Here is a 69,723-nt window from a genome sequence, read left to right on the forward strand (position 1 = left end):
GTAACCCTAACCCTTACTTGGTCTCCATTCTCACCACTGCTACACAGTCAGCCCTTCTGTGGTTGCCCATGTTTACTCAGGAAACAACGGCCATCGTTCCAAAATGAATTTCTTAACATTCAGGTTCCTTTTCTCTCCGGGCCCTCATGCTGAAGGTGATTGCAGCCTCCTTTATTTTATGGAGTTACTACAAATAATGTATGGTTCACCCCCTTGTGACCACTGCACTGTGCCTTTTATCAGTGTCATTATGATTTTCAATTTTTGTTATATTAAGCAGAGTTACGTGTGATGGTGTGTGTGAGTGCCTGACGTGGTCTGACAAGGCGGGACAGGATGAGCAATTTTATACAGCCTTACCAGGTTAATCGAGCTCTAACCTTAACCATTTGACCCTCTGACCTAAACCTAACCAATTTGAATATTGTAATCATTGTAATTGATACACACTGACGGTTTATTTAAATCATATTTGAGCACTACAGTCATTCTATGTTTAAAACTACATAAATGGCTACCCACTAGATGACGTCACGGGAGGACTTCTCACTTCCCAGGAAGTGGGAAGGGTCAAGGGTCATAGAAATTGTTGACTTCCTGTCCCGCTCTCAGACCTTGTTTTCGCTCGTCTTTGGACAACAGAACTCAACGCACAGTAAGAATTTTATGCCTGAAGAAGGTCTTTTTAAAGACCGAAACGTTGCATTATTGCAGGTTTATTATTTGTTTTTTTTATAATAATAAAACCTTGCAAACGAACCATCACGACTCGCTTTTTTACTTTTTTACTGTTTAGCTTAGTTTTGAAGTGCTAGCTAGCTGTCTTTCCGACACTGCCACACACTGAAAAACCTGCTGAACACCGCAAACATGACGCACCGAGGAGAGGAGGACTGGACGCGGGTCCACTACCGACGCGGACGGATGCAGCAGCGGGGCCGCTCGCCACCGTCACGGGTAAGAGAGAGCCCGTATTCCCGCCGCTACCACGAGCCGCGGCAGCCTCCCCGCTCCTACGCAGCGGCCGTCAGGGCCCCGCCAGCTACGCGGACCTACCGCCGCGAGCCCCCGCGCCGAGAGGACCATCGCGGACCGCCAGTCCATCACCGCCGCGGACCTCCACCGGTCCGAACCAGGACCGACTTCTCCAGACGCAGCAACAGGTACGAGGGGTTCAATAGAGCGACCCGAGGGCAACGCGGCACAGGCGACCCTCCGCCGTCTGACCCAGACTTCACCTTAAGAACCAGAGTGGTTTACAGACTGATCAAAGCTAAACACCACCTTAGCAATGTCATGGCACCAGAACCACCCAACTCCATCACTAAGATGACCCACAATCTGGCCACTGTTATCAAACCGGCGGCTCCAAACGCCACGACCCTGTCACTCATTGACGGTAACGCCAGAAACTGGGCTTACAACACACTGCTGATACTCAGGGACCACTACAGGGACTGCATTCAGACGGACCTGCAGATACTGGTAGAGTTAGAAGCGACTGACTGGCGAGAGAACTTTGAGGTGGCCTCAGCCTGGGCCAGACGCCATTTTGGGCGCAGACTGCACCAAGATACGCTGGATGACACGCAGGTGCTTCTGATCCAGCGCCTCTCCAGAGCCCCACCGGCTCACGCCGAGCCTGACCCGCCAGCCCACCCTCCCGTAGCAGCACACGCAGTAGTAGTGGACCCGACCTTAACGGTGGCCAGCACCACACAGACAGACAACGCACAGCCCCCCACACACACACAGACGGCGACAGCTCTGCCCCCCGGGCCGGTTGGCGTTCAACCTGGGACTGCTCAGACTCTACGGCCACCGGTGGACCCACCTTCTACGCCGGCGGCTCCGCCGCACACACCAGCAGCTCCAGAACCTGCACAACCACCTGCCGCCACCCAGCCTCCACACCGGCCGCCTGCAGCGCAGCGGAACCCACCGCCAGCTCGTCAGCTCAGCGTGACAGCGGAGGTACACGCCCCACCTGCAGTGGACCTCCTCCTGCCAGACATCTCAACACCGGCCGGACCTGGTCTCCTCTCCAAGGCCACGATGACGGAGCAGAGGACGGACGGGCCCGCGGATCCTCAGTCTCCTCCTTTCCTCCCTTCTCTCCCTCCTGACTTTCTCTCCTCTCCCCTCACCTGTCTGTCTGCACCTGTCCTCCCTCCCTCTCTCTCTCCTTCCTCTGGGATCGTCCCTGACACGCAGCTGGAGCCCAAGGAGCAGAGACCCAAACGCACTGCGAGGCGCCGGAGCGTGGCCCCCAGCTCACCTCAGCCTCCAGCTCCTCCTGAGGACCCCAGCACCACGGCCACGGCTGATGAGGTAATCGTAGTGGAGGCATCTCCACAGGTTGCACCTCTGCCTCCTGCCCCAAAACCTGCTTTGGGGCCTGTTCAGAGACAGCTGACCTTTGACCCACCTGCAGCTGCAACAGCAGCAAACACACCGGTACGTCGCCCCACACGACACATTAACACCACCAGGAAAATGAAAGAGTGGTGCCTGTCAGCCAGGAGCAAGTGGCTGATTATTGGGGATTCAAATGTTGCCAGGTTTCCCCCTTTCCAGTGCCCTGACCTGCAAATAGACAGCTTCCCTGGGGCCACGTTCAGACACGCAGAAGCCATTTTGGCTAGAACCAACGTGTCTGCAAACATTGAAAAACTGGTGCTCTCCTTTGGGGTTAATAACAGGGCACAAAAAACAATGACTACTGTTAAACAGGTACAGAGAGCAATCAGGATGGCGAAGCTGGCTTTTCCCCAGGCCACAGTCATGGTGCCGGAGATTAATTTCTCCAGACACCTACCTCACGCAGAGCAGGAGAACCTCAGACAGCTGAATCAATACATCACTAACAATCAGCTGTTTATCCCTGCTCTCCCAAGGAACGACTTCACCACCGAGAGAGACGGCATCCACTGGTCTCACTCCACGGCCCAGCACATGCTGGACCACTGGCTGGAGTCGTTAAAGTAGGTACCCCCGTGAACACACGTCCTCAGACGGGGGGGAAAAATGTCATTAATTTGTGCCAGAATTTTGAATTGTCTGCAGCCCAGTCTGCTCTACTCAGCAGGGGCCTAAATTTCATTCCCTCAATCAGCAGCAACTCGGACTTGAAAAAACAAATCAGATTTGACATCCAACAGTACCACAGACGACTCAAATTAGCGACTTACTTTGCACACAGACCCGACACAGACCGCCCACTGTTCACCCCTAAATCGCAGTGGGTTCCCCCTAAGGGCAAATTACCCCCCGAAATTGAAACACTCATTCAGACGGACTTACAACACTTCCAGGACCACTTCAGACTGGGCTGGGTCCCACAGAACCTGAACAAATTCGAATCTGAAGCATTAAACCAATTACGACACAACCAAAACATTGTCATCAAACCAGCGGATAAGGGCAGTGCAATAGTCATCATGGACAGAGAGCAATACCTGTGGGAGGGATACAGACAGCTACTGGACACGACTTACTACTCCAAATTAAAGAAACCCATCTACATGGACACAATCCCGGCAATTGACAAGATTATACAATCACTACATGACAAAAAATTCATCAACCATAAACAAAAACTGTACCTGATGGGAGACAGCGAACCCCGACCTAGACTCTTTTACATGCTGCCTAAAATCCACAAACCCCCTGCTGGGTGGAGCAGACCCGGGGAAATCCCTCCTGGGAGACCCATCGTGTCCGACTGCAGCAGTGAGACCTATCACACAGCTGAGTTCATAGACCACTATCTCAATCCTCTCTCGATCAGACATGCCAGCTACATCAAAGACACATATGATTTTGTTGAAAGAATTAAGCAGATCCACGTACCCCCCAATGCATTTTTATTTACCATGGATATTGATAGTTTATATACAAATATTGTAATTTCAGAAGGCATTCAAGCCATTAAAAACATATTCCTAAAATACCCAGACGCCAAAAGACCAGACAGAGAGTTGTTGCAGCTCCTTGAAATAAATTTGACCAAAAACGATTTCGAGTTCAACGGACAATTCTTCCTCCAAATTAAGGGAACAGCCATGGGTAAGAAATTCGCACCTGCTTACGCCAATATTTTCATGGCAGAATGGGAAACAGCTGCACTCAACTCCTGTCCCAAAAGACCCCTTTATTATTATAGATACCTGGATGATATTTGGGGAATCTGGCCCTATTCGAGAGAGGATTTTGATGTCTTTGTGATCTCCCTGAACAACCACAATCCATCCATCAAATTGAAGTACTGCATTAACCAGACTGCTGTGGACTTTCTTGACACCACCACTTTTAAGGGCCCAGGTTTTGATTCGACTCTCAGACTTGACCTCAAGGTGTTCTTTAAAGAAACAGACACACATGCCCTACTACATAAATCCAGCTTTCATCCCAAACACACATTTGCAGGTCTGATAAAGTCACAACTTCTGAGATTTCACAGGATTTGTACAAGAGCAGACGATTTTAAAGCGGCCACAAAGGTGTTGTTCTCGGCTCTGTCCAGCAGAGGGTACTGTAGGTCCTTCCTACGCAGAGCCTTGAGAACCTTTCAGCACCCCAAATTGCTCACCACTGATTCTCTCCTTCCTGTTATCACTACTTATTCCCCCGCAGCAGTACAGCTGGTTAGGACACTTAAGGATAATTTCCACCATTTCACATTCAGTACTCAGCTGTTACAGAACCATAGGCTCATTGCTGCCTACAGAAAAAACAAAAACCTGCAGGACACTCTAGTTAGGGCCAAGCTGGCACCACCCACGGACTCTAGACCCATTGGGCACGGAGAATTTTTTAGGCACCACCCCTGGGTGCTGAATCCCCACAACAAAAATGTTTTTACCACACATAGGCATGGCAGTGTTCATTCCCGGAATTGTGTTTATTTGATTAGATGTAGGCAGTGTAACATGCAGTACGTTGGAGAAACAGGGAACACCTTGTTGACCAGGTTCACACAACACAGGTACAACATTTTAAGGAAGAAAGACACACACATCCCCCTGGTTAAGCACTTTATTGAGCATGGCTGGTCCCAGCTCACCGCGCTTATTCTCCAGTGTAATCCCAGGTGGTCCACAGCCCAGAGACGACGTGAGGAGAGGCTCTGGATACACCGACTGGGCACTTTGATTCCGGGGGGCCTCAATGAGAAGTGAGGGCTCGGGACTGGCTGGCAGCTGATGGCCTGCGCATTCAATGTCGCCGCCTTCGGCGTCGACATTTCAAATTTTTCTTCCCTAACCGGCCCGCGCCTCGCTGCCGGCTGTCCTTATGCCCTCCTCTCAGCGGGGCTCCCCACATTGTATGCACTTGTCCTACAGAAAGGAAGGATTTATGTAATTTTGTAAATATATGTATGTATATAATTTTATGTATGCAGTTATGTGCAAAAAACAATTTTTTCGTGATTTTATGATGCCCTCTGGATATTTGAGGTATGGTTTACTTGTCTCCATTCTATCAACCACTGCTACCTCAGCCCTTCTGTGGTTGCCCATGTTTACTCAGGAAACAACGGCCATCGTTCCAAAATGAATTTCTTAACATTCAGGTTCCTTTTCTCTCCGGGCCCTCATGCTGAAGGTGATTGCAGCCTCCTTTATTTTATGGAGTTACTACAAATAATGTATGGTGTCACCCACCTTGTGACCACTGCACTGTGCCTTTTATCAGTGTCATTATGATTTTCAATTTTTGTTATATTAAGCAGAGTTACGTGTGATGGTGTGTGTGAGTGCCTGACGTGGTCTGACAAGGCGGGACAGGATGAGCAATTTTATACAGCCTTACCAGGTTAATCGAGCTCTAACCTTAACCATTTGACCCTCTGACCTAAACCTAACCAATTTGAATATTGTAATCATTGTAATTGATACACACTGACGGTTTATTTAAATCATATTTGAGCACTACAGTCATTCTATGTTTAAAACTACATAAATGGCTACCCACTAGATGACGTCACGGGAGGACTTCTCACTTCCCAGGAAGTGGGAAGGGTCAAGGGTCATAGAAATTGTTGACTTCCTGTCCCGCTCTCAGACCTTGTTTTCGCTCGTCTTTGGACAACAGAACTCAACGCACAGTAAGAATTTTATGCCTGAAGAAGGTCTTTTTAAAGACCGAAACGTTGCATTATTGCAGGTTTATTATTTGTTTTTTTTATAATAATAAAACCTTGCAAACGAACCATCACGACTCGCTTTTTTACTTTTTTACTGTTTAGCTTAGTTTTGAAGTGCTAGCTAGCTGTCTTTCCGACACTGCCACACACTGAAAAACCTGCTGAACACCGCAAACATGACGCACCGAGGAGAGGAGGACTGGACGCGGGTCCACTACCGACGCGGACGGATGCAGCAGCGGGGCCGCTCGCCACCGTCACGGGTAAGAGAGAGCCCGTATTCCCGCCGCTACCACGAGCCGCGGCAGCCTCCCCGCTCCTACGCAGCGGCCGTCAGGGCCCCGCCAGCTACGCGGACCTACCGCCGCGAGCCCCCGCGCCGAGAGGACCATCGCGGACCGCCAGTCCATCACCGCCGCGGACCTCCACCGGTCCGAACCAGGACCGACTTCTCCAGACGCAGCAACAGGTACGAGGGGTTCAATAGAGCGACCCGAGGGCAACGCGGCACAGGCGACCCTCCGCCGTCTGACCCAGACTTCACCTTAAGAACCAGAGTGGTTTACAGACTGATCAAAGCTAAACACCACCTTAGCAATGTCATGGCACCAGAACCACCCAACTCCATCACTAAGATGACCCACAATCTGGCCACTGTTATCAAACCGGCGGCTCCAAACGCCACGACCCTGTCACTCATTGACGGTAACGCCAGAAACTGGGCTTACAACACACTGCTGATACTCAGGGACCACTACAGGGACTGCATTCAGACGGACCTGCAGATACTGGTAGAGTTAGAAGCGACTGACTGGCGAGAGAACTTTGAGGTGGCCTCAGCCTGGGCCAGACGCCATTTTGGGCGCAGACTGCACCAAGATACGCTGGATGACACGCAGGTGCTTCTGATCCAGCGCCTCTCCAGAGCCCCACCGGCTCACGCCGAGCCTGACCCGCCAGCCCACCCTCCCGTAGCAGCACACGCAGTAGTAGTGGACCCGACCTTAACGGTGGCCAGCACCACACAGACAGACAACGCACAGCCCCCCACACACACAGACGGCGACAGCTCTGCCCCCCGGGCCGGTTGGCGTTCAACCTGGGACTGCTCAGACTCTACGGCCACCGGTGGACCCACCTTCTACGCCGGCGGCTCCGCCGCACACACCAGCAGCTCCAGAACCTGCACAACCACCTGCCGCCACCCAGCCTCCACACCGGCCGCCTGCAGCGCAGCGGAACCCACCGCCAGCTCGTCAGCTCAGCGTGACAGCGGAGGTACACGCCCCACCTGCAGTGGACCTCCTCCTGCCAGACATCTCAACACCGGCCGGACCTGGTCTCCTCTCCAAGGCCACGATGACGGAGCAGAGGACGGACGGGCCCGCGGATCCTCAGTCTCCTCCTTTCCTCCCTTCTCTCCCTCCTGACTTTCTCTCCTCTCCCCTCACCTGTCTGTCTGCACCTGTCCTCCCTCCCTCTCTCTCTCCTTCCTCTGGGATCGTCCCTGACACGCAGCTGGAGCCCAAGGAGCAGAGACCCAAACGCACTGCGAGGCGCCGGAGCGTGGCCCCCAGCTCACCTCAGCCTCCAGCTCCTCCTGAGGACCCCAGCACCACGGCCACGGCTGATGAGGTAATCGTAGTGGAGGCATCTCCACAGGTTGCACCTCTGCCTCCTGCCCCAAAACCTGCTTTGGGGCCTGTTCAGAGACAGCTGACCTTTGACCCACCTGCAGCTGCAACAGCAGCAAACACACCGGTACGTCGCCCCACACGACACATTAACACCACCAGGAAAATGAAAGAGTGGTGCCTGTCAGCCAGGAGCAAGTGGCTGATTATTGGGGATTCAAATGTTGCCAGGTTTCCCCCTTTCCAGTGCCCTGACCTGCAAATAGACAGCTTCCCTGGGGCCACGTTCAGACACGCAGAAGCCATTTTGGCTAGAACCAACGTGTCTGCAAACATTGAAAAACTGGTGCTCTCCTTTGGGGTTAATAACAGGGCACAAAAAACAATGACTACTGTTAAACAGGTACAGAGAGCAATCAGGATGGCGAAGCTGGCTTTTCCCCAGGCCACAGTCATGGTGCCGGAGATTAATTTCTCCAGACACCTACCTCACGCAGAGCAGGAGAACCTCAGACAGCTGAATCAATACATCACTAACAATCAGCTGTTTATCCCTGCTCTCCCAAGGAACGACTTCACCACCGAGAGAGACGGCATCCACTGGTCTCACTCCACGGCCCAGCACATGCTGGACCACTGGCTGGAGTCGTTAAAGTAGGTACCCCCGTGAACACACGTCCTCAGACGGGGGGGAAAAATGTCATTAATTTGTGCCAGAATTTTGAATTGTCTGCAGCCCAGTCTGCTCTACTCAGCAGGGGCCTAAATTTCATTCCCTCAATCAGCAGCAACTCGGACTTGAAAAAACAAATCAGATTTGACATCCAACAGTACCACAGACGACTCAAATTAGCGACTTACTTTGCACACAGACCCGACACAGACCGCCCACTGTTCACCCCTAAATCGCAGTGGGTTCCCCCTAAGGGCAAATTACCCCCCGAAATTGAAACACTCATTCAGACGGACTTACAACACTTCCAGGACCACTTCAGACTGGGCTGGGTCCCACAGAACCTGAACAAATTCGAATCTGAAGCATTAAACCAATTACGACACAACCAAAACATTGTCATCAAACCAGCGGATAAGGGCAGTGCAATAGTCATCATGGACAGAGAGCAATACCTGTGGGAGGGATACAGACAGCTACTGGACACGACTTACTACTCCAAATTAAAGAAACCCATCTACATGGACACAATCCCGGCAATTGACAAGATTATACAATCACTACATGACAAAAAATTCATCAACCATAAACAAAAACTGTACCTGATGGGAGACAGCGAACCCCGACCTAGACTCTTTTACATGCTGCCTAAAATCCACAAACCCCCTGCTGGGTGGAGCAGACCCGGGGAAATCCCTCCTGGGAGACCCATCGTGTCCGACTGCAGCAGTGAGACCTATCACACAGCTGAGTTCATAGACCACTATCTCAATCCTCTCTCGATCAGACATGCCAGCTACATCAAAGACACATATGATTTTGTTGAAAGAATTAAGCAGATCCACGTACCCCCCAATGCATTTTTATTTACCATGGATATTGATAGTTTATATACAAATATTGTAATTTCAGAAGGCATTCAAGCCATTAAAAACATATTCCTAAAATACCCAGACGCCAAAAGACCAGACAGAGAGTTGTTGCAGCTCCTTGAAATAAATTTGACCAAAAACGATTTCGAGTTCAACGGACAATTCTTCCTCCAAATTAAGGGAACAGCCATGGGTAAGAAATTCGCACCTGCTTACGCCAATATTTTCATGGCAGAATGGGAAACAGCTGCACTCAACTCCTGTCCCAAAAGACCCCTTTATTATTATAGATACCTGGATGATATTTGGGGAATCTGGCCCTATTCGAGAGAGGATTTTGATGTCTTTGTGATCTCCCTGAACAACCACAATCCATCCATCAAATTGAAGTACTGCATTAACCAGACTGCTGTGGACTTTCTTGACACCACCACTTTTAAGGGCCCAGGTTTTGATTCGACTCTCAGACTTGACCTCAAGGTGTTCTTTAAAGAAACAGACACACATGCCCTACTACATAAATCCAGCTTTCATCCCAAACACACATTTGCAGGTCTGATAAAGTCACAACTTCTGAGATTTCACAGGATTTGTACAAGAGCAGACGATTTTAAAGCGGCCACAAAGGTGTTGTTCTCGGCTCTGTCCAGCAGAGGGTACTGTAGGTCCTTCCTACGCAGAGCCTTGAGAACCTTTCAGCACCCCAAATTGCTCACCACTGATTCTCTCCTTCCTGTTATCACTACTTATTCCCCCGCAGCAGTACAGCTGGTTAGGACACTTAAGGATAATTTCCACCATTTCACATTCAGTACTCAGCTGTTACAGAACCATAGGCTCATTGCTGCCTACAGAAAAAACAAAAACCTGCAGGACACTCTAGTTAGGGCCAAGCTGGCACCACCCACGGACTCTAGACCCATTGGGCACGGAGAATTTTTTAGGCACCACCCCTGGGTGCTGAATCCCCACAACAAAAATGTTTTTACCACACATAGGCATGGCAGTGTTCATTCCCGGAATTGTGTTTATTTGATTAGATGTAGGCAGTGTAACATGCAGTACGTTGGAGAAACAGGGAACACCTTGTTGACCAGGTTCACACAACACAGGTACAACATTTTAAGGAAGAAAGACACACACATCCCCCTGGTTAAGCACTTTATTGAGCATGGCTGGTCCCAGCTCACCGCGCTTATTCTCCAGTGTAATCCCAGGTGGTCCACAGCCCAGAGACGACGTGAGGAGAGGCTCTGGATACACCGACTGGGCACTTTGATTCCGGGGGGCCTCAATGAGAAGTGAGGGCTCGGGACTGGCTGGCAGCTGATGGCCTGCGCATTCAATGTCGCCGCCTTCGGCGTCGACATTTCAAATTTTTCTTCCCTAACCGGCCCGCGCCTCGCTGCCGGCTGTCCTTATGCCCTCCTCTCAGCGGGGCTCCCCACATTGTATGCACTTGTCCTACAGAAAGGAAGGATTTATGTAATTTTGTAAATATATGTATGTATATAATTTTATGTATGCAGTTATGTGCAAAAAACAATTTTTTCGTGATTTTATGATGCCCTCTGGATATTTGAGGTATGGTTTACTTGTCTCCATTCTATCAACCACTGCTACCTCAGCCCTTCTGTGGTTGCCCATGTTTACTCAGGAAACAACGGCCATCGTTCCAAAATGAATTTCTTAACATTCAGGTTCCTTTTCTCTCCGGGCCCTCATGCTGAAGGTGATTGCAGCCTCCTTTATTTTATGGAGTTACTACAAATAATGTATGGTGTCACCCACCTTGTGACCACTGCACTGTGCCTTTTATCAGTGTCATTATGATTTTCAATTTTTGTTATATTAAGCAGAGTTACGTGTGATGGTGTGTGTGAGTGCCTGACGTGGTCTGACAAGGCGGGACAGGATGAGCAATTTTATACAGCCTTACCAGGTTAATCGAGCTCTAACCTTAACCATTTGACCCTCTGACCTAAACCTAACCAATTTGAATATTGTAATCATTGTAATTGATACACACTGACGGTTTATTTAAATCATATTTGAGCACTACAGTCATTCTATGTTTAAAACTACATAAATGGCTACCCACTAGATGACGTCACGGGAGGACTTCTCACTTCCCAGGAAGTGGGAAGGGTCAAGGGTCATAGAAATTGTTGACTTCCTGTCCCGCTCTCAGACCTTGTTTTCGCTCGTCTTTGGACAACAGAACTCAACGCACAGTAAGAATTTTATGCCTGAAGAAGGTCTTTTTAAAGACCGAAACGTTGCATTATTGCAGGTTTATTATTTGTTTTTTTATAATAATAAAACCTTGCAAACGAACCATCACGACTCGCTTTTTTACTTTTTTACTGTTTAGCTTAGTTTTGAAGTGCTAGCTAGCTGTCTTTCCGACACTGCCACACACTGAAAAACCTGCTGAACACCGCAAACATGACGCACCGAGGAGAGGAGGACTGGACGCGGGTCCACTACCGACGCGGACGGATGCAGCAGCGGGGCCGCTCGCCACCGTCACGGGTAAGAGAGAGCCCGTATTCCCGCCGCTACCACGAGCCGCGGCAGCCTCCCCGCTCCTACGCAGCGGCCGTCAGGGCCCCGCCAGCTACGCGGACCTACCGCCGCGAGCCCCCGCGCCGAGAGGACCATCGCGGACCGCCAGTCCATCACCGCCGCGGACCTCCACCGGTCCGAACCAGGACCGACTTCTCCAGACGCAGCAACAGGTACGAGGGGTTCAATAGAGCGACCCGAGGGCAACGCGGCACAGGCGACCCTCCGCCGTCTGACCCAGACTTCACCTTAAGAACCAGAGTGGTTTACAGACTGATCAAAGCTAAACACCACCTTAGCAATGTCATGGCACCAGAACCACCCAACTCCATCACTAAGATGACCCACAATCTGGCCACTGTTATCAAACCGGCGGCTCCAAACGCCACGACCCTGTCACTCATTGACGGTAACGCCAGAAACTGGGCTTACAACACACTGCTGATACTCAGGGACCACTACAGGGACTGCATTCAGACGGACCTGCAGATACTGGTAGAGTTAGAAGCGACTGACTGGCGAGAGAACTTTGAGGTGGCCTCAGCCTGGGCCAGACGCCATTTTGGGCGCAGACTGCACCAAGATACGCTGGATGACACGCAGGTGCTTCTGATCCAGCGCCTCTCCAGAGCCCCACCGGCTCACGCCGAGCCTGACCCGCCAGCCCACCCTCCCGTAGCAGCACACGCAGTAGTAGTGGACCCGACCTTAACGGTGGCCAGCACCACACAGACAGACAACGCACAGCCCCCCACACACACACAGACGGCGACAGCTCTGCCCCCCGGGCCGGTTGGCGTTCAACCTGGGACTGCTCAGACTCTACGGCCACCGGTGGACCCACCTTCTACGCCGGCGGCTCCGCCGCACACACCAGCAGCTCCAGAACCTGCACAACCACCTGCCGCCACCCAGCCTCCACACCGGCCGCCTGCAGCGCAGCGGAACCCACCGCCAGCTCGTCAGCTCAGCGTGACAGCGGAGGTACACGCCCCACCTGCAGTGGACCTCCTCCTGCCAGACATCTCAACACCGGCCGGACCTGGTCTCCTCTCCAAGGCCACGATGACGGAGCAGAGGACGGACGGGCCCGCGGATCCTCAGTCTCCTCCTTTCCTCCCTTCTCTCCCTCCTGACTTTCTCTCCTCTCCCCTCACCTGTCTGTCTGCACCTGTCCTCCCTCCCTCTCTCTCTCCTTCCTCTGGGATCGTCCCTGACACGCAGCTGGAGCCCAAGGAGCAGAGACCCAAACGCACTGCGAGGCGCCGGAGCGTGGCCCCCAGCTCACCTCAGCCTCCAGCTCCTCCTGAGGACCCCAGCACCACGGCCACGGCTGATGAGGTAATCGTAGTGGAGGCATCTCCACAGGTTGCACCTCTGCCTCCTGCCCCAAAACCTGCTTTGGGGCCTGTTCAGAGACAGCTGACCTTTGACCCACCTGCAGCTGCAACAGCAGCAAACACACCGGTACGTCGCCCCACACGACACATTAACACCACCAGGAAAATGAAAGAGTGGTGCCTGTCAGCCAGGAGCAAGTGGCTGATTATTGGGGATTCAAATGTTGCCAGGTTTCCCCCTTTCCAGTGCCCTGACCTGCAAATAGACAGCTTCCCTGGGGCCACGTTCAGACACGCAGAAGCCATTTTGGCTAGAACCAACGTGTCTGCAAACATTGAAAAACTGGTGCTCTCCTTTGGGGTTAATAACAGGGCACAAAAAACAATGACTACTGTTAAACAGGTACAGAGAGCAATCAGGATGGCGAAGCTGGCTTTTCCCCAGGCCACAGTCATGGTGCCGGAGATTAATTTCTCCAGACACCTACCTCACGCAGAGCAGGAGAACCTCAGACAGCTGAATCAATACATCACTAACAATCAGCTGTTTATCCCTGCTCTCCCAAGGAACGACTTCACCACCGAGAGAGACGGCATCCACTGGTCTCACTCCACGGCCCAGCACATGCTGGACCACTGGCTGGAGTCGTTAAAGTAGGTACCCCCGTGAACACACGTCCTCAGACGGGGGGGAAAAATGTCATTAATTTGTGCCAGAATTTTGAATTGTCTGCAGCCCAGTCTGCTCTACTCAGCAGGGGCCTAAATTTCATTCCCTCAATCAGCAGCAACTCGGACTTGAAAAAACAAATCAGATTTGACATCCAACAGTACCACAGACGACTCAAATTAGCGACTTACTTTGCACACAGACCCGACACAGACCGCCCACTGTTCACCCCTAAATCGCAGTGGGTTCCCCCTAAGGGCAAATTACCCCCCGAAATTGAAACACTCATTCAGACGGACTTACAACACTTCCAGGACCACTTCAGACTGGGCTGGGTCCCACAGAACCTGAACAAATTCGAATCTGAAGCATTAAACCAATTACGACACAACCAAAACATTGTCATCAAACCAGCGGATAAGGGCAGTGCAATAGTCATCATGGACAGAGAGCAATACCTGTGGGAGGGATACAGACAGCTACTGGACACGACTTACTACTCCAAATTAAAGAAACCCATCTACATGGACACAATCCCGGCAATTGACAAGATTATACAATCACTACATGACAAAAAATTCATCAACCATAAACAAAAACTGTACCTGATGGGAGACAGCGAACCCCGACCTAGACTCTTTTACATGCTGCCTAAAATCCACAAACCCCCTGCTGGGTGGAGCAGACCCGGGGAAATCCCTCCTGGGAGACCCATCGTGTCCGACTGCAGCAGTGAGACCTATCACACAGCTGAGTTCATAGACCACTATCTCAATCCTCTCTCGATCAGACATGCCAGCTACATCAAAGACACATATGATTTTGTTGAAAGAATTAAGCAGATCCACGTACCCCCCAATGCATTTTTATTTACCATGGATATTGATAGTTTATATACAAATATTGTAATTTCAGAAGGCATTCAAGCCATTAAAAACATATTCCTAAAATACCCAGACGCCAAAAGACCAGACAGAGAGTTGTTGCAGCTCCTTGAAATAAATTTGACCAAAAACGATTTCGAGTTCAACGGACAATTCTTCCTCCAAATTAAGGGAACAGCCATGGGTAAGAAATTCGCACCTGCTTACGCCAATATTTTCATGGCAGAATGGGAAACAGCTGCACTCAACTCCTGTCCCAAAAGACCCCTTTATTATTATAGATACCTGGATGATATTTGGGGAATCTGGCCCTATTCGAGAGAGGATTTTGATGTCTTTGTGATCTCCCTGAACAACCACAATCCATCCATCAAATTGAAGTACTGCATTAACCAGACTGCTGTGGACTTTCTTGACACCACCACTTTTAAGGGCCCAGGTTTTGATTCGACTCTCAGACTTGACCTCAAGGTGTTCTTTAAAGAAACAGACACACATGCCCTACTACATAAATCCAGCTTTCATCCCAAACACACATTTGCAGGTCTGATAAAGTCACAACTTCTGAGATTTCACAGGATTTGTACAAGAGCAGACGATTTTAAAGCGGCCACAAAGGTGTTGTTCTCGGCTCTGTCCAGCAGAGGGTACTGTAGGTCCTTCCTACGCAGAGCCTTGAGAACCTTTCAGCACCCCAAATTGCTCACCACTGATTCTCTCCTTCCTGTTATCACTACTTATTCCCCGCAGCAGTACAGCTGGTTAGGACACTTAAGGATAATTTCCACCATTTCACATTCAGTACTCAGCTGTTACAGAACCATAGGCTCATAGGCTCATTGCTGCCTACAGAAAAAACAAAAACCTGCAGGACACTCTAGTTAGGGCCAAGCTGGCACCACCCACGGACTCTAGACCCATTGGGCACGGAGAATTTTTTAGGCACCACCCCTGGGTGCTGAATCCCCACAACAAAAATGTTTTTACCACACATAGGCATGGCAGTGTTCATTCCCGGAATTGTGTTTATTTGATTAGATGTAGGCAGTGTAACATGCAGTACGTTGGAGAAACAGGGAACACCTTGTTGACCAGGTTCACACAACACAGGTACAACATTTTAAGGAAGAAAGACACACACATCCCCCTGGTTAAGCACTTTATTGAGCATGGCTGGTCCCAGCTCACCGCGCTTATTCTCCAGTGTAATCCCAGGTGGTCCACAGCCCAGAGACGACGTGAGGAGAGGCTCTGGATACACCGACTGGGCACTTTGATTCCGGGGGGCCTCAATGAGAAGTGAGGGCTCGGGACTGGCTGGCAGCTGATGGCCTGCGCATTCAATGTCGCCGCCTTCGGCGTCGACATTTCAAATTTTTCTTCCCTAACCAGCTCTTTTTCCCTTCCCCTAACCAGCCAGCGCCGTGTGTGTCCTCTAGAGGGCCTCACGGGGGTGGAGACACTCTTACCCAGCCCAAATCCCTCACCTTAACCTCAGTACTTACCGTGACTCACTGAAATCCTCAATTGGAAAAGACTCAAGCAGAAGAATCCTGGAAACCTAAAATAGACAGCCTCAAGCTGAAGTTAAAAAGGAAAATATTGACCGTGTTCGAACCTCATTCAAGTGAACCTAAAGAAAAAGGACACTTAAAGATGCCACTCTGCAAAGCCTGATGAAGGACAAATAGTTCTCCGAAACGTTGCAACAAGGCAGAGTGAAGCAGGACAAGTAGGCCTGGATTAATAGGACAGGAAGATAGGAAAATTCATCGTAAGACATCCAAGTAGGATGCAGAAATTACAGGATTCGTGAAGTCCAATTTTTTGAACACATGCAAAGGTAATGCACTTTTGTCATTATTATGGGAAATGGGAAATGCTTCAAAACTCAAACAAGGAGGGAGTGTTTTTGCCTTTCTGGGGACTCTGGAGGCGCATCACAGGACAGTGCACCAGACTGGCTAACGCAGAGCTTTGTAAGACGTTAGCCAGCTCTTTTTCCCTTCCCCTAACCAGCCAGCGCCGTGTGTGTCCTCTAGAGGGCCTCACGGGGGTGGAGACACTCTTACCCAGCCCAAATCCCTCACCTTAACCTCAGTACTTACCGTGACTCACTGAAATCCTCAATTGGAAAAGACTCAAGCAGAAGAATCCTGGAAACCTAAAATAGACAGCCTCAAGCTGAAGTTAAAAAGGAAAATTGACCGTGTTCGAACCTCATTCAAGTGAAACCTAAAGAAAAGGACACTTAAAGATGCCACTCTGCAAAGCCTGATGAAGGACAAATAGTTCTCCGAAACGTTGCAACAAGGCAGAGTGAAGCAGGACCAAGTAGGCCTGGATTAATAGGACAGGAAGATAGGAAAATTCATCGTAAGACATCCAAGTAGGATGCAGAAATTACAGGATTCGTGAAGTCCAATTTTTTGAACACATGCAAAGGTAATGCACTTTTGTCTTTTATTATGGGAAATGTGGGAAATGCTTAAAACTCAAACAAGGAGCGAGTGTTTTTGCCTTTCTGGGGTCTCTGGAGGCGCATCACAGGACAGTGCACCAGACTGGCTAACGCAGAGCTTTGTAAGTCGTTAGCCAGCTCTTTTTCCCCTTCCCCTAACCCTAACCCTCAACTTTTTTCAGGAGACTATTGTATGACACTTGTTATGTATTCAAGTACAAGAATTGACACATTTCATAAACAACTTCAATGATATCGAGACATGAATCAGGAGCACAGATCCCATTGCTTGAAATATCTTCAAATTTTATTGAAACATGTACATGTAACTTTGAAAAACATAAATTTTCAGGCAATTTTCTATGTTTTGCATTTTAAAATTTAAATCCAAAGTAGTAAAAAAAAAGAAAGGTCTGACAGATGAAGGTTAATAACATAAACTTTTACATTTTGACTAAACTTTTACATCCTAATAAGCAGCAGCTGCTGATTAAAGACATTCTTAAATATAAAATAAATGTAAGAAACATTATCTGAGGCTTCAGTATAGGCTTGGGTATAAGGATGAGGCAGTGATAGAAGTTTAGCACTACACAGCCACTACAACAACATCAAAACTTGTAGTCTGATGGCACAGATTGACAGCTTGTCAGCTTGCATCTGAATGTTTTACATGAAATGTAAACAAAGTTATTGAGAGTAAATCCAAGTTCTTGACTTCAGTTTCTTTATCACAGAAGCTGAAGCAGAAAAGCAGAAAACGTGCAAAGAAAAGCCCTTCAGTTATCTTTCTTTAGTCTTTTTCTTTTGAGGTCACTTGGTGCCTTCTTTCTTTTTAGTACATTTTTTGGGGAGGACCAAGATTTGGGGGGGTTGCGAAGCATTTCTGGTCTCGACAGCAGCCTTGCAGCGTTTGCTCTTGTTGTATATTCAGTTTGTTGTCCATCTCCTTTGTCTGTCCCAGCAGTGTGGGTCCTTGTGTTTATTTCACCTTCAGTTGTCTCCTTGTCTCCTTCGTCTTTCTCTGCAGTTTGGGTCCTTGTGTTTATGTCGACTTCAGTGTTCTCCTTGTCTCCTTCGTCTGTCTCTGCAGTTTGGGTCCTTGTGTTTATGTCGACTTCAGTTGTCTCCTTGTCTCCTTCGTCTGTCTCTGCAGTTTGGGTCCTTGTGTTTATGTCGACTTCAGTTGTCTGCTCATTTCCTCTAACTCCTTTGTCTTCCTCCGTCAGTCTGCCAGTCTTTTTCTTCTGGGGTTTGTTGTGTGCTTTTTCTTTTACCATTTCCTCTAATCGTTTATATCTTTGGAGTATTACTTTCGGAGAGCCCAAGGATCTGCACAGGTCTTCAGGAGATTTTATTGGAGTGACCTGCTTACTTGCAGCAATCAGGGGCCTCTTTGACAGTTTTTTTGGTCTTCTCTGTTTTCGTTTTGATGAATGTCCATGATTAGTCATCAATGCATTGTTATGATAGTCTGCAGTCTCCATCTGTGTAATTTTGCCCTCTGTATCTTTGTGTTCTTTGGTCAAGTCAATGATCCTCTTGTTGCAGTCTGTGTCACTTAATGTCCATGTTTCAGTGTTTTGTGTACTTTGCATTTCTGGACTCTTCTCCATCCTGCTCAGCTTCTGCTGAGGGACTTCACCTTCTAATCTTTCAGCCTCCGAACTAAAGATTCTCTTCCTTTTTGTTTTTCCTCTCTTTTGTATTTCATCTTCGTCCTCTGAACTTTCAGACTGTTCCCCCGCTGTGCCAGATGCTTCAAGATGACCAACACCCTTCACTTTCTGAGCAAATGTGTTTGCTGTGTCAGAACAACACTGAAAAGCTTGATCTAAGGCTAAATCCGCTTCGTAAAACTTCTCAGCTGTTGAATCTGAGTGACACATCATGCGATGTACTTGTGTTTTTTCTTGGTTTCCCAAGGAACTGCCAATCTACATAAAGAAGAATATTAAATTTAGTTCAATTCAATTTAATTTATATAGTGCAATTAACATTGACTGTCTAATGATTACAGTGTGATGGTGCATTGAAGAGTAATTACGACAGGCTGACATAAGGATGATATAATCTCATGCAGTCAGTTTCATGCAAATGCAGTCAGAAGAAGTACATTTTTAGCACTTTGGACTATGAATTTGGAAGTATTAGGGACTGTAAGGCACACTTTGGAAGAGTAAGTGATTTGGATTATGTTTTTGAAATTCAATCAGACGCTGTAAATTAACATATGCCATATTTGCATCAATATAATACATTGTTCAAAGTTTAATATTTAAATTTGCAAATGGGTCAAAGAAGAGATGTGTAAGTTTGGTGTCTGAAGGCCATTCATTTAAAGATTAATATGTATAAATATTACCTCAACTCCTACCCTTTTTTTGACACAGAATTATTTTTGTTGCAAACTATTAAGAGAGTTATAACATACATTACTGCGGCATCATAGTATAACTAAAAAATATTTTGAACCTTGAATCATTTCTGTCCGAACTTTTGTGCTCCATGAATGTCATAATAGCTACTTCACATGTGGGGCGTCCGGTATGAAGGGTTCAGCTCGCCTGCACATTGTAAATACCTCAAGAATAGCTCAAATAAAATGCTATTGTTGCTACTTATAACATGTGATGGCATCAACCAAAGGAATCACATTTAATCAGTATTTGTGGGCCGTAGTGGTGGGTGTCATTCAGGGTAAAAGAAATATTGTCATAGAGTATCCCACTAGCATTTTATATTCAAATACAACAACTTTGTTTTATTGACTCTGAGAGATGAAAATAAGTCTCAAATGATCAAGTGAAAAATACTTTTCATTGACTTTTGCATTTCTTTCAGTGTAAGGCAGAAAGTAGTTGTAAAAAAACTACACATTTTGAGTTGTGCCTGTCATGCATCAAATATGTGTCATTCAAAATGAAATAATGTCATTTGTTTCTATATAGCTATATTTAGGATAAAAAAGGACATTAAATTATGTTTTTCCAAATACACTTAGTGTTATACTGAATGTCATTTTACCAGGGCACATTCTTATCAAGCACAATACTAATAAATGAATTATTAGATTTATTCTTGTATATAACTAATATAAGGGCATAGGTGACACTCCAAAGAACATAAAAAATCTTTTAAGGAAATGTAAGTGCTGTTTAAATTTTTTTCTACTTTGAAACGTTGTACGTCTTTGACCCAAATATTAACACTCGGGCAACAGTGACAAGAAGAAGAAAAACATTTCTCTCAGCAGAGGCCCATCTGCTTGTCACCAGCCCTAACAGGAAGAAAATTAATGAAAATTACAGTGCATCAAATTTGAAAATTGTTCACCAAAGTGCTGATGCTGCTTCTGATGAGCATGAAGGTCGGCTTTCCAGGAAGGTCAAATTTCTGCCATGCTTTCTGGAAGCACTCCAGCAAGTCTTCGAATGGGCCACCGTTGGTGTTAGCAAAGATGAGCTCTGCGTTTCCACATGGGTATTTATGCCGATGGTACACAAATCGATAGAACCACGGGTACTCATCTTTGTTCAGTGTAACAAGGGCATACCCAAACGCCTCTTTAGTCTTGTGCTCTTTGACCTGCAAAAGAAAACAACAAATAAGATAAAATAGTAATTAATTAATTTAGAATAAATTTGTCTCAAAATGCATCACAGAGCCAGAAACACAGTAGAGCAAGCATTAGTGCAAGGGAAAACTCCCTTTGCACCGAGAGAAACCTTAGCAGAGCCAGGACTCTTAAGGGGGAACTCTCTGATTCAGGCTTGCTGGAAGTGGTGCAGATGAATTCAAACACATATCAAGATGGGACACATTGGCATAGACAGAGTACATTCACACATTACACCATAGTTAGATGGCACACAGTGTGCTTATAAAGTTACAGCGACAGAGGAACTGGTTTACTCATACTTGCACTGATGTCAGTAATACTTGCACTAGTAACTTTAGTGTTTTTATCGTACACCCCTAGATGGCAGTGTGCTCATAGGCTTATTATTACAGAGATGGCCAAATGAGAATAACTAGGTCAGTAATGGCATGAGATTGAATTGCAGGTATATAGGTTTTCATGCAGTATGCAAATGTGTCATAGACTGCAATTCAATTGTTATCAGGATATTTATAAAATGTTTTTAAATTAAATTGAAGTTAAAAAACTTGGAAATTAACTTACTCGTATTAGTCTCCTTCCGTCTGATGCTGATTCAGCGGTGAGAACCTCCATGACAGTCATATTGGTGACCACACCTCTCCTGTGTCCCGTTGAACAGATGATGTACCCAGAGAGAAGGCCGTAGAACTCCTCAAGATTCTGAACTGTGGGATTTCTTTCCAATGTGCCTGTAAAGTAGTGTGAAAGGTTCAAGGTGAGACACTGCTCTTCTAACACTGAAGGATTTTGGAAAAACATTTTCCTTAACACTCACCAAGTGCTGCAAGAATTTCCTTGCCAGCCCTCGTCAGAAATGTGGAAATGTGGCTGGCATCAACAAGCATCTCTGAAACAAAAGAGAATAGGTTCTCAGTCTTTTCCTAGAGCCCCTTACACCTCATGTTCTAGTCCTTCTCAAGGTAACACGTGGAACTGCTATAATGGCATTAAGGGATCTGTGATTAGATAGAACTCAAGAAGGTTGTGAGATCCATCCCAGCGGCTGCCAACGGGGGAACGAGAGATGACCCAACCTCTGTGCTCTTCTTCTTCTTCTGTTTCATTACAATTCTCTTGTATTGATTGCACTATTCATTAACTCCTACTTCTTCCCCTAGGTATTTACCCCATTGATGCTATACATGCTTTTAGCTCTTACTAGTATTTATTGCTGCTCTTGCTATTGTCACTTGTAGATCTCTTACTGTATAAATGCTTTGTTAATGCTTGTATGTTGTTCATCAAACAAAGTAAGTCGCTTTGGATAAAAGCGTCTGCTAAATATTGACTTTAACATGGTTTATCATGTGGCAGTTTGGATTTTACAATCGGGATTGTAATGTAAACTTTGGAAGGTAAAGTGATCCAAATGATTAACACATTCCACATTCGCATCAAAATAAGTAATGCATCCAAGTTTCTAAATATTTAAGTAGTTGAACATTCCAATACTTGACATGTGGGACTTACTGGATTTTCTAATGCGCACATCTTGCCTATGGGCAAGGGAATCCTGCCGGCTTTTTTTCATCTGGGACTGCAATGTGAATAAACACCTATGCAATGACTTGCGGGAGGCTTTCACCTCTGGCAATTCTGCTTCTTGTAGAAATTTTAGGAAGCACTTCACATTGCCAAACCAGATTCTTTGAGTGGTGATGGCGAAGTGTCTCAGACTGTCGGTCCATCTAAGGTAGGAATCACATACATCGTACATTAATATTCATTAATGACTGTAATAACGATACACTAAAATAGGGATGTACCAAAAGTAACTTACTGGATAAGTCTCTCACGGTTGTTGAGAAAGGAGAAGGTCAGCGATGGCACTTGCTTTTCTGTCATGAAGTACGCCCACGCTCGGACATGCTGGACTCTTTGTTTAGCATTTTCCACATCCTTTTTGGTTTGACCGGAAATGTGCTGAAACCAGGTGTGAAGTAGCTTCTCTGTGAAAGGAAGTACAGTGACAACCCAGAGAAGTTATGTCATATACATATATATATGTAATGTAAAGCCCAAATGTAGTGAAAAAATGTTTGCAAAATAACTGGATGAGTGAGAACAGAGTGATTTTGGATTTCACAAAATGAATGTGTTGTAAAACATGATAGAAAACCTCCATAGCAAAGCGTGGGAATGTAGCCTCATCACCTGGCTTCGTCCGCTCGTACTTCTTTCTAGTATTCTCTGTTGGTACACATGCTTTGCCTTTGCCCTTTTCTTTTCCTTTGCCATGTACTTTGTACTTTAATTTAATTTTGAGCCGCCGGATCTTCTCTTTTAATCTTGTGCAATTACTGCACTTCCCTCGGGGGACAGGCTGAGAGACTGAGGTGCTTGGTGTTTCACTGCATTCATCAGCGACAGAGCCCTCACTCTCACTTTCGGTTCCTGAGAGGCGCTGAATGTCAAGCACACTGACCATTGGCAGCTGTGGGTTGGACGTTCTAAGCTTCTTGAGGGCCTCCAGGTTAGCATGCTGTTTCGCCTCAGCATGATTTTTTTGTGATCCGATGCCTGTAATGATAGTATTAATTCAATAAGCTTTCACAAAGACAGTGATCTACAGTTAAATTGAAATGATCATAATAAAAAATTACTAACGGTGATATCAGTGTGGACATTAATCAGGTGCTTATCCAGCCTGATTAAATCTTTAGCTTTGCAGACTGGACAATGCAGCCTGCCCCTGTAACTGAAAAAGAACACTCAAGGAATTATTGAAATACCATATCTATCAATTTATCTTGTTTTAAAATGTATTGACTGGGAAATACTTACATTCCAGAGCAATACCGGAGTAGAAAATGGAGTTCTGATGTATTTGTTACTGCATGATATTTTAACAAGTGCTGCCGAACAGCGGCATAGGGCACCTGGCACAGAGGACAAATCACTGGCTGACGTTTCATCTTTTTTTTCCTGTGGGAGAAATTTAAAGAAATTATTTAAATATTTCAAATGTCTCAAAACACCTTACAAGCAAAACGCCTTTGAAAACTATATGGACATGGACGACTTGGCATTCTAATGGTGCTTTTAAATTGCTGGTACCAGCTCAACTCGACTCTACTCAATTCACTTTTCCACTGCAGATAGAACCCCCTCAAAGCAGCTGGTCATTATAGCAACGCCACACACAACTGCTGTGATATAATGTTTAACGTGACCCCCGCACACACCAGCTGTCTCAGCTGTGAGCTGTGAGCTTTCCTCCGCTCCGCCATGGTTGCTGGAGTCATCTGCTATGTTGGCTGCAGTGGTCTGAGGGACCAGAGAGTCTGTGAGCTAACAGGCCGGTCGGCTCGCTAGCTGCCCCCGCCAGCACTTGTGGAGAAATCCTAAAACATTTGCGCACATTTTTGATCCACCATCAATTTTTGTAAAACCGCCAATGTTGGAAATCTACACAGTTGATTTCTCACCTCATAACTTCTTTGATGATGAAGTAACGTATAAAAAGGGTAACATCTCCGTCTGGTAAATAGTAGTTAATAATAGTATTAGTAGTCTGCAGTGCTTTAACATCACCTTTTGGCATCGACTTTGACTACCAAAAAACAGTACAGGGTGGCAGGTACAGGTACAACTTTTCCACAGTGGAAAACCAAAAAAAGCAGGCGAGCTGGTACCATGTGGTGGTAAATGGCCATAACAAAGGGCCTAGAGGAGTACAACTACAAAAGAAATGACACACTGAAATGAAAACTGTCAAAAAGCTTATGAACAGGATGAGTAACGACAGTGTTGGGTATGAAGTGATGTGGTTCCTCAGTTACATTAGCTCCAGCTGTCTTTCTTATAAAACGACAAAACCAGAGTTTCCTTAGTCTTGTTTGGACATTGTCAAATGTGAGGTGCAGTTCCTTTGCGGCTTCAACCAACTCTGGTGCTTTTTGTAGGACATGTTTAATGTGTGGGTACAGACGGACGTTTTATACAGGAGACACGGCACTCTATCCAACTGTATAGGGAAAGCCTTGAAGGCCAAATATGGCAGTTACCCCACCCCTCCCGCCAGAAAACCAAACTTCTGCTTTTAACAGCCGGGTGTAAAACATATTTCAGCCAATCTTGTGGTTCCACTCACTCGAGTCAACTGCGCATGCGTAGTACAAGAGAAACTGGTAGGTAAAAACGAGTTTTAACCTCACATGCATTTCCAGTACAAGATATTCCAAAGCCCTATCCTTAGGCGTCTTATGAACTTTTTCTCCAGGATATCACCATAATGCAATTCAGTGGAAACAAAATGAAATATAACTGCTCTGCCATGAACTTTTTTAATGGCTGAAAGAGTAGCTGTGTCATGTGGAGACGGGGGGAAAAAGACGCGAGCTCCCGTCAGACTCGGGAGGAGAATTCTGATAATCCACAAGGCAGCCTTCTCACTAATTCAGAAGTTTACAGCAGCAGGGTGTTTTCCAATGTTTGAATAGTAATGAGTCAGCAGTAATGAGTGAAGAGAATCCATGCAAGTCTTTCCATACAACATTTATCCAACATATAGAGCACATAGATGATTTCAAAGGCATTTAATGTACAATCTCACCTTCACCATGGATGCACTAGTGGGTAAGGAGTGACATCTTGTACTCAATCCTGAGTGAGACAGGAAGCCAGTAAATTCAGAAAATTCTAAAAGGTTTAGAAACTTCGAGCACCACTGTATAGCATACATCCATGGCAATAATTAACGTCATGTAATGTTATGTATTAATATAAATGTACGAGCTATGGCTGCAGAACATTGACTGTGAAGCCATAAGGTAACACTTATGAGGTTCTCAAGAGCAGCAGGCCTGTAGAAAGTCCAAAAACATAATTAAATTATAAAAGAAAAGGCTGTCAATGCTGAGAATGTCTTCTCAGGACGTCAGTCAGGTGTGTGAGGCCATATTTAAAATGTTCTGGCTGATATTGTACAACAGTATGCTTAAATCTTTTCATTTCAAACAAAAAACTATTTATAAACTACATATATATGTAAACTAACTAGAGCACAACTACCATGGCATGTGGCCTTCTTAATTCTTCTTAATTTCTAATAGTGTCCCTCAAAGTGTTGACCACAGACTCCACATGTGTTATTGAGAGAAAGTCTGACCACTCAGTGTTCACCTGATCAACAATCAGGGCCACAGTGCTGACTTTGTAGGTGCGGGCATACTGTACTGGCTGAGGCCCAGGAGGTCTTCTGGCTGGCAGCTTTTCTGCACAGTTAGCTTCAACTTTTTAAAGGTTTCCCTCATCTAGGCCTGTGTGTTTTTTGAATAATATATACATAAATGCCAATTTGTTTTTACTCATAGGGGGAGGAGCTGCTCTCATAAAACATAGGAGGGAGGAACTGCTTGGTCAGGTCAAAGTTCAACTAAAAAGCCATTGTAGTCTTTTTTTATTTTAACTTTGTTTTTTGTTTGTATTTGTTAGCATACAATATCAGCCAGAACATTTTAAATATGGCCTCAGAGGCCTGACCGATGTCCTGAGAAGACATTCTCAGCGTTGACAGCCTGTTTTTTAATAATGTAATTAAGTTTTTGGACTTTCTTTTGAGGACCTCGTAAAATGCTCTTAACTCATGGCTTCACAGTCAATGTTCTGCAGCCATAGATTGTACATTAAATGCATTTGAAAGTATGTATGTGCTCTATATGTTGAATAATTGTTGTATGGAAAGTGTTCTCTTCACTTGCATGATACAGTGGGAGTGTTGTATGTTATACACATGGAGAAGAAAGATTCACACAGTATATAGCACACTGGTAAATCCTTCTTTTGGCCAGATATGAAGTTAATTAGTTAACTTAAGTTCAGGAGCAGGGCCACGCCTAAAACCACACCTCGAATTAGCTGACAAGTATATCTACACCGGGGCTATTCAACCAGCCTCCTCTGTCTCAGTTTGCTCGACCCACCCTCCCTCTCCCTTCCCTTCATCCACTCACCCTTTACCCTCTCATCCCTTCATCCCTCATCCCTTCCTATTCAACCCGGTGCACCACTCTCTCATGTCTCATCTAGGTACCGTCTGGGGGGTCAATAAATCACTCGGGCGAAACTTCTACCGAGACGGAACCCCCAGCTGCCCGCTCATCATGCAGCCTCCCAGATCAGCATCCAGATGGCATCCTTTCTCCACCACCATTCCCCCCTTACATTCATTCATCTATATGTACATCCAGGACATTCATTAAACCTTTAAACGACATATTGTTGTGGCGTGCTCCTTGCTAGTGAAGGCCTACATTAGGACATTTCTGATGTGCGTTTGTTGTCAGAGCTGCTGAGAAGCTGACAGCAGTGTTAGAACCAGGTTAGAACAGAAGGGCGTGCAGCTTTAACTCTGGGCTGAGGGTGAATGATGAAGATGATAACTAGGCTGCAAATAAGACATAAGACAAATATCAAAAACCAAATGAATGAACAACAATAAATACATCTGTATCGGTAATCTGGATTCAAAACATTTACTAAAGACACAGTACATGCCACCTGCTGGTAGAAAGGGGAAACAACTTGGTACATTACGGTGGAAACCAGATTAAATATGAATTTAATATTCAAAATATAGCGCTGACAGTAACAACTCTGCATACACAATCATTTCCTAGGGTAACCTATATTAGCCTACCAACTGTATTGCACCAAACAATGCGCTTAAAAAAAACGTGACTCTTGCTGTTTACATGAATAAATGCACAATATTATAGTGCATGTAATCAACTACTGTTGCTAACGTATTTCTCTTGGTCCAGGTTTATTTATTTATTTATTTTCATCTAACATCACCCTGGTATAACGTTAGTGTTGCATAATGTTACAGATCTGACCGTTCTAAAAGCTTGGCTTTTATTTTAATGTGAACTATTACTTCACCTGGTCCACCTGTCTTTATTTTTTATTTTAACTATCAGAACGTACACGGACCTTGGAACTTGGATGGGAGGATCAGTCGTTTGGAATTGTAGATCAAATTAACTAGATGAACACAATGCACAATATTTACACACTACATACTGGAATGGAGGAGCAGTTGCTTGGAATTTGATATCTTTACATAGTAAACAAACATTTGCATATTCTCGTTTTGGAATTATGGCAGCAGAAAGGACCATTCATTTGGAATTACGCCCTTTTAAAGGTTCAGTGTGTAATATTTCTTAGATCTGTTGACAGAAATGCAATACAAGACCCAGAACTATGTTTTCAGCGGGTTACGTTTTTATTACCTTAGAAATGAACAACACCAGGTTGCATCAACACAGGCACTTAAATTACCTGAGGCAAGCACCGGCCTTAACACCACAACTCAGTATCATGCCCCCTGTAGCTTGGAGGGAAATAACCCATATGGCTCCTACAGAAACATTTCTTGGAATTGTTAGTGTTTTCGATCATAACATTAGTGCTCAAGATACAAAAATAGGACTGCTAGAAACATTTCTTGGAATTGTTAGTGTTTTCAATCATAACATTAGTGATTAGGACACAAAATCAGACTGATTTGGAAGGAGTTACCTTGAATAGGTGTTTCGCTCATCCGCCTGTAATGTGACTGTGTGACCTATGTTAACAGTGCACTGCAATCCACGCTCGGTAACCAATCAGGCGATCCCTTTATAAGTAATTATGTGATATTAGAACTTGGAAGGGAGGATCACTCGTTTGGAATTGTATAATAATAATGATAATTGCATATCAAATTAACAAGATGAACACAATGCACAATATTTAAAAACTATCTATTGGAATGGAGGATCGCTCGTTTGGAATTGTATTTTTTGTAATTTTGAAGTGTTTTATACGTATGGATGTTATTTCAGGCCAGTCAAATGCTGATTTAAGAGGCTCAGCTGATCATCAACTCACTTTCAGCCGCTCGGTCATCACTTTAAAAAACAAAAACCTTCATTTTAACAAAGAAAACAATGCTCCAGAGATTTTTCTAAATCAACTTAATGAAAAATGGAACAAAACCTAACCACTCTGGCATTAAAAACAAAGGTGGACTTGCATATCTTACAGTTATTTTATATTTTATTACACCTATTTATTTGGCTGACATTGATATTTCAGATGTCTTTTAAATGAGCTACTTAACATTGGACATGAATGTTCATAGTCTGGAATTCTGCATAGGGAATTGGACACAATCTCATCCCCATCCCCAGTGAAAGAGTACACATTTTTTGACATTGAAAAAACTTTTATTAACCTTGTCATGGTTTTTTTTGTAAGTTTGTGTGTGTGTGTGTGTGTGTGTGTGTGTGTGTGTGTGTGAAGGCATCTGCATTATCATTAGCAGGTAGTGTGTTAATGTTAATGATGACGGTTCCTTTTCCACCTCACAACCACAATGTTGCTGCTGAAACAAAAGAAGACGGTCAATTTGTATTGTGATGTACAGTATCTGTTTTCACCTCTGAAATGTGTGAAATTGTGTGATATGTAAACTTACGGAACCAGGCACAGCATCAGGAGGTGGATGAAAGACCGCCTGGCCGCAGAACTTGCAGGCTATGAACTTGAGGTGCCGACTCCTTTTAGAACAACCTAACAATATTTCCGTCACTAATATTAACAGCTGGAGGATGACGGTTCCTTTTCCACCTCACAACCACAATGTTGCTGCTGAAACAAAAGAAGACGGTCAATTTGTATTGTGATGTACAGTATCTGTTTTCACCTCTGAAATGTGTGAAATTGTGTGATATGTAAACTTACGGAACCAGGCACAGCATCAGGAGGTGGATGAGAGACCGCCTGGCCGCAGAACTTGCAGGCTATGAACTTGAGGTGCCGACTCCTTTTAGAACAACCTAACAATATTTCCGTCACTAATATTAACAGCTGGAGGATGACGGTTCCTTTTCCACCTCACAACCACAATGTTGCTGCTGAAACAAAAGAAGACGGTCAATTTGTATTGTGATGTACAGTATCTGTTTTCACCTCTGAAATGTGTGAAATTGTGTGATATGTAAACTTACGGAACCAGGCACAGCATCAGAAGACGGGCGAGACAACGCTCGGGCAGTTTCTCCGGCTGCATCTTCAGCCTCCAGTGCGTTGTTAACGATTTTTGAGGAAGTAACAGTCAGGTGACGACTCTCTTTGGGACATCTTCCAAGTTGAATAAAACAAGATATGACCATGTGAACCATTTGAACGAGTACATTAAATGCATTAAAAGCTTGAATTCCTGGGATGTTAGGAGCACATACAATATTTGTACTGACAATGTCGATGTTTTTCAACAGAGCTACTCAACTTCAGACATTAATGTTCTCATTCTGGTATCCTGCATAGAGAATTGGACACTCTTTGTAACATATCAGATTCTGTGTTTGGAAGATTTAGACAATTGGATTTCATTCTTGGAGTTAAATTAGGAAATAAGATTTCATCTTTAGATTGTTGCATACATGTCCAATATGCAGAAGGCTACCTCAAATTAGACATTGATATTCCCTTTTTGGAATTTTGCACTGGATACACTTTTAGGAACAATAGAGCATACCTTTGGAAATACTACAAAATACGATTTTACTATGGGAAATGTATCGTGAATTCTCGAATGTGAGTTACCTTTCATTCGAGATGTACTCTAATAGACGCATCAGGAAGCAGAATGAGCCAGAGCGCTAAGTTAAGACTGCTCATGGAGTTCCTCAAGGATCTGTCCTCGGACCAATCCTTTTCACTTTATATGCTTCGTTTAGGCAATATTATCAGGAAATATTCCATAAGCTTTCATTGTTATGCAGATGATACTTAGTTAGATCTATCGATCAAACCAGATGAAACTCATCAGTTAGCTAAACTTCAAATGTGCCTTCAGGATGTTAAAACCTGGATGACCTCTAATTTTCTAATGTTAAACTCAGATAAAACTGAAGTTATTGTTCTGGGGCCCAAGCACCTCCGTGACGCATTGTCTAAAGATATAGTTTCCCTTGATGGCATCGCCCTGGCCTCCAGCACCACTGTGAGGAATCTTGGAGTTATCTTTGATCAGGACATGTCATTTAAGTCTCACATTAAGCAAATTTCAAGGACCGCCTTTTTTCACCTACGTAATATTGCGAAAATCAGGAACATCCTGTCTAAAAATGATGCTCCTGCGCCCAGTGGGCTTGTCCCTGGTGTAGCATTGAAATGATTCGCAGTGAAACAGGAAGTTGTTGTAACCTCACTGTACATGCTCAAATCTCTACCAAACTTTACTTGGTTGATAGGAGTCCCGCCCTGAATACATCTACTTACCAAAATTCATCACAGCGCCACCTACTGGCAACAGGAAGTGACCTTTAACGAAGCAGCCCCCGCAGCACGTTTTAACTACATGGATGAAATTTCTGTGGCACATGTATCATGTCCAGACGTACCAAAAAGCCTCTTACCCAAGAGGGAGTCGGCCATTTTGGATTTAATGGTTATTTTCACTCATTTGCAGGTCTGTACCCTTACAAACTCCTCCCAGCTAATTGGTCAAATTTGGGTTGTGTAACAAAAAGAAATTGGTGATGAAAAGTTGTTCAAACGGTGAGTGTCTGCCGTGGCGTGGCATCTTAAATCAATGATTCACCATGCTGTGTATGGCATCCACCTCACACACCAGCTTCTCTTCAACCACAAACACCTGCATTAGGGATTGGTATCCAGTAACTGGGATATTTAGTACTTTGGATGTTGAGCGTGAAAGATCTATAAATTGGAATGCAAATATTGGAATAATTAGTGATTAAAATTTAAGGCTTAGAGATTTGAATTGGACTTACCTTGACAACAGTCTGCAAAACACTCTCTTGTACTCTGACGGAGTTACAAAGCCACACTGAAGACACTTACCAGTGGTTCAATGTATTCCTACAAGTGCATGACTATTCACTTCCTGGAGTCAATCGTGTCATTGTTTCCATGTCAAAGAGTAAAACTTGGAATGGAGGATCACTCGTTTGGAATTGTATAATAATAATGATAATAATAATAATTGCATATCAAATTAACTAGATGAACACAATGGACAATATTTAAAAACTATCTATTGGAATGGAGGATCACTCGTTTGGAATTGTATAATAATAATAATAATAATAATGATAATAATGATAATAATGATAATTGCATATCAAATTAACTAGATGAACACAATGGACAATATTTAAAAACTATCTATTGGAATGGAGGATCACTCGTTTGGAATTGTATAATAATAATGATAATAATGATAATAATAATAATTGCATATCAAATTAACTAGATGAACACAATGGACAATATTTAAAAACTATCTATTGGAATGGAGGATCACTCGTTTGGAATTCTATTATAATAATAAATAATAATGATAATAATGATAATTGCATATCAAATTAACTAGATGAACACAATGGACAATATTTAAAAACTATCTATTGGAATGGAGGATCACTCGTTTGGAATTGTATAATAATAATAATAATAATCCTTATTTGCTCTCCTATAAAAGTATGTTTTAAGAAGGGACAGGCTGTTCCAGAGCCTCGGGGCCCTGACAGCCAACGCTCTGTCCCCTTTAGTTTTCAGTCGAGACTCTGGAACAGACAACAGACCTCTGCCCGAGGATCTCAAGGTACGTGCTGGTGCGTATGGGACTAAAAGGTCAGAAATATAACAAGGCGAGAGGCCATGTACTTACCCAGTTACATTTATTTGTGTAACAGGAGGGCGATGAAAAATACGAGAAAAATGACAGTAGTGTAAATATGCTATGTAACTGTCACAATACTTTGCATTTAAGGTATTTGCCACATCAGGTGACTGAAAACACGATCACTGCAACCTAGATCCCACATAAGAAAATTTAGACACAGCTGTGCCAAGTGGGAAAACATTTAAGAACAAATTTAAAAAGAAATTTTCATGCATGCATATACACACAAACAAACAACATGCCTACAATAAGCTTCCATTTGGATAAACAGTAAGCAGAAATTACATGTCGAACCATGGGAGGGTATTAGGTGTTCTAAAACTTGGACCAAGATTGTTGGTAGGCCTAATCTCCGGATTTTTATTCAAGACCGTGTTGACGCCCCACACAAATGGAACAGCAGTATCATCAGCCTCTTTGTCCCAGTCCTCGGTCATGTTTGGGTTTATCCAAGTACTGACTGGGATCTGCAGTTGCCAATATCCATTTGTACTTCCACCGTCTTCAGTGACCACAGTATCTCTGTCCTCACACGTTTCAGTGTGATGACTCAGCTCATGCTTTGGCACCAGATGGCGAGCATTATTTTTTTTTGCGTCCTTGCAACATTTTGTTCAGATTATTCAAGCGCTCTGTAATATCAACCATAAATGTAAGGTCCTGCAGCCATAGTGGACATTGTACTTGCTTGTACTTTCTCTCTGAACTTTGTCACAACACCTGCCTTTTTCCCAATCATTGACGACGCACCATCTGTTGCCATGCTTACGGCGCAAGACCAGTCGGACCCGACTCTGAGCTCCAACTACGGAGCAAAAAATGTCCTCAGCTGTTGTGGTGTCGGTCATAGGCACCCACTCAAGAAACTCCTCTGTGACAGTCAAAGTCTCGTCAACTCCACGAAAGAATATGTCCAGTTGAGCGACATCTGTAATATCAGTACTCTCAACAATTGGAACAGAAAATGCCAGAAATTACTCCACTTTGTGTTTCAATTGGCTGTCCAAATCTGCCGATAGTTCCTAAATCTTGTCTGCCACGGTATTTCTCGTCAAGCTAATATTGGCAAAAGCTTGTCGCTTCTCAGGACACACAATTTCTGCAGCCTTCAGCATGCAATTTTTGACGAACTCCCCCTCACAGTACAGATTTGATGCTAATGCTATTTTGCTAGCAATTAGGTAGCTGGCTTTCACTGCAGCATCACTGGCCTCTCAGCTCCGGGTGAAAACAGACTGCTGTTTCGTCAGATCCACCAACATTTCATTTACCTTCTGTCTTCTCAGTTGTCCGTGCAAGCTGTTGTATTTTCTGCCATGTTCTGCCGAGTTTCATAGTGGCGCCGAATATTATATTCCTTAAGCACTGTAACTTGCTGCATGCACACCAGGCCCACGGGTTTCCCATTCACCTCCGTGAACATATAGGAAGTGGTCCATTTTTCTAGAAAAATCCGATACTGTGTGTCAACTTTTCTCTTTTTTGAAGAAGGGTGCCAGGGCCAACAGAAAACCAGATAAAATGATAGAACCAAATGCCACTTACAGACCCTGAAGCTCAGTGCAACCATCTGCTGTTAGTTCTGCCGCAGTGTTGCATCATGTTGTCTGCTCTGACTAAAACACTGCGCCCCTAGCGGACAATATAGGAAAATGAAGTTCAGAATTTTTATGAATTTTTTGCCGATACAGTTATTGGAATGAAAGATTGTACTCTTGGAAGAAGATACAGTTTGTGGTATGAAAGATTGTGTTCTTGGAATTAGATACAGTTTGTGGTATGATAGATTGTGTTCGTGGAATTAGATACAGTTTTTTGAAAAACAGATTGTAGTATTGGAACCAGAATATGGTGTTTGGAATGAAAGATTGTACTCTTGGGAGGAGATACAATTTGTCGTATGATAGATTGAATTATTGGAAATAGATACAGTATGTGGTATGATAGATTGTGTTCTTGGAATTAGATACAGTTTGTGGTATGATAGATTGTGTTCTTGGAATTAGATACAGTTTTTTGAAAAACAGATTGTAGTATTGGAACCAGGATATGGTGTTTGGAATGAAAGATTGTACTCTTGGAAGAAGATACAGTTTGTGGTATGATAGATTGTGTTCTTGGAATTAGATTCAGTATGTGGTATGATAGATTGTGTTCTTGGAATCAGGTCACGTTTGTTTTATTAGAATTAGGATGCAGTTTTTGGTATGACAGATTGTATTCTTGAAATCAGGATAGGGTTTGTGGAATGAAAGATTGGGTTCTTGGAATTAGAGGCTGTGTTCGAAACGGGCTAAAGTGCTGTCTCAAAAGGTGTCTAACAGGACAGCGAGGCATCGAGTGCTGTTCGAAACAGCTCGAACAATCTCTTCCTGTCTCCTGAGATGCCTCCACACTGCCCCAGTAACGGACAGTTTTGAAGGCAGCATCGATGGTGACCTGATGCTGACTATTACCCATAAAGCAGCGCGGCTGTGGCCGCCGGAGCTTTCGAAAACTGGTCAAGATGGCGGACAAATAAGCCGAATTTGTACACAAATATACAGTTTTAAAAGTTTTTAGTAGTTTTCTCTTTTCGATTTTTGAAAACCTAGCGAGAACTAAACACTGAACTATAATATCAGCCCGTGACTGTAACCAACCAAGTTTGTTCAGTATGATTTCTGAGGCGTCTGTTAGCCATTTGGCTTTTCAATAGCTAGTTAGCTGATGCTAAGGCTAGCGTCTCTTCCGACAGCCAGAAGAAAGGCAAGACGCCGTGTTGACGTCACACGTTGCCATAAGTGCTGCCCTAGAAGGCTGTTTGAAACTAATGTAAACAGAGCTGCCTTCATTTGAAAGTGATGCCTTCTGAGGCAGCTGTCTACTACGGTATCGTGGCAGCGGGGCAACTAACTTCCGTTTCGAACACAGCCAGAATATGGTTTTTGGTATGAAAGATTGTGTTCTTGGAATTAGATATTGGAATTAGATACAGTATGTAGTATGATAGATTGTGTTCTTGAAATGAGGATACAGTTTTTGGGATGAAAGATTGTATTCTTGGAATTAGATACAGTAAGTGGTATGATAGATTGTGTTCTTGGAATCAGGTTATGTTTTTTTATTAGAATTAGGATACAGTTTTTTGTATGACAGATTGGATGCTTAGAATTGCGATACAGTTTTTGATATGACAGATTGGATGCTTAGAATTGGGATGCAGTTTTGGTATGACAGATTGGGTTCTTGGAATCAGAGGCTGTGTTCGAAACGGGCTAAAGTGCTGTCTGAAAGGTGTCTAACAGGACAGCGAGGCATCGAGTGCTGTTCGAAACGGCTCGAACGATCTCTTCCTGTCTCCTGAGATGCCTTCACACTGCCCCAGTAACGGACAGTTTTGAAGGCAGCATCGATGGTGACCTGATGCTGACTATTACCCATAAAGCAGCGCGGCTGTGGCCGCCGGAGCTTTCGAAAACTGGTCAAGATGGCGGACAAATAAGCCGAATTTGTACACAAATATACAGTTTTAAAAGTTTTTAGTAGTTTTCTCTTTTCGATTTTTGAAAACCTAGCGAGAACTAAACACTGAACTATAATATCAGCCCGTGACTGTAACCAACCAAGTTTGTTCAGTATGATTTCTGAGGCGTCTGTTAGCCATTTGGCTTTTCAATAGCTAGTTAGCTGATGCTAAGGCTAGCGTCTCTTCCGACAGCCAGAAGAAAGGCAAGACGCCGTGTTGACGTCACACGTTGCCATAAGTGCTGCCCTAGAAGGCTGTTTGAAACTAATGTAAACAGAGCTGCCTTCATTTGAAAGTGATGCCTTCTGAGGCAGCTGTCTACTACGGTATCGTGGCAGCGGGGCAACTAACTTCCGTTTCGAACACAGCCAGAATATGGTTTTTGGTATGAAAGATTGTGTTCTTGGAATTAGATATTGGAATTAGATACAGTATGTAGTATGATAGATTGTGTTCTTGAAATGAGGATACAGTTTTTGGGATGAAAGATTGTATTCTTGGAATTAGATACAGTAAGTGGTATGATAGATTGTGTTCTTGGAATCAGGTTATGTTTTTTTTATTAGAATTAGGATACAGTTTTTTGTATGACAGATTGGATGCTTAGAATTGCGATACAGTTTTTGATATGACAGATTGGATGCTTAGAATTGGGATGCAGTTTTTGGTATGACAGATTGGGTTCTTGGAATCAGAGGCTGTGTTCGAAACGGGCTAAAGTGCTGTCTGAAAAGGTGTCTAACAGGACAGCGAGGCATCGAGTGCTGTTCGAAACGGCTCGAACGATCTCTTCCTGTCTCCTGAGATGCCTCCACACTGCCCCAGTAACGGACAGTTTTGAAGGCAGCATCGATGGTGACCTGATGCTGACTATTACCCATAAAGCAGCGCGGCTGTGGCCGCCGGAGCTTTCGAAAACTGGTCAAGATGGCGGACAAATAAGCCGAATTTGTACACAAATATACAGTTTTAAAAGTTTTTAGTAGTTTTCTCTTTCGATTTTTGAAAACCTAGCGAGAACTAAACACTGAACTATAATATCAGCCCGTGACTGTAACCAACCAAGTTTGTTCAGTATGATTTCTGAGGCGTCTGTTAGCCATTTGGCTTTTCAATAGCTAGTTAGCTGATGCTAAGGCTAGCGTCTCTTCCGACAGCCAGAAGAAACGCAAGACGCCGTGCTGACGTCACACGTTGCCGTAAGTGCTGCCCTAGAAGGCTGTTCGAAACTAATGTAAACAGAGCTGCCTTCACTTGAAAGTGATGCCTTCAGAGGAAGGTGGCTACTACGGTATCGCAGCAGCAGGGCAACTGCCTTCCGTTTCGAACACAGCCAGAATATGGTTTTTGGAATGAAAGATTGTGTTCTTGGAATTAGATACAGTTTGTGGTATGATAGATTGTGTTCGTGGAATTAGATACAGTTTTTGAAAAACAGATTGTAGTATTGGAACCAGAATATGGTGTTTGGAATGAAAGATTGTACTCTTGGGAGGAGATACAATTTGTCGTATGATAGATTGAATTATTGGAAATAGATACAGTATGTGGTATGATAGATTGTGTTCTTGGAATTAGATACAGTTTGTGGTATGATAGATTGTGTTCTTGGAATTAGATACAGTTTTTTGAAAAACAGATTGTAGTATTGGAACCAGGATATGGTGTTTGGAATGAAAGATTGTACTCTTGGAAGAAGATACAGTTTGTGGTATGATAGATTGTGTTCTTGGAATTAGATTCAGTATGTGGTATGATAGATTGTGTTCTTGGAATCAGGTCACGTTTGTTTTATTAGAATTAGGATGCAGTTTTTGGTATGACAGATTGTATTCTTGAAATCAGGATAGGGTTTGTGGAATGAAAGATTGGGTTCTTGGAATTAGAGGCTGTGTTCGAAACGGGCTAAAGTGCTGTCTCAAAAGGTGTCTAACAGGACAGCGAGGCATCGAGTGCTGTTCGAAACAGCTCGAACAATCTCTTCCTGTCTCCTGAGATGCCTCCACACTGCCCCAGTAACGGACAGTTTTGAAGGCAGCATCGATGGTGACCTGATGCTGGCTATTACCCATAAAGCAGCGTGGCTGCGGCTGCGGCCGCCGGAGCTTTCAAAAACTGGTCAAGATGGCAGACAAACAAGACGAATTTGTACACAAATATACGGTTTTAAAAGTTTTTAGTAGTTTTCTTGCTTCGATTTTTGAAAACGTAGTGAGAACTAAACACTGAACTATAATATCAGCCCGTGACTGTAACCAACCAAGTTTGTTCAGTATGATTTCTGAGGCGTCTGTTAGCCATTTGGCTTTTCAATAGCTAGTTAGCTGATGCTAAGGCTAGCGTCTCTTCCGACAGCCAGAAGAAAGGCAAGACGCCGTGTTGACGTCACACGTTGCCGTAAGTGCTGCCCTAGAAGGCTGTTTGAAACTAATGTAAACAGAGCTGCCTTCATTTGAAAGTGATGCCTTCTGAGGCAGCTGTCTACTACGGTATCGTGGCAGCGGGGCAACTAACTTCCGTTTCGAACACAGCCAGAATATGGTTTTTGGTATGAAAGATTGTGTTCTTGGAATTAGATATTGGAATTAGATACAGTATGTAGTATGATAGATTGTGTTCTTGAAATGAGGATACAGTTTTTGGGATGAAAGATTGTATTCTTGGAATTAGATACAGTAAGTGGTATGATAGATTGTGTTCTTGGAATCAGGTTATGTTTTTTTTATTAGAATTAGGATACAGTTTTTTGTATGACAGATTGGATGCTTAGAATTGCGATACAGTTTTTGATATGACAGATTGGATGCTTAGAATTGGGATGCAGTTTTTGGTATGACAGATTGGGTTCTTGGAATCAGAGGCTGTGTTCGAAACGGGCTAAAGTGCTGTCTCAAAAGGTGTCTAACAGGACAGCGAGGCATCGAGTGCTGTTCGAAACGGCTCGAACGATCTCTTCCTGTCTCCTGAGATGCCTTCACACTGCCCCAGTAACGGACAGTTTTGAAGGCAGCATCGATGGTGACCTGATGCTGACTATTACCCATAAAGCAGCGCGGCTGTGGCCGCCGGAGCTTTCGAAAACTGGTCAAGATGGCGGACAAATAAGCCGAATTTGTACACAAATATACGGTTTTAAAGGTTTTTAGTAGTTTTCTCTTTTCGATTTTTGAAAACCTAGCGAGAACTAAACACTGAACTATAATATCAGCCCGTGACTGTAACCAACCAAGTTTGTTCAGTATGATTTCTGAGGCGTCTGTTAGCCATCTGGCTTTTCAATAGCTAGTTAGCTGATGCTAAGGCTAGCGTCTCTTCCGACAGCCAGAAGAAACGCAAGACGTCGTGCTGACGTCACACGTTGCCGTAAGTGCTGCCCTAGAAGGCTGTTTGAAACTAATGTAAACAGAGCTGCCTTCACTTGAAAGTGATGCCTTCTGAGGAAGGTGGCTACTACGGTATCGCGGCAGCAGGGCAACTGCCTTCCGTTTCGAACACAGCCAGAATATGGTTTTTGGAATGAAAGATTGTGTTCTTGGAATTAGATACAGTTTGTGGTATGATAGATTGTGTTCGTGGAATTAGATATTGGAATTAGATACAGTATGTAGTATGATAGATTGTGTTCTTGAAATGAGGATACAGTTTTTGGGATGAAAGATTGTATTCTTGGAATTAGATACAGTAAGTGGTATGATAGATTGTGTTCTTGGAATCAGGTTATGTTTTTTTTATTAGAATTAGGATACAGTTTTTTGTATGACAGATTGGATGCTTAGAATTGGGATGCAGTTTTTGATATGACAGATTGGCTGCTTAGAATTGGGATGCAGTTTTTGGTATGACAGATTGGGTTCTTGGAATCAGAGGCTGTGTTCGAAACGGGCTAAAGTGCTGTCTGAAAAGGTGTCTAACAGGACAGCGAGGCATCGAGTGCTGTTCGAAACGGCTCGAACGATCTCTTCCTGTCTCCTGAGATGCCTCCACACTGCCCCAGTAACGGACAGTTTTGAAGGCAGCATCGATGGTGACCTGATGCTGACTATTACCCATAAAGCAGCGCGGCTGTGGCCGCCGGAGCTTTCGAAAACTGGTCAAGATGGCGGACAAATAAGCCGAATTTGTACACAAATATACGGTTTTAAAGGTTTTTAGTAGTTTTCTCTTTTCGATTTTTGAAAACCTAGCGAGAACTAAACACTGAACTATAATATCAGCCCGTGACTGTAACCAACCAAGTTTGTTCAGTATGATTTCTGAGGCGTCTGTTAGCCATCTGGCTTTTCAATAGCTAGTTAGCTGATGCTAAGGCTAGCGTCTCTTCCGACAGCCAGAAGAAACGCAAGACGCCGTGCTGACGTCACACGTTGCCGTAAGTGCTGCCCTAGAAGGCTGTTTGAAACTAATGTAAACAGAGCTGCCTTCACTTGAAAGTGATGCCTTCTGAGGAAGGTGGCTACTACGGTATCGCGGCAGCAGGGCAACTGCCTTCCGTTTCGAACACAGCCAGAATATGGTTTTTGGAATGAAAGATTGTGTTCTTGGAATTAGATACAGTTTGTGGTATGATAGATTGTGTTCGTGGAATTAGATATTGGAATTAGATACAGTATGTAGTATGATAGATTGTGTTCTTGAAATGAGGATACAGTTTTTGGGATGAAAGATTGTATTCTTGGAATTAGATACAGTAAGTGGTATGATAGATTGTGTTCTTGGAATCAGGTTATGTTTTTTTTATTAGAATTAGGATACAGTTTTTTGTATGACAGATTGGATGCTTAGAATTGGGATGCAGTTTTTGATATGACAGATTGGCTGCTTAGAATTGGGATGCAGTTTTTGGTATGACAGATTGGGTTCTTGGAATCAGAGGCTGTGTTCGAAACGGGCTAAAGTGCTGTCTGAAAAGGTGTCTAACAGGACAGCGAGGCATCGAGTGCTGTTCGAAACGGCTCGAACGATCTCTTCCTGTCTCCTGAGATGCCTCCACACTGCCCCAGTAACGGACAGTTTTGAAGGCAGCATCGATGGTGACCTGATGCTGACTATTACCCATAAAGCAGCGCGGCTGTGGCCGCCGGAGCTTTCGAAAACTGGTCAAGATGGCGGACAAATAAGCCGAATTTGTACACAAATATACGGTTTTAAAGGTTTTAGTAGTTTTCTCTTTTCGATTTTTGAAAACCTAGCGAGAACTAAACACTGAACTATAATATCAGCCCGTGACTGTAACCAACCAAGTTTGTTCAGTATGATTTCTGAGGCGTCTGTTAGCCATCTGGCTTTTCAATAGCTAGTTAGCTGATGCTAAGGCTAGCGTCTCTTCCGACAGCCAGAAGAAACGCAAGACGCCGTGCTGACGTCACACGTTGCCGTAAGTGCTGCCCTAGAAGGCTGTTTGAAACTAATGTAAACAGAGCTGCCTTCACTTGAAAGTGATGCCTTCTGAGGAAGGTGGCTACTACGGTATCGCGGCAGCAGGGCAACTGCCTTCCGTTTCGAACACAGCCAGAATATGGTTTTTGGAATGAAAGATTGTGTTCTTGGAATTAGATACAGTTTGTGGTATGATAGATTGTGTTCGTGGAATTAGATATTGGAATTAGATACAGTATGTAGTATGATAGATTGTGTTCTTGAAATGAGGATACAGTTTTTGGGATGAAAGATTGTATTCTTGGAATTAGATACAGTAAGTGGTATGATAGATTGTGTTCTTGGAATCAGGTTATGTTTTTTTTATTAGAATTAGGATACAGTTTTTGTATGACAGATTGGATGCTTAGAATTGGGATGCAGTTTTTGATATGACAGATTGGATGCTTAGAATTGGGATGCAGTTTTTGGTATGACAGATTGGGTTCTTGGAATCAGAGGCTGTGTTCGAAACGGGCTAAAGTGCTGTCTGAAAAGGTGTCTAACAGGACAGCGAGGCATCGAGTGCTGTTCGAAACGGCTCGAACGATCTCTTCCTGTCTCCTGAGATGCCTCCACACTGCCCCAGTAACGGACAGTTTTGAAGGCAGCATCGATGGTGACCTGATGCTGACTATTACCCATAAAGCAGCGCGGCTGTGGCCGCCGGAGCTTTCGAAAACTGGTCAAGATGGCGGACAAATAAGCCGAATTTGTACACAAATATACGGTTTTAAAGGTTTTTAGTAGTTTTCTCTTTTCGATTTTTGAAAACCTAGCGAGAACTAAACACTGAACTATAATATCAGCCCGTGACTGTAACCAACCAAGTTTGTTCAGTATGATTTCTGAGGCGTCTGTTAGCCATCTGGCTTTTCAATAGCTAGTTAGCTGATGCTAAGGCTAGCGTCTCTTCCGACAGCCAGAAGAAACGCAAGACGCCGTGCTGACGTCACACGTTGCCGTAAGTGCTGCCCTAGAAGGCTGTTTGAAACTAATGTAAACAGAGCTGCCTTCACTTGAAAGTGATGCCTTCTGAGGAAGGTGGCTACTACGGTATCGCGGCAGCAGGGCAACTGCCTTCCGTTTCGAACACAGCCAGAATATGGTTTTTGGAATGAAAGATTGTGTTCTTGGAATTAGATACAGTTTGTGGTATGATAGATTGTGTTCTTGGAATTAGATACAGTTTTTTGAAAAACAGATTATAGTATTGGAACCAGGATATGGTGTTTGGAATGAAAGATTGTACTCTTGGAAGAAGATACAGTTTGTGGTATGATAGATTTAGTCCTTGGAATTAGATTCAGTATGTGGTATGATAGATTGTATTCTTGGAATCAGGTCACGTTTGTTTTATTAGAATTAGGATGCAGTTTTTGGTATGACAGATTGTATTCTTGAAATCAGGATAGGGGTTGTGGAATGAAAGATTGGGTTCTTGGAATTAGAGGCTGTGTTCGAAACGGGCTAAAGTGCTGTCTCAAAGTTTTGAAGGCAGCATCGATGGTGACCTGATGCTGACTATTACCCATAAAGCAGCGCGGCTGTGGCCGCCGGAGCTTTCGAAAACTGGTCAAGATGGCGGACAAATAAGCCGAATTTGTACACAAATATACGGTTTTAAAAGTTTTTAGTAGTTTTCTTGCTTCGATTTTTGAAAACCTAGTGAGAACTAAACACTGAACTATAATATCAGCCCATGACTGTAACCAACCAAGTTTGTTCAGTATGATTTCTGTTAGCCATTTGGCTTTTCAATAGCTAGTTAGCTGATGCTAAGGCTAGCGTCCCTTCTGACAGCCAGAAGAGACGCAAGACGCCGTGCTGACGTCACACGTTGCCGTAAGTGCTGCCCTAGAAGGCTGTTCGAAACTGTGGTATATAACATATGTGCATTTGACCATTACAGTTTAACATAATGCACTGAGTGCAACCCTGGCCAGGGTCATTCGGCTTGAATACAAATTAATAAGGATAAGGAAGAAAATATAAGGTTAAGGAAAAAGGAAAAAATAAGGATTAGGACGCCGCAGATCTGGACAAAAAGCCCTTGAAAGGCGATCTTAGATGGGCCGCAAATCCTGGAAAGGAACTAGGTGAATTTTCGGGTCCGTTCAAAGGAACTGGGAGCTTGTAGAAGAAAAATTTAATTGTAAGTTACCTCTCGATACATGTGTTGACGAACTATGTCCGAAGTGGCCTCTCATTAAATATCTGCAAACTCGAGGTAGCATAAATTTAGGAAGGAAAATAATAAAGGAAAAATGTGCGGCGGAAGCATGCTTTATAAACAAATATAAGTGTGAAGAAATGCATTCTTGTTGACTGGATAGCTACCATGTGTGTTTGTGTGTGTGTGGAGAGCTGCCCTGCTGTGTCTCGGTTGTGTGTGTGAGAAATAGGAGAAGCCTAGTGTGTGTGTGAGAGACTATGCAGAGGATGATAAGGCGAGGCTTAAAGAAAACATATATGAATAATAGAATAAATAAATAAAGAAGGAAGAGAATATAGAATATATACATATATATGAATAAAGAAATAGAGAAGGGAACTTGATCAAGGGGAAAACTGTGTTTTGAAATTTGTTAAAGTTATTGATCAATGCTGCTGTATGGTTTGGGTCATTTCAGAAGCAGCAGTGGGGGTTTTTCTTAGCCTAAGTTACTTTTTTGGGAAGTGCGCATTTGTTTTTCTATATTTTACTTGTATTTCATTTGGGGTTTTTTTATGTGTGTAAATACATTTTTTAAAAAAAGGCATTATCATTGGTATTGAAGAACGTTTGTTAATAGAGTAAGCTTGAAATAGGAGTGAAGAGTAGTGTCTACAGCATCCCCAGTGTAAATGACACCGAAATTCCTTAGCTTGCATGTTAACGTAGATATGTTAAAAAGTTAGGGAAAATAGATTATGATTATTCAGAGAGGTGACACTCTTATTTTTGGGGGGAAATAATCTTGTGAGTACATAAAAGGACTAAAGTGTTGTTTGCCTTTTTGGGTTTTTGTTCTCCTGTGGACTGAGAGACAAGAAGGAGAGAGAGAGAGAAGGAGAGAGAGGGGGTGCCGTCCAGCGCGCCACAGCAAAGCAGCCCGGATCCAGTCTGGCCAGCATTGTGCAATCCACAAACTCTTTACAAACACCTGTGCATATGTGTCTATATTCATTTATAATTATTACACATTTAGTTTGTTTCCTTTCAGGATATTATAGACACGTTTGTAACAAAGAGAGTCCATTTGTGTATGCCTGCCATATTTCATGGTATGACTATCTAAGGGGAGACTTGGCAACGGACTGATCAGTTACTGTATTTGAATATTACATATGGGAGTTTTTGTGCAGGGGTCTTTGAAGTCAAGTTGTGTTGGGAATTGAGTGGTATTGAGCTTTTGGGACAAAACTAATGGGGGGGGGGTGCTTATTAGGAAGGAGTTGGCCGTGTGATTGCTGGATAACAAGATTTTTGTGATTGCTCTGGAGTTGACAAATTCCCTTGATTTTCCATTAGCGGATGTGGTAAGATTGCCACCTATCAACAATTAAGTAGAATTAAAAGAAAAATAAACAAATAAGTAATAAGGAAAATTAAAGCTGCAAGCAGCGTTGGGCGGGCCCTCGCACTTGTAAGCGCGTCCGCGTGTGAGCCGGCCAAGTTGCACATTCTGGAGCTCTGCCGGTGCGGCTGTGAATTTCCTACGCGGTTATGTCGCCGCATGAAGGTGCTATATGTCACTTCCTGTGTCCCCTATGTGGAGCTACATAGCACTTGCCGCTATGAATATAAATCGGTATTGACGTGTAGATGTCTGGGGGTCAGAGAGTTATCAAGCACGCAAAGTTTGGTTCAGATGTGAGCATGTACACTGAACAATAATGTACCCAAACAATAAAATAAATTCCTTTTATATTTCCCTGCCTTGTTGTTTATGTGTACATACAGAGGAAGAATGTGATAAAAGCACACATTTCATCGTTACTGTGTGCTGTACCGCAGTTCTGTGTCCATGCATGCAGCAAACTGAAAGCACTGTCTGTCGGAGCGTCTACGTGAAAAGAGAAGGAAGACATGGCTGGTAGTGTCTTCAGAGTTGTTAAACACCTCAGCGCACTGAAGGAAGCCATCTGACTGTGTGAGGGGCAAGATCGTTGATGTCTGCAGGCAGAGTAGGCCTAGAGCTCTCCTGTCTGACTGGTCCACCAATAGCAGAGAAGATGACCCCTTGAGACACAGCCCCTCCTCATTTGCATAATGAGTCAGAAATGCATACAGAAATTTAAAAAGGACAGGCAGAAATAAATACCATGGGTGAAAATAAATAAGGTAGAAAAATACAAAGGAAGAATAAAACAGACAAAAATATTAAAACACACACATAAATAAATATATTAAAAAAATTAGTAATAAATAAAGTTGAAGATTATAAGGGAGAATAAATAAATAAGGTAATTATAACAAAGGTGAATAAGTAAAGGCACTAATTAAAATATATACATTTATGTCTCCTTGTATAATTTAATTAATACCAACATTTATTTATTTACTTTATTTTTTTGTGTATTTAATTGGAAGCTTATTTATTTATTGAGCATTTATTTATTTCTGTATTTATTTCTGACTGTGTCAGGATCGGTCCTCCATAGCGGGGTGGGAGAGTTATCAAGCACGTAAAGTTTGGTTCAGATGTGAGCATGTACACTGAAGTTACAACAACTTCCTGTGTCATGGCGAAGACTTGATCTTTGACGCCACGCCACGGACACACCCATTGACGAAAACTCGCAAATAGCACAACTTTTCATCTTCAATGCCTTTGAAGGCACAGCAGAAATTTGAAGTCGGTCGGACTAAATCCCTAGGAGGAGTTCGTTAAAGTACGAAGTGTGTAAATCATCCAAAATTTGACGTAAAATTCAAAATGGCCGACTTCCTGTTGATTTTAGGGCATCGCTCCGAAAGGCTTTTTTGTGCGTCTGGACAAGATACACGTACCACAGAAAATTCGTGCACGTAGGTGAAACGTGCGGCGGGGGCTGCTTTGTTAAAAGTCACTTCCTTTTGCCAGCAGGTGGCGCTATGACTGTTGGTGAATGTCAGCATGTACATGTGTTCAGGGCGGGACTCTCATCCTACATGTACAGTTTGGTGCAGATGTGAGCATGTACACTGAAGTTACGACAACTTCCGTGTCATGGTGAAGAGCTGATCTTTGACGCCACGCCACGGACACGCCCATTGACGAAAACTTGCAAATAGCACAACTTTTCATCTTCAATGCCTTTAGAAGGCACAGCAGAAATTTGAGGTCGGTCGGACTAAATCCCTAGGAGGAGTTCGTTAAAGTACGAAGTGTGTAAATCATCCAAAATTTGACGTAAAATTCAAAATGGCCGACTTCCTGTTAGGTTTAGGCTATGGCTCCAAGAGACTTTTTTGTGCGTCTGGACAAGATACACGTACCACAGAAAATTCGTGCACGTAGGTGAAACATGCGGCGGGGGCTGCTTCGTTAAAGGTCACTTCCTGTTGCCAGCAGGTGGCGCTATGACTGTGGGTGAATATCAGCATGTACATGTGTTCAGGGCGGGACTCTCATCCTACATGTACAGTTTGGTCCAGATGTGAGCATGTACACTGAAGCTACGACAACTTCCGTGTCATGGCGAAGAGTTGATCTTTGACGCCACGCCACGGACACGCCCATTGACGAAAACTTGCAAATAGCACAACTTTTCATCTTCAATGCCTTTAGAAGGCACAGCAGAAATTTGAGGTCGGTCGGACTAAATCCCTAGGAGGAGTTCGTTAAAGTACGAAGTGTGTAAATCATCCAAAATTTGACGTAAAATTCAAAATAGCCGACTTCCTGTTGGGTTTAGGCTATGGCTCCAAGAGACTTTTTTGTGCGTCTGGACAAGATACACGTACCACAGAAAATTCGTGCACGTAGGTGAAACATGCGGCGGGGGCTGCTTCGTTAAAGGTCACTTTCTATTGCCAGCAGGTGGCGCTATGACTGTGGGTGAATGTCGGCATGTACATGTGTTCAGGGCGGGACTATCATCCTAGATGTACAGTTTGGTCGAGATGTGAGCATGTACACTGAAGTTACAACAACTTCCTGTTTCATAGCGAATCATCGACGCCACGGACACGCCCATTGACGAAAACGCGCAAATAGCACAACTTTTCATCGTCAATGCCTTTAGAAGGCACAGCAGAAATTTGACGTCGATCCGACTAAATCCCTAGGAGGAGTTCGTTAAAGTACGAAGTGTGTAAATCATCCAAAAATGGCCGTAAAATTCAAAATGGCCGACTTCCTGTTGGGTTTAGGCTATGGGTTCTTGAGGCTTTTTTGTGCGTCTTGATATGATACATGTCCCCAGAAAATTTCGTACATGTAGGTTGAACGTGAACGAGGGGCTAATTTTTTCCAATTTTCTAGGTGGCACTAGCGAGTCATTTTGCAACGCCCATGTGCGAAACTTGTAGAATACGAAATTTTTCACCGGTTCTGACACGTTTGCAAATTTTGGTGAGTTTTCGAGAATGTTTAGGCCATGTCAGTTGAGCCTACTTTGCAGAAAAAAAAAAAAACAATAAAATAAAAAAAAAATTAAAGCTGCAAGCAGCGTTGGGCGGGCCCTCGCACTTATAAGCGCGTCCGCGTGTGAGCCGGCCGAGTTGCATATTCTGGAGCTCTGCCGGTGCGGCTGTGAATTTGCTACGCGGTTATGACGCCGCATGAAGGTGTTATATGTCACTTCCTGTGTCCCCTATGTGGAGCTACATAGCACTTGCCGCTATGAATATAAATCGGTGTTGGCGTGTAGATGTCTGCGGGGTGGGAGAGTTATCAAGCACGTAAAGTTTGTTTCAGATGTGAGCATGTACACTGAACAATAATGTACCCAAACAATAAAATAAATTCCTTTTATATTTCCCTGCCTTGTTGTTTATGTGTACATACAGAGGAAGAATGTGAGAACAGCACACATTTCATCGTTACTGTGTGCTGTACCGCAGTTCTGTGTCCATGCATGCAGCAAACTGAAAGCACCGTCTGTCGGAGCGTCTACGTGAAAAGAGAAGGAAGACATTGCTGGTAGTATTGTCTTCAGAGTTGTTAAACACCTCAGCGCACTGAAGGAAGCCATCTGACTGTGTGAGGGGCAAGATCGTTGATGTCTGCAGGCAGAGTAAGAGCTCTCCTGTCTGACTGGTCCACCAATAGCAGAGAAGATGACCCCTTGAGACACAGCCCCTCCTCATTTGCATAATGAGGCAGAAATGCATACAAAAATTTAAAAAAGACAGGCAGAAATAAATACCATGGGTGAAAATAAATAAGGTAAATAAATACAAAGGAAGAATAAAACAGACAAAATATTAAAACACACACATAAATAAATACATTAAAAAAATTTGTAATAAATAAAGTTGAATAAACAAATAAGGTAATTATAACAAAGGTGAATAGTAAAGGCACTAATTAAATATATACATTTATGTCTCCTTGTATAATTTAATTACTACCTACATTTATTTATTTACTTTATTTTTTTGTGTATTTAATTGGATGCTTATTTATTTATTGAGCATTTATTTATTTCTGTATTTATTTCTGACTGTGTCAGGATCGGTCCTCCATAACGGGGTGGGAGAGTTATCAAGCACGTAAAGTTTGGTTCAGATGTGAGCATGTACACTGAAGTTACAAAAACTTCCTGTGTCATGGCGAAGACTTGATCTCTGACGCCACGCCACGGACACACCCATTGACGAAAACTCGCAAATAGCACAACACAATGGCGGGGGCTGCTTCGTTAAAAGTCACTTCCTGTTGCCAGCAGGTGGCGCTATGACTGTCTGTGAATGTCAGCATGTACATGTGTTCAGGGCGGGACTCTCATCCTACATGTACAGTTTGGTCCAGATGTGAGCATGTACACTGAAGTTACGACAACTTCCGTGTCATGGCGAAGAGTTGATCTTTGACGCCACGCCACGGACACGCCCATTGACGAAAACTTGCAAATAGCACAACTTTTCATCTTCAATGCCTTTAGAAGGCACAGCACAAATTTGAGGTCGGTCGGACTAAATCCCTAGGAGGAGTTCGTTAAAGTACGAAGTGTGTAAATCATCCAAAATTTGACGTAAAATTCAAAATGGCCGACTTCCTGTTGGGTTTAGGCTATGGCTCCAAGAGACTTTTTGTGCGTCTGGACAAGATACACGTACCACAGAAAATTCGTGCACGTAGGTAAAACGTGCGGCGGGGGCTGCTTCGTTAAAATTCACTTCCTGTTGCCAGCAGGTGGCGCTATGACTGTGGGTGAATGTCAGCATGTACATGTGTTCAGGGCGGGACTCTCATCCTACATGTACAGTTTGGTCCAGATGTGAGCATGTACACTGAAGTTACGACAACTTCCGTGTCATGGCGAAGAGCTGATCTTTGACGCCACGCCACGGACACGCCCATTGACGAAAACTTGCAAATAGCACAACTTTTCATCTTCAATGCCTTTAGAAGGCACAGCACAAATTTGAGGTCGGTCGGACTAAATCCCTAGGAGGAGTTCGTTAAAGTACGAAGTGTGTAAATCATCCAAAATTTGATGTAAAATTCAAAATGGCCGACTTCCTGTTGGGTTTAGGCTATGGCTCCAAGAGACTTTTTTGTGCGTCTGGACAAGATACACGTACCACAGAAAATTCGTGCACGTAGGTGAAACGTGCGGCGGGGGCTGCTTCGTTAAAGGTCACTTTCTGTTGCCAGCAGGTGGCGCTATGACTGTGGGTGAATGTCGGCATGTACATGTGTTCAGGGCGGGACTCTCATCCTACATGTACAGTTTGGTCCGGATGTGAGCATGTACACTGAAGTTACAACAACTTCCTGTTTCATTGCGAATCATCAACGCCACGGACACGCCCATTGACGAAAACGCGCAAATAGCACAACTTTTCATCGTCAATGCCTTTAGAAGGCACAGCAGAAATTTGAGGTCGATCCGACTAAATCCCTAGGAGGAGTTCGTTAAAGTACGAAGTATGTAAATCATCCAAAAATGGCCATAAAATTCAAAATGGCCGACTTCCTGTTGACTTTAGGCTATGGGTTCTTGAGGCTTTTTTGTGCGTCTTGATACGATACATGTCCCCAGAAAATTTCGTACATGTAGGTTGAACGTGAACGAGGGGCTAATCATTTCCAATTTTCTAGGTGGCGCTAGCGAGTCATTTTGCCACGCCCATGTGCGAAACTTGTAGAATACGAAATTTTTCACCGGTTCTGACATGTTTGCAAATTTTGGTGAGTTTTCGAGTATGTTTAGGCCATGTCATTTGGGCCTACTTTGCAGAAAAAAAAAAAAAAAAAAAAAAAAAAATAATAATAATCCGAGCAATTTCAATAGGGACCTCGCACGGTCGTGCTCGGGCCCTAATAATAATAATAATAATAATCCGAGCAATTTCAATAGGGACCTCGCACGGTCGTGCTCGGGCCCTAATAATAATCCGAGCAAATTCAATAGGGACCTCACACGGTCGTGCTCGGGCCCTAATAATTTTACAATAAAGAAATATAAAAGAGTTGTCACTATGCGGAAAAAGGACATTAAAACGTTGAAAGTAACTACTCCGGTTGATGTAGTGCAAAAAAATAATCCTCTAGTTGATGGTATTGTAAAGTTATCTGAAAAATGGCATAAGCGTTGGCCTAATATTGAACAGCCATGGCCTGTGGAAGGGACTCTTAACCCAGGTGTACTTAAAATAATGCAAGTACTTGTGTCCACATATAAGTCGGATCAAAACAAGGGGGAAAAAGGGGAACGACGTAAAGAGAAGAGACGAAGAGAGCTGGGTGTTCTTAAGTTGTTCGAACATGAAGGTCAAAAACTGATGACAGAGACGCAAGAGAAAAGGGACAGTGGTGTGGAGAAAATGGCAAAAGAGGCAAAGATAACAGAAAAATTAATGGCAGAAGTCAACAAACCCTTCTCACATACGGATTCAGCAAAGAGACCTCCACCATACGAGGAGGAAGCGGAGTTTAAGGATGTCTATCCTCAGCTTCCAGTGATTATTCAGGAGAGTGGTTATTGCATCAGAGATGAAGATGAACGAGTCATAGAGAGAGGACAAGCAGAAACAACCATAAAGATGACTCCAAGCTCCAAAAGTAAGAAGAAAATGACACGTTTGGGAAACTAAGGGTAGAGCGAGGCTTAGGAGAATGGAAGATGATGATGAACAGAGTGATGTAGAAGAGATCATGGGTGGATATGATCCTGTGATCAGACGGAGGCTGGCCAGAGCGGAAAGAAGGGGTGATGAAAGTTGGAAGAAGAAGGATACAGGAGATCAGATCTCTGATGAAAGTGAAGATGGAGACAGCGATGAAGAGTGGGAGATTAAAGGTGCTTCATGTTCAAGAGGATTTTATCCTTCAGTGACTACTGAAGAAATAGAAAAAGACATGGATCGATATCATGCTTGGAGAAGTCGACTTATCCAGAAGAAATAAGAGAATTGGAAGAACATCTCGAGAAGCTGACAATACAGAGGGAGAAATTGAGGAAAAAAGGGTCTCAAAAATTGGAGAAGAAGTATGCATTACGCCCAAGGAAAGGGAGCACAAGTAAGAAGATGCTGCCAGTGATAATCCGAGGACAGAATCTGGAGTATAAGCCTTTGCAGAATACCGATATGTCAGATATACTTGAGAAGTTGCCTATTCTTCAAGATGGAGCACATCCTTGGATCTCGAAGTTGGAAGAAATTACGGTAGGAACACAAACTGCCATAGGAGATATTAAGAGACTTTTTGCTAATCTCCTGGGGATTCCAGGTATGGAAGAGATTTTTCAGAGAGCGGGACTTAATCGATATGTGGGGACTGCTGTAAATCATCCGGAGTTGTTCGCTGCAAGTAGGAATCGACTGTGGAGAGCACTGAAAGACACGTTTCCCACAAATGTGCATCCTGACAATATCTTGATTGATTCATTGGGAAGAGAAGAGAATCCGAGAGCCTATGTGTCGAGAGCTCATCAGGTGTGGAGAAATATCACAGGAAATGATCCAGAGGCGAGTCAAATGGAGCGGTCAATTTTGCGAGCTAAACTACAGATGGGGTTGCCCCCACCAGTAAGGAGCAAACTGGCAGAGGTGGTTGGACTTGGAAGCATGGCAATAGGAGTCTATACAGATCATATAGCCCATCAAGTGGATCTATATAGGAAAAAGGAACATGATCAGAAAGAACAGGACCAAGTGACTCTCAGGAAACTCAATCAAATACAACTGGTGGAAAATAAGAAGAAGGAGAAGAAACAGGCTTTGGTTATGCAGGAGCAGTGTTTACCAAAGCAACAATCACCACCACAGCTTCAGTCAAGCCAGGAACAACCGCAATTGCCCCAACCACCACTAGTGGTCCCAGTTGTTTCATATCCACAGCCAGTTTATGGACAGATGCAGAATTGGAGAGGAAGAGGACGAGGAAGCCAAGAAGAGGAGGATTTAATCCATACTTTCAGCAATCTCCAGAAGTGTGTTACAATTGTGGACAGGTTGGTCACTTTGCCCGTGAGTGCAATAGCTCAGGAGGAAATTTCAGAGGAGGAAATTTCAGAGGAGGATTCAGGGGCCAGTCAAGGTCGCTTGGAGGACTGGTGAACCCTCACAGGGGCCCGAGCCAGGATTCTAGAGGTGCCCGGAAAATCCGAAAGGGGGGTGTCAGCTGGTAGCATCAGGGCCAGAAAGAGATCCAACAATTGAGGTGAAAGTAAATAACCGACCATTGGAAGTGGCGGATAGCGGAGCGGCTTTCACCTGTGTTCGGCCTGAAGGTACACATCTTCCTATGTCAATCAACTGATTCGGACAAGGGGGTTTGAGGGAGTGAAGCAGCTGATTCCTCTCACGGAACCAATTGAGCTCTGCTATAAAAATCAGAAAACTACAATACCCATATTGGTATCAGGACATACACCTATTGCTCTATTGGGAAGAGATGCTCTGTGTAGATTGAACTGCACAATAAAATGTACACCAGATGGCTGTCTGATAGACGTGCCAAAAGAAATGGTCCACAACTATTGATGACAACAGAGATGGAGTCCTCTGCAGTATTCTGGATTGGAAATCTCAGTGCAGATTTCTTGGAGCCAGCTAAGATATGGGAGAAATTCATTGTGGCGAACATGCCAGATGCGAAACTTCCAGAATATCCATTCCATTGTACGCTCAAGTATTTCAAGAATGCTGCCCAATCAAACCCAGAGGAATGGTTGGCTCATCAACCAAAGGGAATTCAACTAAGCTCAAGTTGCATAATTTTGGGACCACAAGGAGCGGCTATGAAGGTAAACACTGATGATTATCTGGAGAAAGAATTCAAAATTGAGAAGAGTGTGCCACATGTGACTTTGTTGGTTTCTGAAGACTATGAGCAGAAACACATAGGGGAAATGATGACAGAAGCAGAGGAAGCTGTTTTTGTACCGATGAAAGAGAATTTGGCAATTTGGAGGAGTACAGATCAGCGATTTGTCAAAATCATGATTTCAGCTAAAGGACAGGGACAGCCACAAGCTGTACGGATGACACATGAATCTATTTGTAGTGCCAAGATGGACTCGGATTCTATGAAAGAGGAGATGTTGCGAGAAGTTCCAGAATGTTTGTGGTCTCAACACAGTACCGATATTGGACTTGTGAAGTCAGCCGAACCAGTGAAAGTAGAACTTCGACCAGGAGCTAGACCTCCTTGGAAGTATCAGTATCCATTGAAGGATGAAGCAATTCAAGGAATCGAACCACAAATTGAGGGACTTTTGAAAGCAGGTGTTTTGAAGAAGACAACAAATCCTCAGAGTAACACGCCTTTGTTGCCTGTGAAGAAACCTGATGAGACTTATCGTATGGTTCATGATTTGAGAGCAGTAAATGAAGTGGTAACTAATTTTCCAGCAGAAGTTCCGGATCCACATACTTTGTTAGCCCAAATCCCTCCTGATGCAACACATTTCACGGTGTTAGATTTGTGTGGTGCATTTTTTAGTGTTCCTCTTAGTGTAGAGAGTCAGGGTTTATTTGGATTCACATATAAGGACAGTTTTATGAGTATGAGAGATTGAAGGATTTAAACACAGTCCTCATATTTTTAACAAAGTATTGAAAGATGATTTGGTAGGGATAGATCAGATATTGCAGAGTACTGTGATTCAATATGTCGACGATATTATGATCTGTTCACAAGATGAAGAAACATGTCACAAAGACTCAATTAAATTGCTACAAATATTGGCAGAAAGGGGCATAAGGCCTCACAAAAGAAGTTGCAATATTGCCAGGAGAAGGTTGTATATTTGGGTCAGACAATAACGCATGGACACAGAAGCATTTCTGATTGTCAATTGGAGGCTCCAAAGCCCAGAACTGTCAGAGAGATGTTGACGTTTCTTGGTATTGCTGGTTATTCTTCAGCATGGGTTGAGGATTATTCTAGTTTGACGGGACCTTTGAGAGCTATGGTTAAGGATACTGGGAACGCTCAACTTCACAGCAATCTGTCCTGGACACAGGAAGGCCTTGTGGCATTTGAAACAATCAAACAGAGGTTACAGGAGGCACCAGCGCTCACACTACCAGATTACTCTAAGAATTTCTTGTTGTATGTGTCTAGTTCCACTGGAGGTAAATATGCATGTGCAGTCCTTTGTCAGCCGACGGGTACAGGGTCGAATCCTCAACCTATTTCCTATTATTCGACTGCATATTCAGAAGTGGAATTAGGGCTACCACTGTGCTACAGAGCAATGGTTGGAGTTTATTTAATGTATGACAAAGCATCATCTGTTACGAGGGGTTACCCAGTGACAATTCTTACCCATCATAGTCTCAGGAATCTACTGAACTAGGGGAAAATACACATTGACTATGCCAAGGCTTAGAGACTATCATAGGCTCTTAGAGCAGGAGGATGTCACCCTGGTAAGGTGTGATACGGTAAATCCAGCCGAGAATTTGCCAACGTCAGAGGATGGTGAGCCACATGATGGTGTTCAAGAGGCAGAGATTACTCTCAAGGCTTAGATCAGACTTGCAAGCCCTTCCACTACGTGAGGCAGACCTGGAGTATTGGACTGAGGGGTCTTGTTATCGTGTGGGAGATAAATTGTGTGCTGGCTATGCAGTAGTAAACGGGATTTGTTGTTGAAAAAGCTGAAGTGATACCACAGCCTGCGTCTGCACAGCTTGCAGAACTTGTGGGGCTAACAGAAGAGTGTTTGTTAGCTGACGGGCAGCGAGTGACAATATATACTGATTCGGCATATGCACATAATGTATGTCATTTGTTTGGAGCAGTGTGGAAAGGTCGGGGGTTTAAGAAACGGATGGTTCTCCGATACAACATCACGCACAAATAATAAAACTGTTGCATGCTATGATGAGGCCTAAAGAGATAGCGATAGCTAAGTGTGCAGCTCATAAAACAGATGCGTCAAGAGTGACACAAGGGAACAAAGCTGCTGATGAAGCTGCAAAAGCTGTCACAGGAGCTGACAAATTGGGCAAGGTTTTTGGTCACTCATGGGGTGGACTTGGAAGACAGAATTACGCTTAAGGAAGTGATTTTGATGCAGGAAGCTGCTTCTATGATTGATAAACAGTTGTGGCTGGACCGAGGTGCTGTTAAGGATTCTACGGGTCTTTGGAGAAATCACGAGGGACTGATAGTAGCACCTCTGGACCTGTTAGGTTTGATGATTCAGGAAGCACATGGGTTAGCTCATGTTTCCAGGGGGGAGGTTAGGAGAAAAATCACAAAGGAGTATGGTTTTTGGGCACCATATTTGCTTGAACAGATTGATTATGTCATAGGCAGGTGTACAATCTGTCTGAAAAATAATGTCCGCAGGGGTTACATTCCCACCCCAAGGGGTCCTATGCGTGAGTTAGTTGTTGACTTTGTCGATATGATAAAACCAGTTGAAGGGAAAAGATACATGCTAGTGGTTGTGGATAGATTTTCACGATGGCCGGAGGCCTGTCCAACCAAGCGGAAAGACGCTCAATCGGTTGCCAAGTTTTTGTGTAGAGAGGTCATAAGCAGGTGGGGACTTCCAGATCGAATATCATCAGATAATGGGAAAGAGTTTGTGGATAAAACAGTGAAATTGATTTAGCAAAAATTGGGAACTAAACAACATCTTGGAGCAGTTTATCACCCACAAAGTCAGGGATTTGTGAAAAAATTAATGGGGTTTTGCAAATGAAACTATACGAGGGTTTAATCGTCTGTCAAATACTCAAAGAAGTCACAGACTGACATTGTTGAAACATGACATGGCTCTTGACTATATTTTAGCCAAACAAGGAGGTTTGTGTGGCTATGAACTTGACGGGAGACGGTTGTTATACTTTGATCCCAGATAGTTCTGATAATATCACTAGTGTTATAGATGCATTAAAGAGTATAAGGGATGCGTTTGGTCAATCTGAGGGAGCTGGATGGTCAGCACATACTTGGCTACAAAATCAGTTAGGACCAGTGGGAGCAGAGGTGGTTCAGATTTTGGTAGCAGCTTTTGTAGCGCTGTGTTTGATGTTTTGCTTTTGTACGGTGCTATTGACTTTTGCGAAAGCTATGATATTGAGATGGGTTGGAGTGGTAATGCCTGGGGAGAACACTCAGATGCCTTTGTTAACTATGGCTGATTTAGATGGAGAGGATGAAGGGGAACCAGATGAAGTAATGATGGAAAGATATCCATTTTAATGTTACTTTGTATTTTCATACATTGAGGTTTTAATTTTCATGTGTTATTTGCAACAAGATACTGGTTGGTGTTTTCTTTTCTTCCAGAGTATATGGGGATGTACAGATGGGGATTCAAATACTCAAACAAGGACAATATGAAAGGACTCTGGACAAGGACGGTGTGGAAACGTCTGGATTGCATCGACACTGCTGAGGAGCTGCAGTGGAATACCTTCCTATGTCTACTTTGATATAGATATGAATACATATGCGAATGAATAATACTTAATTAACAATTATATTCTTTTTGTGTTAACTGTGTAAAGACTTGTACTTTCAGTTAGGGAGTTAATATTTGGGGACCTCAGGTTTTTTCTTTTTCTTGATGCTTAGGGATATAGGGTCTAGGCAGGGAAAGGTCCGTTGGAGGGTCCGATGGGTTGACCAGCCTGAATTCGGACATTGTTTTGATTTGTTTAATTTCCTGAGGTTTTCACATGTATTGGCTTAACCGTATTTCTGCATTGACTGATAAAGATGTCGTTCATTAATTGGACTGGAGTACCATGCGTGGCCGCCTAAGGCAGAGGGGCCGTGAGAAAATTTTCCTGTCTCGATTGTCTTGGAGGGAATTTGGAATGAAGGCTGCCGGACGGTTTTTCGTTCTCACACTCCATAAAGTTGATATGTTGTTAAAAATAATATGCTAGAAGTATGTGTTGGAGAAATTTATCTCTTTTTGTTTTTCGAGACTCAATTAAGTCTCGTAGGGGGGAATATGTGGTATATAACATATGTGCATTTGACCATTACAGTTTAACATAATGCTCTGTAGCTGGGGACAGTGAACCCTTATGGGGACAGTGAACCCTCCTATAGAACTTGACCCCTGACTCAGAGCTGGACAGAGGCACAGTGAACCCTTATGGGGAAGTAATGATTGATGGGTGTGCAAAGAGTGAACCCTTCTATGGAATTTGACCTCTGACCCAGTGTTAGGGGAAGTAGAGATTAGTGTGTATGAAGGGACTGTGCCCTTATATGGTTTTTAGCAGAGACCTAAACATGTCCTATATAAGCTGTGTTCAATGTACAGAGAGACAGAGTGGCCATCGGGCTGGGTCACTCTCCAAGCTGCTGCAGAGCTTGTAATTGATGCTGAACTCCTTGATGTAATAAACTTTTATAATCAAGAACAGTGTCAAGCGGATTTCTTCTCAACACATCATCGCAGCATTATCGTTCGGACACCACAAAACTAATGTAAACAGAGCTGCCTTCACTTGAAAGTGATGCCTTCTGAGGCAGCTGTCTACTACGGTATCGCGGCAGCGGGGCAACTACCTTCCGTTTCGAACACAGCCAGAATATGGTTTTTGGAATGAAAGATTGTGTTCTTGGAATTAGATACAGTTTGTGGTATGATAGATTGTGTTCTTGGAATTAGATACAGTTTTTTGAAAAACAGATTGTAGTATTGGAACCAGGATATGGTGTTTGGAATGAAAGATTGTACTCTTGGAAGAAGATACAGTTTGTGGTATGATAGATTTAGTTCTTGGAATTAGATTCAGTATGTGGTATGATAGATTGTGTTCTTGGAATCAGGTCACGTTTGTTTTATTAGAATTAGGATGCAGTTTTTGGTATGACAGATTGTATTCTTGAAATCAGGATAGGGTTTGTGGAATGAAAGATTGGGTTCTTGGAATTAGAGGCTGTGTTCGAAACGGGCTAAAGTGCTGTCTGAAAAGGTGTCTAACAGGACAGCGAGGCATCGAGTGCTGTTCGAAACAGCTCGAACAATCTCTTCCTGTCTCCTGAGATGCCTCCACACTGCCCCAGTAACGGACAGTTTTGAAGGCAGCATCGATGGTGACCTGATGCTGGCTATTACCCATAAAGCAGCGCGGCTGTGGCCGCCGGAGCTTTCGAAAACTGGTCAAGATGGCGGACAAATAAGCCGAATTTGTACACAAATATACGGTTTTAAAAGTTTTAGTAGTTTTCTTGCTTCGATTTTTGAAAACCTAGCGAGAACTAAACACTGAACTATAATATCAGCCCGTGACTGTAACCAACCAAGTTTGTTCAGTATGATTTCTGAGGCGTCTGTTAGCCATTTGGCTTTTCAATAGCTAGTTAGCTGATGCTAAGGCTAGCGTCTCTTCCGACAGCCAGAAGAGACGCAAGACGCCGTGCTGACGTCACACGTTGCCGTAAGTGCTGCCCTAGAAGGCTGTTTGAAACTAATGTAAACAGAGCTGCCTTCACTTGAAAGTGATGCCTTCTGAGGCAGCTGTCTACTACGGTATCGCGGCAGCGGGGCAACTACCTTCCGTTTCGAACACAGCCAGAATATGGTTTTTGGAATGAAAGATTGTGTTCTTGGAATTAGATACAGTTTGTGGTATGATAGATTGTGTTCTTGGAATTAGATACAGTTTTTTGAAAAACAGATTGTAGTATTGGAACCAGGATATGGTGTTTGGAATGAAAGATTGTACTCTTGGAAGAAGATACAGTTTGTGGTATGATAGATTTAGTTCTTGGAATTAGATTCAGTATGTGGTATGATAGATTGTGTTCTTGGAATCAGGTCACGTTTGTTTTATTAGAATTAGGATGCAGTTTTGGTATGACAGATTGTATTCTTGAAATCAGGATAGGGTTTGTGGAATGAAAGATTGGGTTCTTGGAATTAGAGGCTGTGTTCGAAACGGGCTAAAGTGCTGTCTGAAAAGGTGTCTAACAGGACAGCGAGGCATCGAGTGCTGTTTGAAACAGCTCGAACAATCTCTTCCTGTCTCCTGAGATGCCTCCACACTGCCCCAGTAACGGACAGTTTTGAAGGCAGCATCGATGGTGACCTGATGCTGGCTATTACCCATAAAGCAGCGCGGCTGTGGCCGCCGGAGCTTTCGAAAACTGGTCAAGATGGCGGACAAATAAGCCGAATTTGTACACAAATATACGGTTTTAAAAGTTTTTAGTAGTTTTCTTACTTCGATTTTTGAAAACCTAGCGAGAACTAAACACTGAACTATAATATCAGCCCGTGACTGTAACCAACCAAGTTTGTTCAGTATGATTTCTGAGGCGTCTGTTAGCCATTTGGCTTTTCAATAGCTAGTTAGCTGATGCTAAGGCTAGCGTCTCTTCCGACAGCCAGAAGAAACGCAAGACGCCGTGCTGACGTCACACGTTGCCGTAAGTGCTGCCCTAGAAGGCTGTTTGAAACTAATGTAAATAGAGCTGCCTTCACTTGAAAGTGATGCCTTCTGAGGAAGGTGGCTACTACGGTATCGCGGCAGCGGGGCAACTACCTTCCGTTTCGAACACAGCCAGAATATGGTTTTTGGAATGAAAGATTGTGTTCTTGGAATTAGATACAGTTTTTGGAATAAAAGACTGTACTCTTGGAATTAGATATTGGAATTAGATACAGTATGTATTATGTGCAAGAGGATTAGGATCTAGGATTAGATTTTTTAAATTCTGAGATTAAAGTCAGAATTCTGAGATTAATGTCAGAATCCTGAGATTAAAGTCAGAATTCTGAGAAAAAAGTCAGAATTCTGAGATTAATGTAGATGTGCAGGCCTCTGTAAAGATGTGGCAACCACAGTCTCTAATTTCCATTTTGCAGTGACTGTATTTCTCTCACATGTAACAGAAATATAGTTTCTAATGTTTAGTACAGAATCTAATCTTGAGTGCAGTTTCTAATGTTCAGTAGCTTCAGACAATTTAGACAGTCTAACTGTACCGGAAGTTGTATATTGTATATTGTATATTGTTGTTGGTAAGCGGTGCTCACTTGAACACCACAGGGCTTTGACCAAAGCGTCAACATGTAACGAATCGGGAGTGAAACTGTGTTGCACTGAGATGAGATTGTTTTTGACATGTCTACAAACACTGGCCCTTAAGGTTAGGCACACACCCTTGTGATGCTAGATTTGGGATAAGTGGCTTTGGGTGGGCTGTCAATACCTTTAAGATGCCTTTAACAACACTGTTTTGTTGTTTGGTGTGTATGGGACACATTGTATGCCTGGGATTAGACAAGACATTCTGTAAACTCTATTTTGGACTAAAACAACCTGACTGACTGAGGAATACTAAATGTCTCCACACAGAAAATGTATACAGCATACAGTTTTTTGCATTGCATGCATTTATTTGGCTGAAAAAAATATTTTAGATGTCTTTCAAAGGAGTCTAATGTTGAATTAGAATTGTTCCCATTCTTGAATTCTGTATAGAGAATCGGGTACACTTTGTGAAAAATTAGATTCTATGTTTAGAAGATTTAGACAATTGGATTTCACAATAAAAAATACGATTTCATCTTTGGATTCTAACATACTACATCTGTAAAACTAGCATTCTACCTGAACAGGAAGATTGTTTAGACACATAAAAAAATGCATTAAATTCTTTAAAAAACAGCTTTGTGTGAATTTGAAACATTATGTCTCCTGAAAGAATGGTGGAAGCAAACCCCCGAAACATAACTTTCCTTTCAGAATTTTTACATGGTTCACAAAAAAAGTCTTTGTAAGTTTAGCACTCAGTTTCTGGTTAAAAGATGCTATTCAAGTTTCCTGTAGCATATATTGTGACTCCTATGCCTTTATCCTTTAGGTCGCTGCAGTTTATTACCTTTTTCTATTCCCCGTCCAAGTAACAGACTACAGACATTATTTGTAATAGCAAACAATCTTTATTGAACTTGTGTGTATAGAACCCTTTCCTGATCTCAAGGCATCAAATACCAATATTTCAGAACAAATTACAAAGTGTCTGTATTTGGTGGTGGGGGCTGTAAATTTCATTTAGATGTCTTTAACAGTGTTTTTTTCGTGTGTGTGTGTGTGTGTGTGTGTGTGTGTGAGACAGAAAATTAGGACTCCACTTGGATGGCAGGAAGAACGTCTTCAATCAGAAATGAAACTGCCTCTTGAATGATAGGAAAAATGTCTTTTCACAACTGAAGAAGCCCATTGGATAACAGATAGGAAGAAGCTGTTTGTGATGATAGGAACATCTTCAAGATAGTCCTCCTTGATTTAATTAAAATGCAGTTTTTGGTATTATAAATTGTTCTCTTGACATATGGGATACAACTGTTTGATACAAAAGTAGGCATTAATTTTAAATCCCGCAAATTCCACAAAAAACATATGAAATTCCAAATTGTAATATCTGTAACACAATGGCGCCACCCGAAGGTCATTTTGAACATAACATTTGGATGTGGAATTTGGATTCCAATCTGCATATTCCGGCCTATGTAATAAAATTGGAATGAAGCCTTCCCTTGGAATTCTTCCAAACTGGGTATTCCCTTCCATATTAAATATGCCAAATTCACAAACCAATCCCTTACCCTAACCCTCTCTGAGTTGAGCTCCAAATGGCTTCAAACTTACCGAGAAGACTTACAGAGACAACACCATCAAGAATCTTGAATCTCAACCTTCTGCTGCCTTTCCCAAGCTAGTTTCTTTCAGGGGCCACATAGGGGCCCCAAATCACAACAGCTCAAATCAGCGTCCCACACCCATCATACAGTTGTATTTTGGTATTAAAACTCCATTTAGAACTTATTAGGTGGCTGTTAGCTCATAAAGTCCACAAAAGGAGCTTTACACACTCGCTTAGGCTTGAGAAGCAAGAGAGTCCTGTTCAGTGAAATATGGTGTATCAATTGGTATTTTTACTTTGTAAAAAAGAAATCTGGTGAAACACTCTGCCCTGTGACTGATCTGTGTAAAACAACAGAAAGTGAGTTAAATTTGACTCCAAAGTACAACAGGTCACTGGAAGCCATCAACTCAGTGTGTACAGGCTAAAAAGGCCTGCTTCTACCTTTTAGAGGCTTTCATGTAGAAATCTCTACATGAGTCCTGTCCAGTGAAATGTCGCTGTATGAAATTGGTATTGTTTGTTGTAAAGGTGAGATGTGGTGAAACACTCTGTCCTGTGACTGATCTGTGTAAAACAACAGAAATTGAGTTAAATTTGACTCCAAAGTACAACAGGTCACTGGAAGCCATCAACTCAGTGTGTACAGGCTAAAACAGCCTGCTTCTACCTTTTAGAGACTTTCATGTAGAAATCTCTGAGTTGAGCTCCAAATGGCTTCAAACTTACCCAGAAGACTCACAGAGACAACACCATCAAGAATCCTGAATCTCACCCTCTGCCGCCTTTCCCAAGCTAGTTTCTTTCAGGGGCCACATAGGGGCCCAAATCGCAACAGCTCAAATCAGCGTCCCACACCCATCATACAGTTGTATTTTGGTATTAAAACTCCATTTAGAACTTATTAGGTGGCTGTTAGCTCATAAAGTCCACAAAAGGAGCTTTACACACTCGCTTCGGCTTGAGAAGCAAGAGAGTCCTGTTCAGTGAAATATGGCTGTATGAAATTGGTATTGTTTGTTGTAAAGGTGAGATGTGGTGAAACACTCTGTCCTGTGACTGATCTGTGTAAAACAACAGAAAGTGAGTTAAATTTGACTCCAAAGTACAACAGGTCACTGGAAGCCATCAACTCAGTGTGTACAGGCTAAAACAGCCTGCTTCTACCTTTTTGAGGCATTCATGTAGAAATCTCGGAGATGAGCAAAAAATGGCTTCAAACTTACCCAGAAGACTCACAGAGACAACACCATCAAGAATCTTGAATCTCACCCTTCTGCCGCCTTTCCCAAGCTAGTTTCGTTCAGGGGCCACATAGGGGCCCCAAATCACAACAGCTCAAATCAGCGTCCCACACCCATCATACAGTTGTATTTTGGTATTAAAACTCCATTTAGAACTTATTAGGTGGCTGTTAGCTCATAAAGTCCACAAAGGAGCTTTACACACTCGCTTAGGCTTGAGAAGCAAGAGAGTCCTGTTCAGTGAAATATGGGTGTATCAAATTGGTATTTTTACTTTGTAAAAAAGAAATCTGGTGAAACACTCTGCCCTGTGACTGATCTGTGTAAAACAACAGAAAGGAGTTAAATTTGACTCCAAAGTACAACAGGTCACTGGAAGCCATCAACTCAGTGTGTACAGGCTAAAAAGGCCTGCTTCTACCTTTTAGAGGCTTTCATGTAGAAATCTCTACATGAGTCCTGTTCAGTGAAATATGGCTGTATGAAATTGGTATTGTTTGTTGTAAAGGTGAGATGTGGTGAAACACTCTGTCCTGTGACTGATCTGTGTAAACAACAGAAAGTGAGTTAAATTTGACTCCAAAGTACAACAGGTCACTGGAAGCCATTAACTCAGTGTGTACAAGCTAAAACAGCCTGCTTCTACCTTTTAGAGGCTTTCATGTAGAAATCTCTGAGTTGAGCTCCAAATGGCTTCAAACTTACCCAGAAGACTCACAGAGACAACACCATCAAGAATCCTGAATCTCACCCTCTGCCGCCTTTCCCAAGCTAGTTTCTTTCAGGGGCCACATAGGGGCCCCAAATCGCAACAGCTCAAATCAGCGTCCCACACCCATCATACAGTTGTATTTTGGTATTAAAACTCCATTTAGAACTTATTAGGTGGCTGTTAGCTCATAAAGTCCACAAAAGGAGCTTTACACACTCGCTTCGGCTTGAGAAGCAAGAGAGTCCTGTTCAGTGAAATATGGGTGTATCAAATTGGTATTTTTTGTTGTAAAGAAGAAATCTGGTGAAACACTCCTCCCTGTGACTGATCTGTGTCAAACAACCGAAAGTGAGTTAAATTTGACTCCAAAGTACAACAGGTCACTGGAAGCCATCAACTCAGTGTGTACAGGCTAAAACAGCCTGCTTCTACCTTTTAGAGGCTTTCATGTAGAAATCTCTACATGAGTCTTGTTCAGTGAAATATGGCTGTATGAAATTGGTATTGTTTGTTGTAAAGGTGAGATGTGGTGAAACACTCTGTCCTGTGACTGATCTGTGTAAAACAACAGAAAGTGAGTTAAATTTGACTCCAAAGTACAACAGGTCACTGGAAGCCATCAACTCTGTGTGTACAGGCTAAAACAGCCTGCTTCTACCTTTTAGAGGCATTCATGTAGAAATCTCTGAGTTGAGCTCCAAATGGCTTCAACCTTACCCAGAAGACTCACAGAGACTACACCATCAAGAATCCTGAATCTCACCCTCTACCGCCTTTCCCAAGCTAGTTTCTTCAGGGGCCACATAGGGGCCCCAAATCGCAACAGCTCAAATCAGCGTCCCACACCCATCATACAGTTGTATTTTGGTATTAAAACTCCATTTAGAACTTATTAGGTGGCTGTTAGCTCATAAAGTCCACAAAAGGAGCTTTACACACTCGCTTCGGCTTGAGAAGCAGAGAGTCCTGTTCAGTGAAATATGGCTGTATGAAATTGGTATTGTTTGTTGTAAAGGTGAGATGTGGTGAAACCTCTGTCCTGTGACTGATCTGTGTAAAACAACAGAAGTGAGTTAAATTTGACTCCAAGGTACAACAGGTCACTGGAAGCCATCACTCAGTGTGTACAGGCTAAAACAGCCTGCTTCTACCTTTTGAGGCATTCATGTAGAAATCTCTACATGAGTCCTGTTCAGTGAAATATGGCTATATGAAATTGGTATTGTTGTTGTAAAGGTGAGATTGGTGAAACACTCTGTCCTGTGCTGATCTGTGTAAAACAACAGAAAGTGAGTTAAATTGACTCCAAAGTACAACAGGTCACTGGAAGCCATCAACTCAGTGTGTAAGGCTAAAACAGCCTGCTTCTACCTTTAGAGGCTTCATGTAGAAATCTCTGAGTTGAGCTCCAAATGGCTTCAAACTTACCCAGAAGACTCACAGAGACAACACCATCAAGAATCCTGAATCTCACCCTTCTGCCGCTTTCCCAAGCTAGTTTCGTTCAGGGGCCACATAGGGGCCCAAATAACAACAGCTCAAATCAGCGTCCCACACCCATCATACAGTTGTTTGGTATTAAAACTCCATTTAGAACTTATTAGGTGGCTGTTAGCTCAAAAGTCCACAAAAGGAGCTTTACACACTCGCTTAGGCTTGAGAAGCAAGAGAGTCCTGTTCAGTGAAATATGGGTGTATCAAATTGGTATTTTTTGTTGTAAAGAAGAAAATCTGGTGAAACACTCTGCCCTGTGACTGATCTGTGCAAACAAACCGAAAGTGAGTTAAATTTGACTCCAAAGTCCAACAGGTCACTGGAAGCCATCAACTCAGTGTGTACAGGCTAAAACAGCCTGCTTCTACCTTTTAGAGGCTTTCATGTAGAAATCTCTACATGAGTCCTGTTCAGTGAAATAGGCTGTAAATTGGTATTGTTTGTTGTAAAGGTGAGATGTGGTGAAACACTCTGTCCTGTGACTGATCTGTGTAAAAAACACAGAAAGTGAGTTAAATTTGACTCCAAAGTACAAAGGTCACTGGAAGCCATCAACTCAGTGTGTACAGGCAAAACAGCCTGCTTCTACCTTTTTGAGGCTTTCATGTAGAAATCTCTACATGAGTCCTGTTCAGTGAAATATGGCTGTATGAAATTGGTATTGTTTGTTGTAAAGGTGAGATGTGGTGAAACACTCTGTCCTGTGACTGATCTGTGTAAAACAACAGAAAGTGAGTTAAATTTGATCCAAAGTAACAGGTCACTGGAAGCCATCAACTCAGTGTGTACAAGCTAAAAAGCCTGCTTCTACCTTTTAGAGGCTTTCATGTAGAAATCTCTGAGTTGAGCTCCAAATGGCTTCAAACTTACCCAGAAGACTCACAGAGACAACACCATCAAGAATCCTGAATCTCACCCTCTGCCGCCTTTCCCAAGCTAGTTTCTTTCAGGGGCCACATAGGGCCCCAAATCACAACAGCTCAAATCAGCGTCCCACACCCATCATACAGTTGTATTTTGGTATTAAAACTCCATTTAGAACTTATTAGGTGGCTGTTAGCTCATAAAGTCCACAAAAGGAGCTTTACACACTCGCTTAGGCTTGAGAAGCAAGAGAGTCCTGTTCAGTGAAATATGGGTGTATCAAATTGGTATTTTTGTTGTAAAGAGAGAAATCTGGTGAAACACTCTGCCCTGTGACTGATCTGTCAAACAACCGAAAGTGAGTTAAATTTGACTCCAAAGTCCAACAGGTCACTGGAAGCCATCAACTCAGTGTACAGGCTAAAAAGGCCTGCTTCTACCTTTTAGAGGCTTTCATATAGAAATCTCTACATGAGTCCTGTTCAGTGAAATGTGGCTGTATGAAATTGGTATTGTTTGTTGTAAAGGTGAGATGTGGTGAAAACACTCTGTCCTGTGACTGATCTGTGTAACAACAGAAAGTGAGTTAAATTTGACTCCAAGTACAACAGGTCACTGGAAGCCATCAACTCAGTGTGTACAGGCTAAAACAGCTGCTTCTACCTTTTAGAGACTTTCATGTAGAAATCTCTGAGTTGAGCTCCAAATGGCTTCAAACTTACCCAGAAGACTCACAGAGACAACACCATCAATAATCCTGAATCTCACCTTCTGCCGCCTTTCCCAAGCTAGTTTCTTTCAGGGGCCACATAGGGGCCCCAAATCGCAACAGCTCAAATCAGCGTCCCACACCCATCATACAGTGTATTTTGGTATTAAAATCCATTTAGAAATTATTAGGTGGCTGTTAGCTCATAAAGTCCACAAAAGGAGCTTACACACTGCTTAGGCTGAGAAGCAAGAGAGTCCTGTTCAGTGAAATATGGGTGTATCAAATTGGTATTTTTTGTTGTAAAGAAGAAATCTGGTGAAACACTCTGCCCTGTGACTGATCTGTGTAAAACAACAGAAAGTGAGTTAAATTTGACTCCAAAGTCCAACAGGTCACTGGAAGCCATCAACTCAGTGTGTACAGGCTAAAACAGCCTGCTTCTACCTTTTGAGGCATTCATGTAGAAATCTCTACATGAGTCTGCTCAGTGAAATATGGCTGTATGAAATTGGTATTATTTGTTGTAAAGGTGAGATGTGGTGAAACACTCTGTCCTGTGACTGATCTGTGTAAAACAACAGAAAGTGAGTTAATTTGACTCCAAAGTACAACAGGTCACTGGAAGCCATCAACTCAGTGTGTACAGGCTAAAACAGCCTGCTTCTACCTTTTTGAGGCTTCATGTAGAAATCTCACATGAGTCCTGTTCAGTGAAATATGGCTATATGAAATTGGTATTGTTTGTTGTAAAGGTGAGATGTGGTGAAACACTCTGTCCTGTGACTGATCTGTGTAAAACAACAGAAAGTGAGTTAAAATTGACTCCAAAGTACAAACAGGTCACGGAAGCCATGAACTCAGTGTGTAAAGGCTAAAACAGCCTGCTTCTACCTTTTAGAGACTTTCATGTAGAAATCTCTGAGTTGAGCTCCAAATGGCTTCAAAACTACCAGAAGACTCACAGAGACAACACCATCAAGAATCCTGAATCTCACCTTCTGCCGCCTTTCCCAAGCTAGTTTCTTTCAGGGGCCACATAGGGGCCCCAAATCACAACAGCTCAAATCAGCGTCCCACACCCATCATACAGTTGTATTTTGGTATTAAAACTCCATTTAGAACTTATTAGGTGGCTGTTAGTCATAAAGTCCACAAAGGAGCTTTACACACTCGCTTCGGCTTGAGAAGCAAGAGAGTCCTGTTCAGTGAAATATGGGTGTGTATCAAATTGGTATTTTTTGTTGTAAAGAAGAAATCTGGTGAAACACTCTGCCCTGTGACTGATCTGTGTAAAACAACAGAAAGTGAGTTAAATTTGACTCCAAAGTACAACAGGTCACTGGAAGCCATCAACTCAGTGTGTACAGGCTAAAACAGCCTGCTTCTACCTTTTAGAGGCATTCATGTAGAAATCTCTACATGAGTCCTGTTCAGGGAAATATGGCTGTATGAAATTGGTATTGTTTGTTTGTAAAGGTGAGATGTGGTGAAACACTCTGTCCTTGACTGATCTGTGTAAACAACAGAAAGTGAGTTGAATTTGACTCCAAAGTACAACAGGTCACTGGAAGCCATCAACTCAGTGTGTACAGGCTAAAACAGCTGCTTCTACCTTTTAGAGGCATCATGTAGAAATCTCTGAGTTGAGCCAAATGGCTTCAACCTTACCCAGAAGACTCACAGAGACTACACCATCAAGAATCCTGAATCTCACCCTCTACCGCCTTTCCCAAGCTAGTTTCTTTCAGGGGCCACATAGGGGCCCCAAATCGCAACAGCTCAATCAGCGTCCCACACCATCATACAGTTGTATTTGGTATTAAAACTCCATTTAGAACTTATTAGGTGGCTGTTAGCTCATAAAGTCCACAAAAGGAGCTTTACACACTCGCTTCGGCTTGAGAAGCAAGAGAGTCCTGTTCAGTGAAATA

General features: G+C 43.4%; 1 long non-coding RNA gene across 1 annotated transcript; it reads right to left on the reverse strand.

The window, feature by feature from the left end:
* Positions 1-29,387: 29,387 nt before the first annotated feature.
* On the reverse strand, positions 29,388-30,018 carry LOC119906462. The gene is made up of 3 exons (XR_005444971.1): positions 29,914-30,018; positions 29,648-29,820; positions 29,388-29,554 (listed from the first exon to the last, which is right to left on the reverse strand). It is a non-coding gene; the product is annotated as an uncharacterized LOC119906462 (long non-coding RNA).
* Positions 30,019-69,723: the final 39,705 nt, after the last annotated feature.

This window comes from Micropterus salmoides, unplaced genomic scaffold, assembly GCF_014851395.1.
Source record: "Micropterus salmoides isolate LMB-PRFRI ecotype aquatic unplaced genomic scaffold, ASM1485139v1 Ms_hic_scaffold_1617, whole genome shotgun sequence".
NCBI classification, from domain to species: domain Eukaryota; kingdom Metazoa; phylum Chordata; class Actinopteri; order Centrarchiformes; family Centrarchidae; genus Micropterus; species Micropterus salmoides.